Genomic DNA, 72,089 nt, shown 5'->3' with positions numbered 1-72,089 from the left:
TAGTAAATCAGATGTATTTATTTTAGTCTTTGTATTATTGCCATTAAATTCACAATGTTTGCGCACTCTTTCTCTCCCTAGGTCAAAGCCTTTGCCACACAAAGACCTGTATTAGTATTCCTTAAACGACTTTGCGCCAGACAACCAGCCCTGCTTATAAAAAGCTCCTCTCTATCACAGAGAGACGCCCCCTCTACACATAGTGATAGGCTTATTTAAGCATGAGATATAGGTATATAAATGGAAAGAGAAAGGCGAAAACCTTTATCCGGCAACACAGAAACTATCCTGACTCAATCCGTTCCATTTTTTGTTTAGGTCTGATTCAAATGGAATATGTAAAGGGAGTCAAAACATTTCCTTTCAGAAAAGATGGTTTTTCATGCACACATGCACACACACAAACACACCAACATATGCATACATGCACATGCCCGCTCATAAATACAGAACAGTGGCCCCTGCTAACAGTTGTCTTGTTGTCAAAAAGAAATGACCTTTACCCAAATTACTGCATGTGTCTGCTCTTCACGCCACATTGAGTGGCTTTGCATCAGTAGACAGGCCTGTGTTGGACAACATCATGAGTATGTGTGTGTTCCTGCCTGACAAGATACAATAAATTTGAAAGAAATTAAGAAATAGAATAGCAGATTGGTGGGAAATAGAAAATCCTAAAATGTCTGCATCTGCTTCTATTGCATTACAGTTAATATATTAATTGTTTTTTTAGCAGACGAACAGATCTATTTATGAAATATATGAATATTTATCTGGAATTTGAGAGGCTATTACATTTTCAAAATGTTAATGCAGCAGTAGGAACAAGGACTTTATTAGTTTTAATTTTAATATAATTAATTAGTTTTAAATCACATGGCCCTAATATGAATTTAAATCACCAATTATATTTGCAAAAACTAAAGATATTATCCATGATTATATGAAAATATCAACACTGATACTATAATTCCTATGTGGCCTGCTCTTAATGTTGAAGCCAATTCAACCACTTCAGATCAGTGCGGTTATCTCAAGCACAACTTGATCAACTTACTCTGCTCAATGTTATTCATACATTTATAACAGCTCAATTCGGTGCAATTTAAAGGAATAGTTCACCCAAAAAATGAAAATTCTCTCATAATGTACTCACCCTCATGCCATCCCAGATGTGTATGACTTTCTTTCTTCTGCAGAACATAAATGAAGATTTTTAGAAGAATATTTCAGCTCTGTCGGAGCTGAAATATTCGACCCTTGTGAATTTTTGGTGAAAAAAGTTTCAAATATTTATCTGTTTCTTACAAACACCTAGCAATTCGCTTCAGAAGACATTACAATAATTAGACTTCTCAAATCGTATGGATTATTTTTATGATGGTTATATGTACTTTTTGGAGCTTCAAAAAGTTGGCACTTATTCACTTGCATTTTATGGACCTACAGAGCTGAAATATTCTTCTAAAAATCTTCATTTGTGTTCTGCTGAAGAAAGACAGTCATACACATCTCAGATGTCATGAGGGTGAGTAAAGCATGAGAGAATTTTCAGTTTTGGGTGAACTATTCCTTTAACTACAGTTGACTAAACACAAGTACCTCAGCTCAATTGATCTCCGCTAAAGCAATTTCAAGCCAACTAAACTTAACTACTTTTTGTTGCAAAATTCTCAATAAACAGTATTGGGACATAGTAAACTGTTATAATTCAGTGCCCTAAATCAGTGCAGCAAAATCTACCATGTTAGCACCATGTTAATCATCACATCAATATCGCTAGAAAATTACAATATAAACGCTCCATTTAGTTCCAATTACTTTTACATTGCATATACAGTATAGTGGCCCTACTAGAAATAGGCCACAATTGAAAATATATGAATGTCGTTGCATTATATAAGAAAATATCAAAGCAAATATCATTTATTTTAAAGAATGATAGCACAAGCTTTATTTAATTTAATGTTTTAGTTTTTTTTTTTTTTTTCAGGTAAATGATATTGGATTTCAAATGATAAAACAATAGATATAATGTTCAAATTTTGGATTAAAAAGTGTTTAGACACATTCTGGTTGTCAGACTTTGTGAACATGTCCATGGTGATGAATTACATCTTGTTAGGACACCTGTGTAAACTTGAGGTGACTGGTTGGTTAAAAGTCATTGCAAAATGTCTGAGAAAAGAACTGAAGATAGTTTTGAAAAAACACGATTTGTTTATAGACACAAATATTTTGCTATCTAATGCAGTGAAATTCATACATTTTTAAGTGTGACTTAAATGTCCAAAAATATACAATAATTTATGGGGCCACTTTTTATAGTGGGTCCACTTTTCAAATAGTGCCTCTAACCTTATGGCATCCACCTCAATACAAAAGTATTTTATAGGAGAATAATTTCATTCCACTAACATTTACATTTACCAAAGCGTTACAGTATATATTGCATGCATACAGTAAGGATAGCATTTTTTCCATCTATTGCATGTGAATAAGTATTTTTAATTACTAATTGTGTTTGTTCTTGCCAACATTATTCATGAAGTAAATGCTACATACAGTACTCAACCATTTCACAAAGTTCGCTGAAACCTGTGAAGAAATGTGTTATTTTTCTTTGCAAAATGGGTGTGCCGAGTTGTTGATGGATAAAGTATTGTGTTTTCTCATAGCCAAGGCACACTACTGCAAAAGTGCTGGCGATAAAGCTATGGTGCCCTTGTTAAAGGAATGGATGCCTCAAGCTGGTTCAGGTGCATCTATATTCAGGGTGTGATCTTAAGCTGGAACATTCTCATCTGACCCAGGATCAGTCCATACCTCTGGAAACATAGCCAGTGAATCAATCACATAGTAATACTGACAACCCTCTCCCTCAGCTTTCAAAAAACACAGACCTCGTTTTCCCCCCTCTTTGCTCTCCAGGTCAGAGTTTGTCTATGAATTTTTCTGTCTCACTTTCCCAAGGGCAGCTGGACACTTCAAACCAAGCTCTCTGAGGCTACACTGTGACCATTTACTATGATGTGTTTAGGTCAAGATTATAAGGACACTTGTGTCATTTTTAATGAGGTTAGCTGTGGTGCTTTTAGGAGTCATACTTGTCTATAAAGGTTTGTTTATATATATATATATATATATATATATATATATATATATATATATATATATATATAGCAAACTGTTTTGATTTGAAATTGAAAACAATGGAAACTCATAGTTCCAGTCTAAAGTAACACACTGTCATCATAAAAAGCTATAGAAATATAATAATAATTAAAAAATATATAAGAATAAGTCACTTAAACCACACTTAAAAATGCATGAATTTTGTTTCATTACATAACAAAGTGTCATACAATTTTTCGCAATAGCTTTTAACCACTTGGTCCCAAGGTAATTTTAGGTGATGAATGAAGTCACTTCACCTAAAGTTCACACAGGTGTCCTGCAGAGAAACCACAGGTGTAGTTCACCACATAAACTTCGGAAATGTCTCATTAGGTTTGACAACCAGAAAGTGTCCAAATGTTTGTTGTCTTTGTTTTGAACAGTGTATTTATCATTGCATAATTTGAAACATAAAATTCATTTTGTAAAATAATTTGCTTAAAAAGTATTATATTTCTTTAAAATAAATGCCAATTTGTGTGACACTGTAAAAAGAGGCAACCTGCAATTGTTACCTTAATGAGCTAATTCTACCTGACCTAATCCTTAAAAATAGTTTCATTGGTGTGATGAAATGATTTCAGGTTAATTTAGACATTTCAAATAATATTTGTGACTTATATCAAACCAGTTCGATTTTAGATGTTACCACATGTTGTTTAGATGAGGCATGTTTTTATTTAAGTTGACATTTTGTTCAGTTTATGCACTACGGAATTACATTCCTACATTTTATGTGTGGCTTAAGTGTCCAAATACTTGTTTCGGCTACTATTGGAAAACAGCAATCAGTGTTGGCCTGTTTTACTTTAGCTAAGCCTTGAGACGGCAACATTTTCTGAAATGAAAAACAAAAACTGCCATTATAGCTAAAGTCTAAGTTACTACCCTAGATATGGGGCTAAATTATGGGGTGCCAGGGTAAAATCATGACCAGTTCTGGAATATGAAAGGTATTGCCTTTAGTAGGAAAATCTGATGAAGCAACATACAGGAGATGCACTATTGGATTGACTGGCATATAATCAGTATATGGGCATGAAGATCAAGTTCTAAAGCTGCATTTTTTTGCCTCCAGTCCTGAGCTCCAGGACTGTGTGACTGCCTTAGTGTGATACATTGCATTGACATGATTGCCGGAAATCCTCCTGAGGAATGGGATAAAAAATGAAAAAAGGGCATTCACGTTTCTGCTGGGACCTCAGAATTCATGCCATGCAATTGGATTTGCTGAAGGATCTTTCCATGTGGCTGCAGCGATATTGATGACAGCCACAGCTTTCACACACAGTTGCTCACCGCTTGTGCTGAGGGACTCTCTCTCTAATCCGATTCTGCTATTAGAGCCGTAGACCTCTCAGCCAGGGGGTCCGCTGCCCTCTTCCTTCCTCTCTGTTCCTAGAGCTAAGCAACCGAATTGAGCTTCATGGGACTCGCTGCTGTTAAGAGGGCAGAGAGAGAAAAACAGACAGAGAGAGAGAGAGAGAGAGAGAGAATTAAAAGAACGCCAAATAAAGCATGATTGTACAAAACTGGATCCTTCAGCTTGACAGGTTTGACAAATGAGCTCCCTTCCAGCAGGTTCCATTGTGCCTTATTTATTGGCATTAATAACCTGAAGGACAGATGTAGTGTGGTCACTAAGCCTAATTAAGTGTTACCAAAGAGAGTCAGAATAAGAGCGAGAGAGAGAAAGTGTGAAATAAAAAATCACAGTTTTATAAAAGTTTAATGTGGGCATGAGGTTGACTGGTATAAAAGCGGGCATGCAAACACCATTCCTCAGAATTTTCTTCCTTCAAGACAGCGATTCATCTCTCGTCTAGAAGCCTTCTACTACTTCACCGTCGACATACACGAGTCAGTGGGCAGGATCTTCATGGCAACGAGAAGACTCTCTGCTCCCCTGCAGTGTTCCGGCAAACATTTACTCCACCTCGCCTCTTGACACTTTGCTATTGTTGTTATTGTGTGTGTGTGTGTGTGTGTATATATATATATATATATATATATATATATATATATATATATATATATATATATATATGTGTGTGTGTGTATATATATATTCATTCTGTATATATATCGATCAGGAGGTCAGAGGTCAGTCAGAATGAATTTAAGGTGGACTTCATGCTGGCACACACCCCGTGAGCCCCTCAATTTCCATATACTATGTCTATGCTGATACAGTATGTGCGTGATGAGCTTCGGCCCTCTGCAGGAGCGAACCACCTCGTCACGTTCGGCAGTTCTGATGCTGGGGATGATGATTTTATGTCTCTCGCTGCATCTGGCAAGTAGTCAATGGAGGACATTGCTACCCCTTCCCCCAGCGAGGGCAAGGAGTGTGTATGCGCCACTGACAAGGAGATGCTTCGCGTCCTTTCAAGGGCGGTCGAAGAGGTCGGTCTCGAGTGGTCTCCTCCAGAGGAACCTGAAAAATCTCTTCTTGATATGAATGGTTCTTGCAGTCTGGATGCCATCAAGCGACCGCGTTCCGCAGATCTGCCCCGTTCTTCCCGGAAGTTTACAACGGACTGACAAAATCCTGGCACGTGCCCTATTCAGCTCACTCGCACAGCGATTGCACTCTCCTCACTAAAGTGGACCACAGGAACATCTCTGCCTGGCAAGTAGCAGGGCATGGAAATCATGGCCCGTTCATCCTTCCAAGCCGTGTGGAATGATGTCCGCACTGGCTGGAAAAGCATACTCAGCGGTGGGTCAAGCTGGTTCAGCACTCCACGCAATGGCAGTGCTCCAAGTTTTCCAAGCTAAGCTCCTCAAGCAAATGGACAAGCAAGACTACGATCCAGAGACATTCAAAGAGCTCCGCACCACTATGGACTTAATGCTGTGAGCCACGAAAGTCACTGCACAGGCCAATGGCAAGTCAACGAGCAACCTGGTGGTTTTGGATTGGCACATCTGGCTGACCCTCATGGAAATGTGTGATGTGGAAAAAGCCACTCTTTTTGATGCTCTGGTGTCTCCGGGGTGCCTTTTCAGCAGCTCTGTGGATAGATTTGCTGAGCGATATGTCACGACTAGCAACACTCACAGGCTATGAGACATTTTTGCCAAAATGAAGCAGTATTTTATCGCAACCGGCTCGCTCCGTCTCTGTCTCAGGCCAGCGCCCAGCTAAAACCCCACGCCTGCTGCCTCAGCACCGCCAAATGCCACCGCCGGTAACGCCATGTGAGCCATGGCCCAAATGAAGGCAGCCACCTCAGCGCAAGCCCTGCGCCAAGGGGAAACCCCCCCCCCACACGCAGCAAAAGCGCTCCTGACACACAATGCTGTTGCCCTCTTCCCCACTGCTGTTTGTCGGGAAAGGAATATTGTTGTTCAAAATGTTGTTCAATATGTTGCTTCTGTGTCTCACATTCAATCACATGCAATAAAGAATGCAAAAAAGAGTACAGCTCTAGTTGCACATGCACAACCACTTCCCAATGGTGAGCGGCGCATTATATCATACAATTAACAAACCAAATTGCCCTCTGTCCTGTTACGCAGACATGTGGTGAGCCCTTACAGGCATTTCCAACTAGGTGCTAAAAATGATCGAACATGGTTATACGATCCAATTTGCACATCAGCCGCCCCATTTCAATGGTGTTCTGTCTTCCATGGTTCCGTCCGAACATGTGCCGGTGTTATGAGAAATACACAATCTTCTCGCAGTGAACGTGATAGAGGTTGTTTCAGATTAATTAATAAGCCTACTATCCCACTGCATGGCAAGCCCTCACAGGCGTGTCAGACTGGGTGTTTAAAACGATCCAGCACAGTCATATAATTCAGTTTGTACACTGGCCACCTCGCTTCACCTGCGCTTTGCAATCTGTTATTCGACCACAGGATGTGCCGGTGTTGCACGCAGAGATTCACAGTCTCCTCACAAAAAAAAAAAAAAAAAAGAGACCGCCCCAGACTGCGACACAAACAGTAAGATTTAAAACCATTATTTCCTCGTTCTGGAGAAGGTTCTGAGACTCTTTGCGTGCTCGTGACGCGCCCATTCAAAATTTTTACTCAGAAACAGATCTTATCGCACACCCATCATCAGGACTGGTTTTCATCAATAGATCTGAAGGACGCGTACTTCATTTACCAATTGCACCGCATTACAGGCGGGTTTTAGATTAGTGTTCGAGGGAACTGTGTATCAATTTAAAGTCCTTAATTGCAGTCTGTCTCTGGCTCCCCGCACATTCAAGAAATATATTGATGCACCACTCACCTCATTGAAAATGAATGGTGTATGAGTTTTTAATTACCTCGGCGATTGGTTATTACTAGCCAATCAGAGGCACTGCTGAGCGAACACAGAGACTTGCTGCTTTGCCATCTGAAAAATCTGGGACTGAATGTCAACTGGGCAAAAAGCACACTTTTCCCCAGCCAGTAAATCTCCTGAGTTCGTCTCAACTCTGTGAGCATGCATGCACAGCTCATAAACGAGTGCGTTCAGACCATTCTTCTGTGTCTGTCTCAGTTCAAACTGGAAAAACATTAATATTGAAATCATTTCAGAGAATGCTGGGTTTTATGGTGGCAGCATCCACCGTCATACCATTAGGTCTGTTACACATGAGACTTCTCCAGTACTGGCTCAAGCGATGTTCCACATTGCGCCTGGAGCCTTGGGCACATGTGCATCGCGGTGACTCACCGCTGTCTGGCTACTCTAACACCATGGACAGCGCCGGCCTTCTACCAACAGGGTGTTATGCTGGGTCAAATTTTCAGAAAGAAAGTGCTGACCACAGATGCATCCAACACAGGTTGGGGCATGGTGTGTGATGGATGCCCGACTTTCGACACCTGGTCAGGTGCGAAACGGTTGTGGCATGTCAACCGCCTAGAGCTACTGGCTGTCTTTCTAGCTTTGAGAGCTTTTCATTCCGATATTGTGAATCACCACATTCTGATTCGTGTGGACAACACAACAGTAGTGATGTATATAAGTCGCCAGGACGCGCTGGCCCACGTATTGCCGGTGAAACGCAAGTATACATTTCCCCCGGTGTGCCTCCATTCTGTCATAAGCAAAGTCTGAGTGGACATGGAAACAGTTCTATTAATTGCGTCGAAATGCCCAATCAGTCCTGGTTTCTGGAGATGGTAGAAATACTGGAGGATCCTGCATGGGAAATACTGCTGAGGAGAGACCTTCTCTCTCAAACACATGCAGGGATGGGAGGGTTACTTTTGAAATGTATTCCACTACAGATTACTGTATACATGTTGTAAAATGTAATTTGTAACATATTCCATTAGATTACTCAAGGTCAATAACGTATTCTAAATACTTTGGTTTAATTCTTCAGCACTGTTAGATTTTTTTCACTTGTTTTGACTATAAAAACTGCCAGTACAGTAAGACAAAATACACATGTTAAAAATACATTATCTGAAAAACCTAAATATCTTATGCAGTGTTGTTTCTAGAACAAGATAAATCTAATTGATCTTGTTTTAAGGATTTTTAGATATTTTTACAGGAAAACAGTACAAAAATTATTATCAAGAATATGATTTTTGACCTAGTATCAAAGGTTTTACTAGAAAAAAAGAAATTATGATCAAATGGGAATTTTCTTGATAAAAAATATGATCGTGCCTGGTCAGATGTGCATATAAAATGGCTAGAAATAGCATTTTAGCTTAGCGTAAAGCTGACAATTTACACACGGTTTATTTCTATTTCTTCTGCTCCAAACTTACTTCAAACTTATCTGTCTGCTCGTATGAATGTAACACTTCATAAGAAAGTGTTTCACTACTGTTTAAATTCACTTTGGATCGCATCATTTATATGTATACATTTTTCCATCTGAAAGGAATAAATATTAAATGAAACAAATGACAATAAAATTCAAAGTAATCTCTTCAGTAATCAAAATACTTTTTGAATGTAACTGTATTCTAAATACCAATGAATTAATTTGTAACTGTAGTGGAATACTAATAAATATGTAATCCCGTTACATGTATTTCATTACTCCCCAACCCTGAACACATGGCATGATTTGGCATCCCCAGCCAGAGCTGTGGAGCCTGCACGTGTGGCCATTGATCGGAGCACAGGGGACGAGCCACAATGGGATCTGTCTGTTATGAATACCATTTTACAGGCTAGAGCACCGTCCACGAGATGCCTTACGCACTGAAATGGAATGTGTTCACTAAATGGTGGTTTTCACACGGCAAAGACCCAGTGAACTGCCCCATACCTGAAATTTTTACATTTCTTTAAGAGCGATTGGATGCAGGGCTCACTCCGTCAATGCTCAATGTGTCGACTATGTCTGCGTATCATGCACCTGAAGCCGGCACCTCTATAGAAAATACGATTTGATAATATAATTCCTTAAAGGGACGGGGCGGTTAAATCCCCCTTGCCTGACTACAGTCCAGACTTGGGACCTAACTTTGGTCCTAACTTTGGCTTGCAGGACCTCCCTTCGAGCCTCTGGACTATGTTGAAATGCATGTGTTTTCTCCTAAGACTGCATTACTCTGGCTTTGGCCTCAGTAAAATGGGTCGGTGATTTGCAGGCACTGTCAGTTGACAATTCATGTCTGGAGTTTGGTCTGGGTCTTTCAAAAACCACTGTCAAACCCAATTAAAGCTATGCTCCTAAGGTTCTAACCATGCCCTTCAGAGCGCAGGTGGTTCACCTTCAAGCTTTTTTTCCTCCTCCATTTAATTCGGATGAGGAACAGTCCTTGCATTTTTTATGCCCTTTGCGAGCACTACACACATACGTTGAGCACGCCGGTCAATTCAGACTGTCTGAACAGCTCTTTGTGTGCTATGGAGGACGCATGAAAGAAATGTCCGTCTCCAAGCAAAGACTCTCACTGGATCGTTGATGCAATTGCCCTGTCTTACGAGTCGCAGGGTGCGAATTGCCCAATTGGCGTTAAAGTACACTCAGCTAGGGGTGTGGCCTCTTCATGGGCATGGACGAACGGTGTGTCCTTACAACAAATATGTTTTGCAGCAGGATGGTCTTCTCAAAACACATTTGCAAGGTTTTACAATCTAGACGTAACATCTCTCTCAAAGCAAGTCATCTCTGTCTAGAGCACTTGCTATTACATTGACCAAACATATACTTATGTCCCTCTTTTTAAGTACGGGCTCCCTGTCTTTTTACACAACCGCCTGCATTCAGACCATTGTATTTCCCAAAAGTCACAGGCACTTTCATTACAAATAAACTTCCTTTCCTACTGGGTATGTGAAGGGCTTAATTCATACTATATGACCATAGTTCATATATATATATATATATATATATATATATATATATTCTGAGTGTTCCCATCTTGGCTCATCATTGGGGTCATTCACTTGCGGCATACTCATGTCGGTCGCCGTCCTGCGGTACTGTGGCGTCATGTTTCCTCTCTGGGAAGGTTATGTGGTGTAGTGTGGCATGATGGGAATCTGTTCCCCATAGCGTCAGCTTAGTGATGCAATATCAAGTGTTCTGAATTGTAAGGGAACGTCTCGGTTACGTATGTAACCTTGGTTCCCTGAGATGAAGGGAACGAGACATTGCATAAGCTGGCCGCACTACGGACTTGAGGTGTGAGTGATGTGCTCTTTGTCCCTCAGTCATAAAATTCTGAGGAATGGTCAGCTTCACACCTAAAAGGGCGGGGCTTAAACACCATTGCCAATACTGGTGTTATTGTAGAAAGGTTTCAACTAGGTCGTGTAGAAGGACACTCCCATAGCGTCAGCTTAGTGATGCAATGTCTCATTCCATTTATCTCAGGGAACATATGCAACTGAGACTATTTTTGCCATTTGGTGATGCTTTTGCATTGCCTAAATACAACATATATAAAACATCCTCTGGATATAACAAACACGTAACAACTGTTAAATATATATACTGTATATGTAATATAATGTAATATAATATGATAAAACATAATATAATAATATTTTATGGATATGTTAAATGCTTGTACAGTATAATTTGTATAATAATGATCACTAAACTGCAGAATTAACCATTGTCACCGACCAGAATACGATTTCCTAATCACTCCTGTCGGGTATTATTTTGTGATAATGGACCTTATTTACAGTGGCAATTTTTTTTGGAAGACAACGAGACTGTGAGGCATAGACTCGATAGACTTTTGGTCTCTTCAATGGGTTGTACTGTTGTTTAAACTGTTTTGAATCATTCTGCTGATTAAACATTACATTTCTTTCCAAGAAACTGACAAAAGTTGACAAAAAACATGATTTGTGGACAATCAGATGTGATCTAGGAGATTTATACAGCTTTTTACAATGGAAGCCATGGAAGAGACACCAAAACAAGATCCTGCTTTATTAAAGGGATAGTTCACACAAAAATAAAAATTCTCTCATCATGTACAACCCCAATTCTGAAAAAGTTGGGACAATATGAAAAAAGCTAATAAAAACAAAAAGGAGTGATTTGTAAATTATATTCACCCTTTGCTATATTGAAAGCACTAAAACTACACATTATATGATGTTTTCCTTGTGAATTTAACCGTTTTCTGAAAATGTACTGTAATTTCAAATCAGATGATTGCAACATGCTCCAAAAAAGTTGGGACAGTTGAGTGTTTACCACAGTGAAACATCACTGAAAGTGTTCTAATAACACTTATTAAGCATTTGGGCACTGAAGACACAAGTTTGGTAAGTTTAGAAAGTGGAATTTTCCCCCAATCATCACCATTATGTAGATCTTTAGCTGCACAATTGTACAGGGTCTTCATTGCCGTTTGGTATGCTTCATACTGTGCCACACATTCTCAATTGGAGACAGGTCAGGACTGCAGGCAGGCCAATCTAGCACCCAAATTCTCTGCTTACACAGTCATGCACTTGAAATCCGGGCAGTAAGTGGTTTGAAGTTGTCCTGCTGGAAAATGCAGTGCTAGATGGCAGTATATGTTACTCCAAAATTTGTACATATATGTATGCATTCATGGTGTTCTCACAGATGTGCGAGTTACCCATGCCATGGGCACTGACACACCCCTGGCCCATACAGACACTGGCTTTTGGACCTGATGCTAATAACAGCTTGGATGGCCCCTTTCCTCTTTGGCCCAGATAACACGACTACTTTGTTTTTCAAAAACTTTTTGAAATGTGGACACTTCAGACCAAAAACACAGTTCCACTGTTCTACTTTCCATCTAAGATGACACCGAGCCCAAAGATGTCGGCAGCACTTCTGGACAGTGTTGATGTAGGGTTTCTGCTTTGCATAGTAAAGTCTTGCATCTGTGGATGCAGCGGCGAGTGGTGTTGACTAACAAAGGTTTACTAAAGTTATCCCAAGCCCATGTTCATGATATCCATTACAGATGAATGCCGTTTTTTTAAGACAGTGATGTCTGAGGGATCAGAGATCACGCGCATTCAGTAATGGTTTTCGCCTTGCCCTATACACACCAAGATGTGACCAGATTCCTTGAATCTTTTAACTATATTGTGCACTTTAGAGGGTGAAATGCCCCAAATCCTTCCAATTTGTCTTTGGGGAACATTGTTTTCAAAGTGCTGGATTATTTGCTGAAGCATCTGTTGACAAATTGACAAGTCTCGAATGATCCTTGCTCTTGAAGGACTAGGCTGTTTTTGGAGGCTCCCTATATACTATGACTCGATTGCCTCACCTGTTTAACATCTCCTGTTTCACATCGCCTTGTTATTTCAACTCGTCAAATTGTTATTAGTCTTAAAATGCCCGTCTCAACTTTTTTGGAGTGTGTCGCAATCGTCTGATTTGACATTGCTGTACATTAAAAAAGGAAAAACATTAATGCTTTCAATATAGCAAAGGGTGAATATAATTTACAAATCACTCCTTTTTGTTTTTATTAGCATTTTTCATACTGTCCCAACTTTTTTGTAATTGGGGTTGTACTCACCCTCATGATATCCCAGATGTGAATGACTTTCTGTTTTCAGCAGAACACATTTGAACAAAAATAGAAAAATATCTTGGCTCTGTAGGTCCTTAAAATGCAAGTGGATGGTGATCCGACTTTTGAAGCTCTGAAAATCACACAGTCAGCAGAAACGTCATCCATATGACTCCAGCGGTTAAATTAATGTCTTCTAAAGCGATACGATCATGTATGGTGCAAAAAATATCAATATTTAAGTACTTTTTAACTATAAACCATCACTTTCAGTAAGCTTCACGAGAATGCTGAGTTCACGTGGTCTTTCGTGTGACGTGTTCACATTGCTATGTTACGGATGTAATCTCATGTTCTTCTCTTGGTTGAGACATCCAGGATAAGCACACAAAGGTACCATTGTGAGTGAATAAACAGATACAAATACAGATCTAAACCAAAACCATTGAAGCTTCTGTGCAGTGTTCCTCCTACTCAGTTGTAAACAGCGCTGCTCTTCCGGGTGTGTCGCACGTGCATCAAATCTCGCGCGTCTCAAATATCAATGCGATTACATCACATGCGCATACCGCTGCTGACCGGAAGCGATTGATTTTAGTTAAAAAGTACTTAAATATTGATCTTTTTGCACCAAAAGTGATCATTTCGCTTTAGAAGACATTAATTTAACCACGGGAGTCATATGGATGACGATTCTGCTGAGTGTCTGTGATTTTTGGAGCATCAAAAGTCGGATCACTATATACTTGCATTTTTAATTTTTAATTTTTTACTTTTGAAACATTTATTTTAAGATTAACATTTTTATTGATTCATAGAAATGACAAAGAAAAACAAAACATATATACAATGAATCAACATTTAACTCTCACTACCACCCCTCTCCAATCAACAACCCCACTCCGACCCCCAACAAACATCCCTGTGGTCTCACATAAGTATACACACACAGAAAAAAAGAAAAGAAAAAGAGTGTCCCCCAAAAATGTCAAATAACTGCCCCATTTCCCATCAAATGAATCCCAGATCCCCAGCCTTCTACATGACACCTCCTCGAAAGCTGCCACCCTCCCCATCTCCTTGCAATTTTCCCAAACTGAGGGCGCTCCAGCCGACTTCCATCCCCATAAATCAATCTGCCTGCCTGTCATAACACTGGTCAGGACCCAACTTTTTATGTATTTATCTCCTATATCGATGACCGCCCCATCGCCCAAAACACAGAGTCTGGGGCAAAACAAAACCCAAGTGCCCAACACGTCACACACAAAACTCTGAACCTTCAACCAAAATTCCTGGATCTCAGCACACTACCAAAAAACATGGCGGACGGCCAGGGGACCAGGGAGACCAGAGCAGATCGGGCGGATGGCCAGGAGACCAGGGAGACCACAGCAGATCAGGCGGATGGCCAGGAGACCAGGGAGACCAGAGCAGATCAGGCGGACAGCCAGGAGACCAGGGAGACCAGAGTAGATCAGGTGGATGGTTAGGAGACCAAGGAGACCACCTCAAGGTGGGGACTGGGTCAGGAGTCCTGGGAGACGGCCGCAGGGCCAAGGCAGGGTCAGGAGACCTGGGATGCAGCCACAGGGCCGAGACAGGGTCAGGAGGCCTGGGAGGTGGCCGCAGGGCCGAGACAGGGTCAGGAGGCCTGGAAGGTGGTCGCAGGACAGGGACTGGGTCAGGCGGCAGAGCCGCTGTAGGAGGAGTCTCTGGGGGAGCGGGCGGAGCCGCTGGAGGAATAGTCTCTGGGGGAGTGGGCGGAGCCGCTGGGGGAATAGTCTCTGGGGGAGCGGGCGGAGCCACTGGGGAAATAGTCTCTGGGGGAGCGGGCGGAGCCATGGAAGACTCTGGGGGCGGAGCTGTGGGAGGTTGGAGGAGCGAAGCCATGGAAGGTGGAGCCGTAGGAGGCTCGAGACAAAGAGTTCTGGATGAATGGGAAATGACCTAAGTGGTCACGAACATGGGAAGAGACACAAGAAAGACCTCTGTAGTTGTGGGCATGGGCAGAGATTTGGAAATGACCTCCGTGGTTGTGTACATGGAAAGAGACTCGGGAACGACCTCTGTAGTCATGGGCATGGGCAGAGACTCGGGAATGACCTCCATGGTCGTGAACATGGGCAGAGACTTGGGAACAACCTCTGTAGATGTGGGCATGGGCAGAGACTTGGAAACAACCTCTGTAGTCATGGGCAGAGACTTGGAAACGACCTCCGTGGTCGTGTACACAGGAAGAGAATTGGGAACAGAAACTTTTCTTCTCTTCCTCCTCCTCTGGATGGCCGAAGTTGACGGCGCAGGCTTTGGGACAGTTGAGGATGGCAACGCAGGCTCTGGGACGGACAAGACTGGCAACGCAGGCTCTGGGACGGACGAGGCTGGTGACGCAGGCTCTGGGACGGAAAAGGCTGGCAACCCAGGCTCTGGGACAGACAAGGCTGGCAACGCTGGCTCTGGGACGGACGAGGCTGGCAACGCTGGCTCTGGGATGGACAAGTCTTGCAACCCAGGCTCTGGGACAGACGAGGCTGGCAATCCTGGCTCTGGGACGGACGAGGCTGGCAACGCTGGCTCTGGGATGGATGAGGCTGGCAATGCTGGCTCTGGGACAGACGAGGCTTCCAGTATGTTGGCCGTGGCAGGCATGGGCGTTGGCTCATTGGCCGGGGTAGGCATGAGTACTGACAAGCTGTGAGGAAGGGTCTTCATGACCCTATGCACCGAAATAAGTGGTGGATAATTTAACTTGGAAACAAGGGCCGCGGGAGGCTTGACTGTGACATGCCATGGAGTAGACTTAAACTTGGCAGTGACATGGTGTGGAGCAGACTTGGGCGTAGCTGTGACATGCCGTGGAGCAGACTCAGGCATAGCTGTGACATGCCATGGAGCAGACTCGGGCGTAGCTGTGACATGGCGTGGAGCAGACTCGGGCATAGCTGTGACATGCCGTGGAGCAGACTCGGGCGTAGCTGTGACATGCCGTGGAGCAGACTTAGGCGTAGCTGTGACATGCCGTGGAGCAGACTCGGGCGTAGCTGTGACATGCCGTGGAGCAGACTCGGGCGTAGCTGTGACATGCCGTGGAGCAGACTCGGGCGTAGCTGTGACATGCCGTGGAGCAGACTCAGGTGTAGCTGTGACATGGCGTGGAACAGACACAGGTGTAGCTGTGACATGGTATGGAGCAGGCTGAGGCGTTGCTGTGACATGGAGTGGAGTGGACTCAGGCGTGGAAGACTCGGAAACCGGAACTGGGATTGAGAGAGGAGGATCCTCTGAAGCGAATGTCTCTAATATTAACTCCACATATTCCTCCCATGTATAATCTCCGGTCTCCGGCAATTCCCTCCACTTGTGAGTCCAATCTGATACAGGGATTTCAGGTGGGTATCGGTAAATCCCATGTATCTGGCGACGGTGCTAAACAGATGAGAGTATTCCCTAATTGGTAAGTTCGCTCGACTCAACTGGATAAAGAACGCTGCTAGATCCATTTCGGAGGGGTTCAGTCTTTCTGTAACGAGTCAGGAGAGAATGGAGGATCTAAATGCAGCGTCTTTAATAAAACAAAAGGAAACCAGGTAACTCAGAACCTAAAGAAACAAAACACAGGGAACAAACGTACAGAGCACAGCACAATACATGTAAAGAATGACAAGGGCCTAAATTCACAGGGGCAAACAAGGGAATGAGGAATACCTGTGGAAACAATCAGGAGAAAACCAATCATAAAATGAAACTACAAAGGACTACAAACTAACAGGAAACAGGAACATGGGAACTAAACAAGAATCCTAATTTATCTTTAATCTGTTTGAGACATTTGAATTGTATATGCATACTTATATACTTGCATTTTAAGGACCTACTGAGCTAAGATATTTTTCAGTTTTTCTTCAGATGTCTTCTGCTGAAGAAAGAAAGTCATACACACCTTGGATATCATGAGGGTGAGTCAATGATGAGAGAATTTTCATTTTTGGAACTAACCCTTGAATGCCTACTGTCACAATTTCACAGTGTTTTTAAAGTCCTGCATGGATTCTTAATTCATTGTAGATGCAGTATTTTCAGTATCTAAAGAATGTACAGTAGATCATTAGTTCTGTACACCAAGGGTAAACTGCACCTTATCTCTGAGTTTGGAAGCAGGTTGGTTAGAAAAACACACAACATATGTCATGCGTAAAGTTGCGATGCACGCACAGAAAAGCTGTCTGCTCACGCTCCAAATGTCAAGCATTTAAGGTGGATGTGTATATGGATTTACACAGTAGGCACTGATAAACCGCAGCAATGATTTAAAAATGTATATTTAAAAACTGGTCATAAGAGCCCATATTTACAGATTCACCCTGAAAATAATCACCATGACAGACAAATATTATGTTATCATAATCACCACAATTTACGGCAACGTGCTTTCTTAATGCTGAAGTATACAACTTTTTGTTTTGAGCGACCATCTGTACAAACACAATGAAATTGTTTGGACCAATGAAAAGCTGTTCGGAAAGCTGCTTTGAAAACAATTCCATTTAGTAGCGGTAGTGGTGCAGAAATTACAAACTTCAGATTTAAGTTGGAGCTGCGATTTTAATCTTGACATATCTGCTTGACTTGATGTCAAATGAAGGCATTGCATGATGAACTCGAGTGACAACATGCTGCTATGAATTTCCGCTGTCGTAAAAGTCCCATTCAACAATCTCTCAATAAATTACGGATTTATTAACACTTACAGAATTAAAACCAGTAATGTAACGACAGGAACGTCGCCCATTATAACGAAGTAAAAGTATATTTTTTCATTAGAAATTTACTTGCATAAAGAGTAAATAGTTCCCACTATTAAACCTACTCTTAAAAGTAATTGTTTTCCAGAAACTTACTCAAGTAAATGTAATGGAGTAAATGTAGTGCGTTACTTCCCACCTCTATCCTCAACATTCCCCTGCAACCAAATTAACAAGTAATTGTTGACTCATTTGAATAAGTGGCTTCCTGGAATGTATGATAACCACTGTTAGGACAAAAACAGCTTCATTTCTATGTCGGGGAACAAGATTGCTCTCTCAATGGGACAGAGCCATGAGTGATGGACATGTTTCTCATGGATGCTTGCATATTCATTCCACATATGGGGGGTAGAGAGGCACTTTTTAAACATGAGGCGGGAAGCTCAGGTAGGTATTTACTGCTGCCTCCCATCGTGCTCCTATTTACCTCATCACGGGTGACCAAGGAAGATGCAGGAGACTGAACAGTTCTTCTGAGCGTCTGCAGATGCTCTAACATGGGTCTCTGGAGGCATATAATAACCTATTACCTCCATCTCTGACTAAAACACACATTTAAACCAAAATTACACCCCCTGCTTTCTCTTCATTTCATTCCCCTACAGTGTCTCCTCTGCAATTCAGTTCTACAGCTGTGGCAGCTGTGTTCTCTCTCTCTCTCTCTCTCTCTCTCTCTCTCTCTCTCTCTCTCTCTCTCTCTCTCTCTGTCTGTCTGTCTCTTTTCCCATGGTGTCAGATTTATATCGCCGGATCTTGAATTTGAAAAAGCCTTTGAATTCATCATCTTGAAAAAAGACTGACCAGTGGCGAATTCTCAGGGCCAGCAAAGCCTTCTCTGCTGACCTAACATGCCAAATAAATACAAATATTTTTCATCCTTTCATTCTCAATCACCTTTTTGCCTATGTATTTTTAATCACTTTCCACTCTTAATTAATCTACAAACAAATAGAGAAAAACAAAAAGTTTATCCAGTCAGAATGTATTCCTTGATGCTTACAAGCGAAGCGTGACAACTGTTTCACAAATCATATGCCCAAAGCAGCGCATGAGTTTGAGCTCCACCCCCTCAGGCCTTCAGAATTTCTACAGAATCCCTCAACAGTGCAAATGAATGGGCAAATAAAGTAAGATTGTCAGATTCATCAGCCAATCAGATTGATTTATTTGTTCTTGGTGGGTATGATCTTTAGGATATGTCCCGGTCGAGGCCTTCTAGCTGGCCTTGAGTAATGTAAGTAATTTGAAAGCGAAGAGCGCGAGATCTTGCTGACGAGTCGATTGTCATTACTGCCGCTATCACCATTGAGAAAGAGATCCTTATGGATTTAAAAACTCAAGATGTTCTGCATGACCGTGTGATTGCTTAATTTATTAATCAGGAAAGGAGGACTGAATTTCACTTCAAGCAAATTGATAAGTGCTTTTCGCATTGTTATAGCAACATCAGGAGTTTTCTAAGTGTAAATTAGGCTGCTGGAGCATTCAGTGTTGGATCAAGTTTTGAAAAGTAGTGCTGTGTTCCATTCAACTCGGAAAGTCGGATTTTACAACTTCCTACTAGGAAAAGTGCAATGGAATGCATCTTGAAGTCAGAATTACAACTTGTAGGCTCGTGCAGAAATTCTCAACTCTGATTTCGCCAAGATGCAGGGGCATGATGTCACACAAACATGTCGACACTCAGGGAGATCAAGTAAGTGATAAACATTCACTTTATTAAGTAATATCGATAAATGAGTTTGTTTCCACATTACATGATATTAAAGCTTGTTTAACAAACGCCTGCAGAAACAGGTGTATAAAACATTATAATCTCTTTTGATAATCGTAAACCTGAAGCACAAATGCTAGCACTGCAGCATTGTTTATCAGTTGGGTTACATCTCTAATGAGTGTCAAATCACTGCTAAGCTAACGGAAGTGTTGCAGTTCTGAATATCGGAGAATGGAATGCATTTATGGTCTGAGATATCAAATATCCCACATCTGATTTGAATGGAACGCAGCATAACCATGTACCCTGACAAAATGAAATGTATTGCAAGCAACATTTAAATCACAAATATTATTAGATAGATTTTTCCAGGTATTATAGACCTCCTTGGTAGATTCATATGAAAAATTATGATTTTTGAATGTCTGTTTGGGAGACGTTCATTTCACAAAACAGTCATGCTTCAGTTAAAATTAGGCTTGCTTGAGCATTAAGTGTCGTTTCAAGTTCTGGCTTTCGTGCGTGGACATGTTTTCAAAATGTCAATTTGAAATATTTGTTAGCTGCGACATAATGTATGATGCCCAAAGGCATACGGTGTCTTATTCATTGTGAAACTGTGTTTTCTTAATGGCATGAATCACACTGAAGGCCTAAACTTTTAATGCACGGCCCGCCACTGAGACTGACTGTAATTTGAAGTTATCGAAAAATGATGCTGTTAATTTTAAATATTTGAAAATATTTTGTGTAAATTCACCTCAAAATTCGGGTTGTGAAATTTAAGTTTTAATTATTCAAGTGGTGGATTACAGGTCGTGAAATTCAGGTCTCAGTGTTAAGGTTGTTAAAAACGGGTTGAGATATTCAGGTTGCAAATTCAAGGATGACATCCGGGAATGCAAGGATGAGCAAATGAGGGTTGATGCAATCCATCTCTCATGAACAATCGGAAAGCGATTATAGGCCTCTGTAGTATTATTATTTTTGTTGTGTTATTAACACTGTTAAGAAAATGTGAGAAATAAAAAGACTGACATATAAGGTTAATGACACGTGTAATGATTACTTTTCAATTTTGTTCTTACTCGCATGCAAGACAAAAGAAACTATAATGGAATTCTGCTGTCTGCTTTAAGTAAAGGGTAAAATACAAATACACATATTACAGATCACTTCTCTCAATTTATATACAGTATATACAGTATATACTATGTATATACTATATATATATACTGTATATGTATATGCATATTCTGTATATAAAGCTCTCTGCCCTCAGAACAACAGTGTGTTCTATATCTGTATGTATAAATACAAACCATTTTTGATTTCACAACCATTAAACAATTGTTTACAATCTTTTTTTAAATTATTTTTAGATTTATTATTGAATAATTCTCCGCTGCTAAAATGTGTTTTTTGCAGAAATGCCATTAAAATTAGGTAGTTTGATCACCACTGGTAAATGTCCTTCACAAATATGATTGTGAAATAAGGTTCTTGCTGAAACTTGCTGTTAGGTGTAGGATCCAATTCCCTGATTAACTTGATCTTTTCTTCTTAACAAATTACTGAAACATTATATTAAATACCCGTACAGTATACCTTTTTGTGTTTTTGCAGTCACAGTTGTTTACAATTATTTTGAGCTGTTTCCATTGCTTTGCGATTGTCCAAGAGAGAGATGGATTACATCGACGCTTGTTTGCTCTTCCTTGCATTCCCAGATGTCATCCTCGAATTTTGCAACCTGGATTTCTCAACCTGTATTTAATGAATGAAACAATTATTGAATTAACGTTACATTTATATAGCACTTTTCTGACACTACACTAAAAGCGCTTTACCTAGTGAACAGGGGGCTCTCCTCAACCACCAGGTAGACACAGCGCACCAGAACACCCACCACACACCAGCTATCAGTGGAGAGGAGAGAGTAGAATGATAGAGCCAGTTCATGGGGATTATTAGGAGGCCATGACTGATAAGGGCCAATACTCCCTACTCTTTTACGGGAAAAGTTTAACAACCTGAATATTGAGACCTGAGTTTCACGACCTGAAGTCCACCACCTGATTAATTAAAACTTTAATTACACAACCTAAATTTCTATGAGGTGAATTCACACATAATGTTTTCAAATATTTAAAATCAACAGCAAATTTTTTCTATAACATCAAATTACCCTCAGTCTTCTTCAAAATCATTAATTTGGAGTTTTTTTTAAATTCAAGGTCTGGGAAAATAAATCAGATGGCATATTTTGCCCTCTCTCTCTTATCAAGCGGTGCAAAAAGCAGAGCAAGATTATCTCACAGCCTGAGAGGAGTTTGGTGAACCAATTTATTACCCAGTGTAATTGCTCTTTACACACATTTCCTACTCCTAACTTGCACACATATGAACCAGGTTTACTTCACATTGATTTTTGCATTCAATGTAGTGTAGTGCCCAACTTTCTGGGCACTACACCTACTACGGAGTAGATTGCTATACAACCAATATTTTATATCTTACCCCAGTGATGCCATACATTACTTTCAGATGCAGTGTTCATCTCATGAAAGCAAACAAGGGTAAAACAGAACACTAAATAGACACTTCCACCGTATTTGTTGTCATTAGTATTGTCTTGTCCCTGCAGAGGGTGTAAATGCATATCTTGCTTACAAATGTAACCAGCTAACAAAACAAATGTCTTTGCTCTCAACAACTGAAATGGAATTACCATAAAAGCCTAAAGCAATTTTTGATAAAAAGTAGAGTGCCTTATCAACTAGCGCTGCCATATTGAACAGGGAGACTTTCCTTAGGGTATACTGAATAAGGTTAAAACCATATTGTGTTATTGTTGCTTTCAGCTGTCCTGGGCATTTTTTATGTATTTGGAATTCACCAAGGAATATAGCTTTTCAAGTTTGACCTGTTCACATTTTGCCAAGGCTTGAATTAATAAATCCGCTTTGCACTGATGTTTGTACAAAGTGTGCAGTCCCAGGGACATATGATGATCTGTTGTACTGATATCAGGAAATCCATTGCTATATATAAAAGTAGCAGACTATAGGAATGTAAACATAAGCAAAAAGATATTATACAGCACAAGCAACAGAAAGCCCTTCATTTCAGAGTGGATGGGCCCAATTTCATGGCCTGTTCTAACAGCTGTGCAGGAAAGGGATTGTAAAAATTGATTGTCTGAATAGCAGTTCTACCTTATTGGACTACTCTTTTGTGCAGACAGTGTCAGAATGGATAACTAGTCTGTGCAAGACTGACAGAATAAAAGGAAGAGGTTTGAGCTTTGCCAAAACTGTGCTTTCATTCTCTGGCCTGTGGATCAGGAAGCAAAACAGGAGAGTGGTAATGGATGGCTTTTGCTGAATTAGTACAGCACAATGTATCCCAACACTCCATTGTTGTGTATCAATACTATATGTGATACAAGTATGTACAATGTATTATTATAAATAAATTATTCATATGCAAGCTTACTGTATATTTGTAACAGCACCCAATGTTGATTTTAGGTAATAAATTACCTTAAAGAATTACAAGGTGTGAAGCAGCTTTTCTGTTTTTGTATACCGCAATTTTCAAATGTCTGTATAATTGAAGAGGAGTCTTTGAAACAATCCTAATGCTTCCTTATACTGTTTGACAAGACAACAGCGTTTCAATTTTGTCACTTCTGCTTTTAAGGTCCATTTGCCACAAATAAAAAAAGATGAATTGAACTTCGAGAAGGGTTGGTCATTGTTATGTCTTACTACAAGCTACATGTAATAAGATACTGTTATATATGTTGTAAGAAAGAATAAGGATTAGTATGGATCTAAAGAAAAAAAGAAAAAAAATGGTGCCATCCCATTTGATCAACTTTAAATTAGCTAATTGTTTCCTGGGGCATATTTAAGACATCTACTAAAAGTTGACTTCTTTAGAAATATTAAAAGATCAATCAACATTATTCATGTTTGAGTACAAACAGACAATATACTGTATATATACAGGTGTTACGGTGGTGTACGCTGATCACGCCACTAATTAGCGTGCTAGCAGCACCTGTCTCTCCATCTCCATCTCTTCAACAGAGGATTCCTCATGAATCTGCTCCTGACTACCACAACGCATATGTAGGGGAGACCGGGGAGTGTTGTAACACTGGGTTAGTTGTAACACTGTCAGTTTGACCAATCAGAAAAGAGCTTCAGTGATGTCATCAATATCGTAGACTCCCATTTCCTTTTCGAGCTCACATGAGAAGTGGCATGTCTCTGTAAGCAACACTGTGAATTTTACAACCCAAAAATTGATTTTCAGGTAAGAAAGTATTTTTTTTTTAATCAAAATTACTTTTTGCCTAGCGTTCATTCTATTGTAGATGCAATGTTGCAACTTATATCACCTAAAGTAGCCGTTTCTCTAGTTTAATTTGATGCTTTGCATTCATGCTAACTTCAAACCCACATTCCTTAAACAGTTAGCTATGTAATGGCTGGTTGTTGTAGGGATTGTTGTAACAGTTCATAAAATTTTTTACAACCATCCCCTTATGATGACTCAGAATGTTTTTTGTACTTTAGTACTTTTCACCTTTTTGCTAGCATGCCTAGGCAGTGGAATCATAAGACAGACAGGGGTGTCCCTGCAGATATTCTGAGAAAGGTTGCAATTGAAGTCACAGGGAAAATCTGTGAGATCAGTCGCCAAGGCCCATTCCATTTGTCATGTCACACCACTTCTTAAACGATGGACCACCAGGTAGTGTTAGGTGTGGTAATGGCTCTGGATGGATGCAGGAGGAGGATTTCCTCATCTTCCTGGATCACTTTGTTAAACATACAAAGGTAAGTCCTGAGAGGAAGGTGTTAATGTTGTTGGACAACCACAGTTCTCATCTTTCAGTTAAGGCAGTCGCGTACTGCAAAGAAAATGGGATAGTGCTCCTTTCTTTCCCACCCTACTGTTCTCATAAGCTACAGCCCCTTGATCGTAGCGTCCATGGTCCATTCAAGAAGTTGATCAACACAGCCAGTGATGCATGGATGAGAATGAATCCTGCAAAACAATGACAATCTATGACATCCCAAGCCTGGTCAGGACTGCATTCCCCAATGCTGCTACGCCAAGCAACGTACAAGCTGGTTTTAGATGTATAGGCATCTGGCCTTTCAATCCAGACATTTTCCAGGAGTGTGACTATGCACCATCACAGGTCACAGATCACCCTGAACCATCTGCCTCTCTGGCCTCCACCTCAGCTGACCAGCAACCGCAAGCCTCCACCTCAGCTGAGGCAGCCCAAACCTCTTTTCCAGTTGACCAGGCAGGTCAAGCCTTTTCTCAGACTCAGCCAGACCTCTCAAATCAAGCTGCTCAAAAAGGTTTCAGTCTGCTCTCCATCCATTTCCCAAAGCAGGACCAAGGAAGACTGCCAGTGGGAGGAGAAAGAAGAGGCAATCAGAAATCCTGACAGATACACCTGTGAAACAGGCACTTGAAGAGGAAGCAAAGAAGAGGACCATTAAAAAAAGTGTAAAAAAAAAAAAAAAAAAAAAAGAATAACCCTGCCATCTACAAAGGGGCAAAAGAAGAAAGCAAAGCAAACAAGCAAAAGGCCCAAGCCCAATGATCAAGAGGATTCTGAAACCTCAGATGATGAGAATTTCTGCATTGTGTGCATGGAACACTTTGCAAACTCGAGGCCAAAAGAAATGTGGGTCAAGTGTGTAAACTGTCAGTTCTGGGCTCACAAAGCCTGCACTCCAGGAGCAGCCATCTACATTTGCCACAGTTGTGACAGTGATTGAACCTGTGACACATGCACATTCAGGAATACAGTCCACACACACAAACACACACTCAAACAAACACACACAGAAATAGTTTTTCAGTTAATGTAAAGTTTTGAAAAAAAATATGTGTTTTTGGCACTTTAAATTGTTCAGCTTATTCAAAACAATGTCTTCTTTATTCTTCAATAAAGTTCTTGTATAAACTGTATAGTGTGGATCTTATTTTAGCAAACTACCTCTCATTGTTACATCCATCCCCAGCTAGTGTTACAACTCCAGTTGTGGGGTAGGTTGTAACAACGGAACTCTTTGTATTGGACACTAACTCACATAATCTGTGATTGTGTAGTAGATGTCCAAGTGAGTTATATTTTTAGAAGACAGATATGGGTAGTATGTATCAAAGTTTGAGAGATCTAGCACAAACAACCACTGAGTTACTGACGCTCAAACAAAAGGTGTTACTTTCATCCCCAGTCTCCCCCTATCCCAGATGTAAAACAAACTAAAAAGTGCATATTTAACTAAAATATGTGAAGAAACTAATGACAAGTAACTAAAAACAGAATGAAAATCAAAGAGTCCGAAAAATATGCAAATTTGTTTATTATTAATTCTTGAAAATATATGTAAATAAACATATTGCAGATAAACTTGACCAATAAGAGTCTAGATCAGCGCTGCAAATGTGATTTATCCAATCAGCCAATCTTGCTGTAGTCACTGACTCCACCCTAGAGTTAATGCAGACAGAACAGAACAGATGAATAAGCGAAGAGCAACGAAATGCCGATCAACTGCGCTATTAGGGATTTATAGCAGCAAAAGTCTGGAAAATAGAAAAGATTAGTTTAATCTTAATCTAAAGCTCTAGGAAATGAGAGAGATATTTACCTGAGAAGTGAATCTTGATGTTCAACCGAGGTAAAGCCGAGTGATGGAGTCATTTACTTCGCTGTTCATCCGGATAGAACCTGGAAGAAAAGAACAAGTTTAGTTAATTATCGATGAAATCTGTCAGTTTTTGTATAAAAGAAGTTTTGTTCGAGTTGGACCACGTTTTTCAACAAGGATAGTGGACTTTTCATTGTGGATGTTTCTGCACGAACCTTCTGGAAAGTTTGATGGTCAGCCAAATCCAAGAGTCTTATCTAACTGTGAATATCTTCTGTTCGTGGATTTCTGAATAATCTTCGGTTCATCTCTACATTTGAATTTATTTAACTGTAGGGAAACAGTATGTGTGAGCTAGGAATTAAATTAAACTGTCCTTATTCTACATTATTATGTAAGGAAATTTATAATGGAATTAGTCACGTTCGACAACCATTATAAATTAGATAAATGACAAATAACTAGATTATTTGTCTGAATAAAATTCTCCACCATTAACATTGTAATACAACGTCTTGTTGTATCCGCTCACAATTTCTATTTAAAGGAATTAGCTTTAATAAGGGAATTATGATTAATTCTCTTATTGGAGTAATATTATTCTCATGGTTTATTGAAAATAATATTAAACATATTTAGGTACAGCTTTGAAGCGAAATCTTTTAAAAACAGGGATGAGATTATTTATCAAAATACAACACCGTCAAATTATCTTTAAAAGAGGAATATAAATAATTAACCATAACTCATTATAATTAATTATAAATATTTGGATCGGTCAACAGAATTAACTTGATGTAGCTGAATTAATATTACAATCAATTAATCTGTTCGTCCAGCGAACACTAAGTATTGATCATCTATCAACTCTCAGAAAGTATAATTTTCGTGGCCACAGAAAAATAACTCTTAGCATGTAGCTGTGATCAAATCGTTAAATTGACATTGATGAACAAGCAGACCAGAATCAACACGCAAGAATGTACACAAAAGCTTTATTTAACTAAATCACAAACACATAACTAATCTAAACAAACACATACACACAAATTACGCAATCATGGGAAATGGAAAAGTGAATGAAACTGGAATAGAACAGGGGAATGAAGCTATGAAAAGAGTCATTTAACCATCTGAAAGAACCATCAGTTTCTTACTTCAAAGCACCTTTGTTAACAAAGGGGTTCACAGCTTTTACTAAACCTCTGTTTAGTTAGTTAATTGTACAATACTTGCAATGTCTTGGCTGTTGAGAGAGAGCCCGGATGCAGTCTCAGGAGAAAGTCTTGATGGTTCCTTGAGTTGATGGTGTTGAAGTTACAATCAATTTCTTCGCATTGAATGAAGAAATGATGAACTTGCGGTGTTAGTTTGACTCCGTTATGGTCGAGGAAGTTACACATGGCTTGACGTGTTTGAGGCCTGCCGGCCCGTGACCTCGCGGTCAGACCGGGTGTATCCGGTCCCACACGAGCTGCAACCATGAGCAGAAGGGAGAAAGAGAGAGAGAAGAGAGAGGGAGGTCACTCCGACAGTGCCCTTTAACTCCTGAGGGAGGCCACTCCTCTCGACTTTGGCTTGACCAATGAGAAAGATGCAATTTTCCAGCGGGAAAAGTTCCTTTGTTTGGAAGCTGACTCATCTCCATGACTGGAGTAAGCTGGCAGTTTGTGCCCCTTTATGCTCTGATTAATATAACAAGCATACAATGCATGCTATAAGGCGTTGAGATACACCAATGTGCAGAGAGTCACACAAGGATTAATTTGATAGGAAGCATGATACCAATAATTTTACATTATCTAGTGGTTCTGTCATAAAGCATGCATAAAACGGTATACAGTACAAAAGACACTATACGAGACAGTAATAATCATACACACAATGTCTTGGGGGTATGCATGTTCATTTATAGAACAGTTTGTCTATTAATTACTGAAGAAAAGTCTGTTTTATGGGCTTTATGTGTCTTTCCTATGGGGGAATGGAGTGAGTAACTTTCCCCACATTCCTTTGCTTATGCATGTGGCTACTTTCCCCACCTGGAATGTCTCTGAGGTCCACTAGTTGCTGGACCAGTGTCAGCAAAGGGAGAGTAAAAGCTGAAAATGATTAGTGGGAGAGCAGACATCTCGGAGTCTGCTTGGGCCTACTTGGACCTTTGCTTGTTACGGTCTTGAGACATCTGTTGGATTATTCATTAAATAATGAATAATTGTGTGTCTGATTGGTCCAGATGCTACACAACAACAAAACTATTGAGGTATTTGTGAATCTGGACATTTATTGAATGTTTATTTTTTGGAAATCTCTGAATTTAGTACATTTGATAATTCAGCTGATTGATTATTGGTTGTTTAATTGTATAATTCTTTATTTGAATTTTATAGGTAAATAACAGGTAACTGTAATTTTATTTGTTGGTTTCAATGACATTTTATGGAGGTTATTTGGGAAAAAGAGTTACAAAAGAGTTAAATTTGGTACTAAAATAGGAACTAAAATCGATAAACATTTTATTAGCTTCCAATAAACTAAACAGGCATAATTAGATTAAATTAACAGAATCTGAAGGAAAGACTATTGAATTTAAATAACTAAAAGGGAGATTAATTTGTGGAAAGGAAACAGAAATAAATCTATTGGGGAATTTAATAACTAATTGTGTTTACTGTATTATTTTAAGATTTAATTGTTGTATTGTCTATTGTTTTATCTGTGAAGTTTTTTTATTCAAGATATTCAATAAAAATCTGTTATTTCACCAAAGTCAGTTGTTGAGTGTGTATGTGTAACTTTTGCCTCCTTCACGTACCCTGGTTATCTTGTGATTGTCCCAAACCTTTGCCGGCTCGGTACACCTGCTGGTGTTCCCATTTGAGGTGTGCTAAAAGGTAATTTAATTAGACACCCCTAGCGGGAGGTCGGTGGAACAGCAATCGTTTGTACCGCCCCGGGTGCCATCACACATGCTACGCATACTACACATACACTCACCTACGAACACACTCTTTACAAAGGATTCCTTACAAATCTGCTCACTGTGTAGTTGGCGTGCACTCATCGACAAACACACCCATCACCGTCTACTGCAGTCAGTGCCAGGATCTCCACACTTCACCTGGATCTGCTGAAGTTATAATTTATTGTTAATAAATCCTTTGAACTGTTCCTCTGCTCTTGGGTCTCTTTGTCTCGCAGTCATGACAGAAAAATCTAGCCAGGATGGACACATCTACTCTTCGCTCCATCCTTTCTCAGCAGGGAGCCTTATTGGGATGTCAGCAGGATCAGATCTCCACTTCTAACCAGGCTCTGGAGATAATTGCGTCGCACTCCGGCAGTCTCCCGATTCCAGTTCCACCCAGGAAGTGCACTCACCAGCTCCAGTGGTTCCCCACATTTCTGAATGCTCAGAGGCTCGCATCAACCCTCCAGCCCCGATCTCAGGTGTGGCGGGGTCCTGCAACACTTTCCTTTCACAATGTTCCTTGTTCTTCATGTTGCAGCCCTTTGCTTTCCCGTTGGAGACAATGAAGGTGGAATGCGTTATCACGCTCCTCACTGGAAGGGCCAGTGAATGGGGAGCCGCCATGTGGGACAACAGACATCCCTGTTGCTCTTCATTTCAAGCATTCGCCACAGAGCTCTGCCAGGTGTTCTATCGCTCAGCTCAAGGTCGTGAGGCAGCAAGGGTTTTATCCGGACTGTCTCAGGGAAATCGGGTTGCAGACTATCCCATCGAGTTCTGAACCCTTGCTGCATCTTGTGAGTGGAACGATTACACCAAGTGGGATCGGTTCCTGCATGGGCTCTCTGATGACATCCAGGATGAAATCTATCCATTGGACCTGCCTTCCCACTTCGACGACTTGGTGGATCTGGCCATCTGAGTGGATCAACATCTGGCCCTATGCCGCCACCACCGTTCTCCACCTACCTGGGCGGCTGACCACAATACCCAGTCCAAAGTTTCGGGCATGTCACCGGAATCACGGTCTGAGGTAGAGCCCATGTAGGTTGGTAGGGCTCAGATTTCTCATAAGGAGAAGCAGTGACACCTCGTTCAAGGACTCTGTTTTCATTGTGCCCATCCTGGTCATTTCTTAGTTTACTGTCCAGTAAAAGACACCGCTCGTCAGTAGACAGGGGGTTACTTGCGAGCACAACACCCCTGGAAAAAAACCCCGGATTACGCATGCTTCTCCCAGCCCAGCTGCAGTACAGATCAACCAGTCACACTGTCTCCATATTGGTGGATTCAGAAGCTGAAGGGAACTTTATGGATTTTGATGTGTCTTCCAAGTGGTGAGTTCCGATGGTCCAGTTGGACGAACCTGTCACAGCCCACACCCTCAGCGGCATGCCCTTGAACATCATCACCCATTCTACCAAGCCAGTCACCTTCGTCTCTGGAAATTATACGAAGCCTTATCCACCTGATCCAATCTCCATCTGCACTGATAGTACTGGGGCATCCTTGGTTGGTAACGCACAACCCACACATAGACTCTTCAACCAATACTGTTCTTGCTTGGAGTTCTTACTGTTTGTTGCACTGTCAACTTTGCTGTCGCCCCTGTCCAGTCTTGTGTTTCGTTGCAGGATGAACCGGCAGATTTATCTGGAATACCGTTGGCATACCATGACTTGAGGGTGGTGTTCAGCCAGTCCAGCGCCATGACCCTTCCTCCTCATCGCCTGTACAACTGTGCCATTGAATTGCTCCCTGGAACTTCTCCTCGTGGACGGCTGTATATGATCTCAGCTCCTGAGAGGGAGGCCATGAACAGGTATGTCAATGATTCTCTAGCAGCCGGTCTCATCCGCCCTTTCTCTTCGCCGGCAGGGGCGGGGTTCTTCTTCGTGAGAAGAAGGATGGCTCGCTTAGACCTTACATCGATTATTGGGGGCTGAATCCATCCTTCTACTGCAGTCGGTGCCGGGATCTCCACACTTCTCCTGGATTTGCTTAAGTTATAATTTATTGCTAATAAATCCTTTGAACTATTCCTCTGCTCTTGGGTCTCTTTGTCTCACCTTTGTGACAACAGTACAGTTGTGCTCAAAATTTTGCATACCCTTGGAGAACTGGTAATATATGTACCATTTTTAAAGAAAACATGTGTGAGCAGGCAAAACACATTTCTTTTATTTCTTATGGGATTCATATTCAACTGTATATTATAACAGAATGGCACAATTATAAAACAAAACATGGCAACAATGAAAAAAATGAAATGACCCTTGTTCAAAATTGCCCCCTTTAGCATCAATGACAGCATGCAGTCTTTTGTAATAGTTGTCTATGAGGCCCCAAATTCTTGCAGGTAATATAGCTGCCCATTCATCTTGGCAAAATGCCTCCAGGTCATGCAAAGTCTTTGGTCATCTTGCATGAACCGCATGTTTGAGATCTCCCCAGAGTGGCTCGATGATATTAAGGTCAGGAGACTGTGATGGCCACTCCAGAACCTTCAACTTTTTCTGCTGTAACCACTGGAGGGTCAACTTGGCCTTGTGCTTAGGATCATTGTCATGCTGGAAAGTCCAAGAGCGTCCCATGCACAGCTTTCTTGGAGAAGAATGCAAATTGTCTGACAGTATTTTCTGATAACATGCTGCATTCATCTTGCCATCAATTTTCAAATGAATCCCTGTGCCTTTAGAGCTCACGTACCCCCAAACATCAGTGAGCCAACACCATGCTTCACAGTGGGGATGGTATTCTTTTCACTATAGGCCTTGTTGACCCCTCTCCAAACATAGCACTTATGGTTGTGACCATAAAGCTCTATTTTGGTCTCATCACTCCAAATCACAGTGTGCCAGAAGCTATGAGGCATGTCAAGGTGTTGCCGGGCATATTGTAACCGGGCTTTTTTGTGGCATTGGCGCAGTAAATATGCAGCTAATTTTTGTTCAAGTATCGTCATATTGTGCTTCTTGAAACAACCACACCGTCTTTTTCCAGAGCAGCCTGTATTTCTCATGAGGTCACCTGTGGGTTTTTCTTTTTATCCCGAACAATTCTTCTGGCAGTTGAAATCTTTCTTGGTCTACCTGACCTTGGCTTGGTATCAAGAGATCCCTGAATTTTCCACTTGTTAATAAGTGATTGAACAGTACTGACTGGCATTTTCAAGGCTTTTGATATCTTTTTATATCCTTTTCCATCTTTATAAAGTTCCATTACCTTGTTATGCAGGTCTTTTGACAGTTCTTTTCTGCTCCCCAAGATTACAAACTGGTAATTACAAGGGAATTATGCTATAAATGTGGTTTATGAGGACAATTCTAGTGTCCCCATAATTTAAATATTTTAAAAAAAACATACTAAACAATGTTTTATTGAAAATGTAAAAATGCAGAAAGGTTTCTGTGAGGGTTAGGTTTAGGGGTAGGGTTGGGGTTAGGGAATAGAATCTATAGTTTGTACAGTATAAAAGTCATTATGTCTATGGAGAGTCTATTGACAGTTCTTTTCTGCTCCCCATGGTTCAGTATCTAGCCTGCTCAGTGAATCAACGTGAGAGCTAACAAACTCATTGACTATTTATACACAGACACTAATTGCAATATAAAAAGCCACAGGTGTGGGAAATTAACCTTTAATTGCCATTCATTCCTGTGTGTGTCACCTTGTGTGTCTGTAACAAGGCCAAACATTCAAGGGTATGTAAACTTATGATCACGGCCATTTGGGTGATTTCTATTTTCATTATGATTTAAAAAGGAGCCAAAAAACTATGTGATGATAAATGGCTTCATATGATCACTATCCTTAAATAAAATACTTTTTTTGCATGATCAGTCATATTTTCAAAATCAATGCCAAAATTTCACAATTTCTGCCAGGGTATGCAAACTTTTGAGCACAACTGTATATAACATATCAAATTTTAAAAGGCATTGTGGCTGAGAACAGATATTGATTATTATATGGGGATTAGGGGATATTTCCTTAGAAATAAATAAAAAAAAAAAAAACATGTAAATGGAAATTTTAATCACAGAATAGACCATTTTTGGTATTGTTTTCCTTGCTCAATTTGTTGGCATGTCTTTGGGTGAATGAAAAAGACGGAAATGGGCATTGTCACTGTATCGAATACTGTAAATAAAAGGACTTCCCTGATCATGTCACTTTGTCACAACTGTACTCTCATTAAAGTGGAGAGAGATGCTGATGCTGCAATAGCGGGGTAAGAGAGGAAAAGCATAAAGGAATCAGGTTCAGATGTAGAGAAAAATACACCTTTGACCATTTCCCTGAGTTATGACAAATAAAATTCAAAGCAACAAAGATAGCATATGATATTTGTGTAGCCAAGTGGAGAAATTTAATGAAATTTAACTCTAGACATAAATTGGATGTGGCCCCTTTAAAAACTGGAGTTTTGTGACACCTGCTTTCTGGCACTCTTTCTTTGCGCATGTGTACTGGTTAGAAATGTGAGAACATGTATTGCGCAAGAGAGCTCCAAGTTTTGTTCATTGGTTAACAATTCTTGGGTAAATATAAAAGTGTACACAAAATGCTTATAAATTGCATTAAATATGTGTTCAGAAGAGTTGTTGTTAAAAACTGAGTGTTTGTTATGGATCATTTTTGAAGGACGCATATGGATTGCATGTGTGGAGTTTGACCACATTTTATACACATGCAAGGACTGGGTATGTAAATTTAGAATTAATCATATCTCATTTAATGATTTATAGCCCAGAGTGTTTTCCAATTAACATGTGTAATGAGAATTTTATTGTTTAACTGCTATGCATAAAATGCTTTTAATGATTTAAGCAAGTACTTAAATGCATAAAATGCTGTGATTAAGTATGTGTTGAAGTATATGGGTAAGCTAATGCCCATATAAATACAATGTTTGTATTTCATTCCTATATTTCACTTTTGTATTTCATGAAAAAAAATTTCTTAATTTTATTGTTTTTCATTCTACTGTGTTTCATTTTGCTGAAATGTATCTTATGTGTGTGTGTGTGTGTGTGTGTGTGTGTGTGTGTGTTTGTAAGAAATAATTGACGACGACTGTTGAATTGTTTAAAAATAATGCACACCCGAGGTGGTTATGCAGTCAAGACTGGTGTGCATTATTTTTAAACAATTCAATGGTTTGGAGTCAATTATTCCACTTATACCATGGTTACCACACCTAAAGACATCGTTCAGGGTTTTATCTCAAGACATTTTTTGGTTTTCATCCCTAAAATGCTCTTATGAGAGGAACTACTTTCTTTCACCACACATTCAGTGTCTTGCTTTAATATAGTTCAACCTTCGTTGCTAATTCGAAAACGTCATGTTAGAACTATTAACGGAGGCTTGCACTGCTTTACTGGAGCACTTACTGGAGTAACAAGTTAGTATGTCTGTGTGTGTGTGTGTGTGTGTGTGTGTGTGTGTGAGAGAGAGAGAGAGAGTTTGTATTTGAGAGATTAAAAGAGAGAAACTGAGAAAATTAGATATCTCGCTTCTGGGATTACCTTTTTTTTTGTTGCAGCCCTCGTCAGAAGTAACATCGCTTCAAAATCGCCAAGATGCGTGTCACCATATTCCCATTATGAACCTTAACAACTTTTTTTTTCATCCCCACTTAGATGCAGGGCCGGTTGCACCAGCTATACGTACGTTACAACTTAGCCTAGTTGTGGCTTTAATGGGCACTAAGTTACAGTTTACGCGCTACTAAATATTTGAGCATTGCACCATTAAAATTAGGTAGGACGTAACCCTACGTATAAACTAAATATTTACGGAAGCCTCCAACCAGGAGTAACGGATGGAATAAAAAAGCAGACTGATATTTTATGAGATCAATGAGCTCATGTTTTGCGTGACAGGCTTCAGTCCTTTCGACATATATGATGATGTTGGCATTTACACTCGTTTACATTTACAAAAGAGAAAAAAACTTACTTTTAAGTGGCTCTTCAGCATGAAACCATTCTAACAGTGCAGTTTTCAGGATGCGTCGGCCTGTGTCAAGTTTCAACATATATGAAATATATAAGATATTAAAATGAATAAATGTCTATTTCTAAGTCTTGCCTTAAGAACAGGTGGTGCAACCAAATTAAGCACAAACTAACTAGTAGTTACTAAGCCCTTAGTGTGATCTTTACGTCCTAACTTATGTGAGAACTTACGCACAGCTGGTGCAACCCTACCCAGGAGTGTGCTGACATCTGTTTTTCTCTCACCAGTATGTTTGGGCCTTAAGTGTGTGCATTAAGTGTATAATGTCTGTGTGTCCACGAGTGTGGGATTGTGTGTGAGAGGGGGAGCATGAGGGTTTTTCCCACAGATATTTCAGATAATATAGAAACTTTTGTATTGATTAAGTGTATCTAGCTTTGATACAGCTCAAGCCTTCGTTGCTAATTCGAAAACGTCCGACTAGCAACGGAGGATGCGCTGCTTTTCGGCATAGGAGTAAAAAGGTTGTGTGTGTATGAGCGTGTGTGAGTGCATGTGTACGTATGTGTGTGTGGAAAAATAGAAATTGTTGTATTGATCAAGTCGCGGGTGTGCGGCTTGAGTCTATGTCTCATTTCGAAGGCTGCGTGCTAGGTAGGATGTGTCCTTTGAAGGCTGCAGTATACCGAGTGTCCTCCTTTAAACAAGCCTCGATTAAATGAAACGGACTTCCTAGGACAAACGGAAATGGAAAGTAACATGGTTGCTATGACAGCACGCCACTCTTTAACAAGTGCGAGCGCTTTGAGTGAGAAGGGAACAAAGTCCCTCTGGAAGGCAATGCATGAGGCACATTTTAGGAGAGTTATAATGATGTAAAGAGAAAAGAAAATAGATTTTACAGGTGTACTTTTAGTCTAATACTTTATTTTAATTATATATTAATATAATTATACATATTATATACTCTGCACCCATCTACTGAGGTACTTCAACTTGGGAGTTAACATTCCTTGCGTTTGAGCATCATATTTACAGGCAGATTGGCGTAATTTTTGTTGAAGCAAAGAACACCTCATGCATCCTCCAAATTCCTGTGAAAGAAGGTCGCATACGAAGGCTGCATTCGAAGTGACTTACTCGTTTTTCTGAAATGAGACAGCCTCGATGACGTATGCGGCCGACAAATGTGACCTGTGTGTGTGCGTGTGTGTGCGCATGTGTGTGTGTATGAGCGCGTGTATGTGCGGGTGAGACGAGGAAGCGCGAGAGCTCTTTTTAACCGAAACTGAAATATATGTAAGATATTTTAGATATTGGTTGACGTTCTTAAGCGATTTACTTTAACCAATGACTTTGTTTTAATTAGTTTTTTTGTTGTGGTAGCCTGTAGGGCTCTTTGAAATAACTGAAATAATTTGGCGAAGTGATATGGAACCGTTATGCGGTCAAGACCTGGAACTACTTTATAGCCGTGCGATTCCTGGAAAAATAATTGCACACCTTAGAATGTCCGTGAACTAATCAGAATCAAGCATTTAATAGACCCATGGTGTGTATATATATATATATATATATATATATATATATATATATATATATATATATATATACAGTTGTGCTCAAAAGTTTGCATACCCTGGCAGAAATTGTGAAATTTTGAAAAAGTTTATTTAAGGATAGTGATCATATGAAGCCATCCATTATCACATAGTTGTTTGGCTCCTTTTTAAATCATTATGATAACAGAAATCACCCAAAGGTGACACACACTGGTTTAAATGGCAATTAAAGGTTAATTTCCCACACCTGTGGCTTTTTAAATTGCAATTAGTGTCTGTGTATAAATAGTCAATGAGTTTGTTAGCTCTCACGTGGATGCACTGAGCAGGCTAGATACTGAGCTATGGGGAGCAGAAAAGAACTGTCAAATGACCTGCATAACAAGGTAATGGAACTTTATAAAGATGGAAAAGGATATAAAAAAATATCCAAAACCTTGAAAATGCCAGTCAGTACTGTTCAATCACTTATTAAGAAGTGGAAAATTCAGGGATCTCTTGATACCAAGCCAAGGTCAGGTAGACCAAGAAAGATTTCAGCCACAACTTCCAGAAGAATTGTTCGGGATCAAAGAAAAACCCACAGGTAACCTCAGGAGAAATACAGGCTGCTCTGGAAAAAGACGGTGTGGTTGTTTCAAGGAGCACAATACAACGATAGTTGAAAAAAAAAATGAGCTGCGTGGTCGAATTCCCAGAAAGAAGCCTTTACTGCGCCAATGCCACAAAAAAGCCTGGTTACAATATGCCCGACAACACCTTGACACACCTCACTGCTTCTGGCACACTGTAATTTGGAGTGACGAAACCAAAATAGAGCTTTATGGTCACAACCATAAGCGCTATGTTTGGAGAGGGGTCAACAAGAGAGTGCATGTTATCAGAAAATACTGGCAGACAATTTGCATTCTTTTGCGTGAAAGCTGCGCATGGGACGCTCTTGGACTTTCCAGCACGAAAATGATCCTAAGCACAAGGCCAAGTTGTCCCTCCAGTGGTTACAGCAGAAAAAGGTGAAGGTTCTGGAGTGGCCATCACAGTCTCCTGACCTTAATATCATTGAGCCACTCTGGGGAGATCTCAAATGTGCGGTTCATGCAAGACGACCAAAGACTTTGACCACCTGCAAGAATTTGGGGCCTCATAGACAACTATTACAAAAGACTGCATGCTGTCATTGATGCTAAAGGGGGCAATACACAGTATTAAGAACTAAGGGTATGCAGACTTTTGAACAGGGCTCATTTCATTTTTTTCTTTGTTGCCATGTTTTGTTTTATGATTGTGCCATTCTGTTATAACCTACAGTTGAATATGAATCCCATAAGAAATAAAATAAATGTGTTTTGCCTGCTCACTCTTTTCTTTAAAAATGGTACATATATTACCAATTCTCCAAGGGTATGCAAACTTTTGAGCACAACTGTATATACTGTATAAAGCCCCATTGACCGCTGTTTTTTTTTTTTGTTTTTTTTTTTTTGTTTTAAACAGCAGTCGCAATAAAGCCCTTAAAAGATATTTATGTATCCGTGTTGTTTCTTTACAGCCCACCATTTGAAAAACATCTTTTTATTTTAGACGGACGGGGAAAATAAAGAGGCTGGAGTTTAAAAGTCTTAGATGTTTTGAAAAAATATTTTATTATGTACAATAATTTTACTCAGTTTAGCTTATTTATGCCATTACAAGCTACTTTTGATGTAATAGACAGAAGTTTTTGAGCTGCTGTTTTTTGAAAGCTAGGTGCTGACATGTTGCCTCTGATGTAATCAGTTCAAGGCCAGTAAGATTTTGACTGTTGGTGGAACAGGGGCATAAGGCACTGATTGGGTGGGCCTGAATGCCCAGTGGGTGGCCCAGTGGCTATGATTAAACTCTGTTTGCTTATATCAAATTAAATTGACATTAAATTGGCCATCGACCACCCTGCTTTCTAGTTATCGGTATCAGTCATTAAGAAATCCATGTCGGTCAACCACTACGATTAAGCAGTGGTTATTTGCCAGGTGTGATTAGATTTATAGTTTTAGAGGTTGAAATGAGTTTACAAAAACTCTAAACCTATAAAAGAAAGGATGAATAAAGGGTGAATAGGTGAATGAAAATAGGCATTGGGTTAAACTACTAACAAATATTATTATCTTTTTTTTTTTTTTTTTTTTTTTTTTTTTTTTGAGGCTACAATTTTTTATTCTGCCTGAAAGCTACAGAAAAAAATGTAATTAAACATTTTGCTCTTTCTGCAAGCCACGCCTAATTCTTTCTGACCACAAGTTTTCCAGTTTACCCCTACTCTCAACATTTCTTCTTTACTTTCAAGAAGCTTTTTTTGCCACTGTGGCATTGTGCTTGCTAACTGGGGGTCTGGGCCTAAAATTATGTAAAGCTGCTTTGCCACAACTACTATTGTTAAAAGTGCTAGACAAATAAGCCCTGAATGAACTGAATAAGAAAGGAAAGAGGGGGAGCTGGATGTCTGTTTACTGAGCTAGTTTTTAACTTTAAGTTTAAAATTGTGGAAGTGGTGAGACTTTTAATTGCATAAATGTGTATTGTAATTCAATTCAAATGGAAGATAACTAGACTAATAATGAGGCTAAGAAAAGTAAACTAGTAGTTAATTAGTAATTCATTTATCAGTAAACTATGCCTGAATATAGTAGTTTTAGTAGTAGTGACTAAATATATTAAGAGAGAGAGAGAGCTCAAGATTATAGTTAAACCAGAAGAGTGGGTGAGGAAAAAAAACATATATATATATATATATATATATATATATATATATATATATATATATATATATATATGTTTTTTTTCATATATTCATATGTATATATATATACAATAAAATAAGGAAATAGTTAAGCTTTAAGCTTTAATCAGTTAAAAAATAAAAATTTTGTTTTCTTGAATTTTAGCATTAGTATTTAGTAAGATACACAAATCATTAAAAAGGTTGATGGGTTAGATAACCACAAAAACACGAACCCACCACAAGATGTTAAAAGGATGGTTCATTCAAAAATGAAAATTCTCTCTTCATTTACTCACCCTCATGGCATCCCAGATGTGTATGACTTTCTTCTGTCTAACACAAGCGAAGATATTTAAAACAATATTTCAGCTCTGTAGGTCCTGACAATGCAAGTGAATGTGTACGAAAATTATGAAGCTCCAAAAGCACGTAAAGGCAGCATAAAAGTAATCCATAAGACTCCAGTGGTTAAATCTATATATTCAGGAGCAACACGATGAGTGTGGGTGAGAAAAGATCAATATTTAAGTCCTTTTTTACTATGAGTTTCCACTTTGTCCATGCGTTCCAGACGGGATAAATCTGCCTCCAAAGGGCAGTTTGAAGGGGGAATGATCATTGCCGCCATGTTGAAGGGTCATTCCAAACCAATGGGATCACAAATAGCTGCTTCGTAGGCAGGGTTGGGGAGTAACGGAATACATGTAACGGGAATGCGTATTTAAAATACAAAATATAAGTAACTGTATTCCACTACAGTTACAATTTAAATCATTGGTATTTAGAATACAGTTACATTCAAAAAGTATTTTGATTACTGAAGAGATTACTTTGCATTTTATTGTCATTTGTTTCATTTAATATTTAGTCCTTTCAGATGGAAAACATTTTTACATATAAATGATGCGATCCAAAGTGCATTTGAACAGCAGTGAAACACTTTCTTATGATGTGTTACATTCATACGAGCAGACAGAGAAGTAAGTTTGAAGTTTGGAGCAGAAGAAATAGAAATAAACCTTGTGTAAATTGTCAGCTTTACGCTAAGCTAAAATGCTATTTCTAGCCATTTTACATGCACGTTTCCAGGCACGATCATATTTTTTTTTCTATCAAGAAAACTCACGTTAGATCATAATTTCTTTTTTCTAGTCAGACCTTTGATATTATGGCAAAAATCATATTCTTGATAATAATTTTTGTATTGTTTTCCTGTAAAAAATATCTAAAAATCCTTAAAACAAGATCAATTTGATTTATCTTGTTTTAGAAACAACACTGCATAAGATATTTAGGTTTTTCAGAGTTTTTACAGTCGAAACAAGTGAAAAAATGTACCAGTGCTGAAGAAGTAATCCAACGTATTTAGAATACGTTACTGACCTTGAGTAATCAAATGAAATACATTACACATTACATTTTACAGCATGTATTCTGTAATCTGTAGTGGAATACATTTCAAAAGTAACCCTCCCAACCCTGTTTGTAGGGCACTTCAAAAGGGCCGTTTCTGTAGGGTTCAACTGATGGACATTTTGCTGCCAAGAGGACGGGAACCGGCTCATATGTCATAAATCAGCAGGTTTGTTGTAAATTAAACCAGCTGCACCTCTAAACACACTCCGGTTCTATAAACAAAAATCTGTGGTTTATAAAGGCTTTTAATTATTATTATGAACTTTTTAAAAAACATTTAAACCCCTTGCTTTCTGTTTGAAAATGGCTTTTGCTTGTGTTATTTTCCTGTAAATTCGCTTGATTTGTTATTTTAATAAAAGAGTTGAAATAAAATAAATATACACAGTGGCATTTTTTTTTTATTTAATATTTGAACATATACTGTACATTTGTATACTGGTTAATTTTTGGTTCATATTTATTTATTTTTTTTATAATAAAACAAATATTTAAACATGAAGCTTACATTTCTTCAGAAAGTCTAAAGGTTTTAAAGCATTTCGTTTGGATTTGCATTCTGAAAATAGTTAATAGTAAGGCAGACTCATTAAATATTTCTGACTAGGTGCAGGTGATGGTCATTAGTGTCAGCCTTTGTGCGACGGTAGCGGCTCCTTTGGCTTGGTTAGATGTCGCTGAAGTGCATTCGGAATGACTGGTATTTTTGAGCCCTACACCCTTCAACCCTCCAAAGCTCTCACTCTGGAGGGCAAACCGTCTGAAGGGATTAGGGCATAGGGATGAGCCCTTCGGAATGGAACGCACCCTCACTTTCACATTCTTCTTCTGTCGTTTTAGGCGATTCACATTCTTCATGCATATCGCCACCTAATGGGCAGGGAGGAGAAATTATAGTAAAAAGGACTTAAATAGTTATCTGTTTCTCACCCACACCTATCATATCGCTTCTGAATATATTTTTAACGACTGGAGTCTTATGGATTACTTTTATGATGTCTTTATGTGCATTTTGGTACAAAAATTTGGTACGCATTCACTTGCATTGTCAGGACCTACAGAGCTGAAATATTCTTCTAAAAAGCTTTGTTTGTGTTTAGCAGAAGAAAGAAAGTCATACACATCTGGGATGGAAATGATTAAATAATTGTAATTTTTGGGTTAACTATTCCTTGAATATATTTTAACCAAGTTTCATACATCTGCACAATAGTTAAGGCACAAACGTTTCAAGGCAACGTGTCTTAAGTTTCGTCGCCTAATATTATTAACGAACGAACCGTATATTTTAACCTCCCCAAACGTTTGTTCTCTCTCTCTCTCTCTCTCTCTCTCTCTCTCTCTATTTATATTTTTTCCGCCAATTTCACAAGCATAAGCACGGAGGTTACTAATTGAACATAAACTCCCTAGTTCTCGCTTTGAGCTATTTCGCAAAAGACTTCCTCAGAGAGCCCATTGGCTGTCCCGCACGCTCAACGACGCTGATTGGCTGCTGCCTGTTTCCGGGGCTCCATTCCAGTAGTGACGTTTTCCCAGTCGCCGCGAGACAGATTGGGGAGAATGGCTGCCAGTGGAGGTTAGAGCTTCTCTTCCAAATCCAAATTTATTACCAAAAAGTTTTCCGGCCTGTTTATACGCTATATATCAGCGATATTATTTTATTTTGACAGAATGAGAGGGAGTTTTACGGTTTGTTCGGTTATACGGTGAACTCCACTGATTGTTTGGATGTAGGCAGAAAAGTACGGCGAGGTAGCTAGCGAGACTAGCTCAGCGCGAGACTGTGTAAACACTCAACGTTTAATCGCTTGTCTGCTCACAGCTTTACAATACAATGAATTCGTCGAGTTACACGTTTGTGTATCTGTACACTTTAGCGATATTTAACGCAGTATCATGGTTTATTCCGCGGCTGTTTAAGTGGCTCGAAACCGGACGAGCCTGATGTTGCGCTAGCCGGTAAAACACCACCTAGATTAGCACAGTTAATAAGTTAAGCACGGAAATTAGATTGATGATAGTGATAAACATATTTTCATTTTTCATGTTGAGATAAAAAAAAAAAAAAAAAAAAAAGACTCATTAAATGTCTGTGGTTGTCAAAAGCAGAAGTAGTTCTTTTGACCATTTGGTTTATTTGTATGACTCAGGAAAGGTCGCACGCTAATGTCATGTTGGAACTTTTTGGCTGCATAGTAGAAAAAAGGTGTTTTATAATGAAATTATTGGTCTCTCTGAATAGCTCTGAAAACAATATTAGTCAGGAAAGTTAGATGTCACTGGCTCTTAAAGTTGCAGCGCTGGTGATTTTGGAACATCTGTTGAATCCCAGTGAGCTTTTGACTTAAGATTTTTTGTTTTGTCAGGCCCTGTAAAAGTGATGTTTTATTAGGACTAGCTCTTTGAAAGTGGAACTCAATTTTGGGCTCTGTCTTAATAGACTGAAGAAGTCAAGGGCTAAAACATTGCTCAGGGCAGGCTCAATTTCCACTTTAAAATTGATTACTTGAGTATGGTGGAATTTTAAAAAGGGTCATACTTGGTAAATATGTATTTGCAAAAGGTGAACATTTTATGCCCATACATTTTATACATTTTACATGAGGATTTATTATTTCCTGATCCACTGATCTGGTCACAGTGGATAATTATCAGTTCGAAAGATTGTGTGTAGATCTCTGAAATCATCTCTACTTAATAACACTTGTCTTGCAGACGTTGTAAAGCTGTTACAGGTACAGAATGGAACTCCAGCAAGCTCAAGCTACAGCGGGGTAGATGCCCTACATGCCTGTAACATCCTCCAGCAGCTTAAAGCCTTGTACGACGAAGCTCAGCTGACTGACATTGTCGTGGAAGTGGACCATGGCAAGACATTCTCTTGTCACAGAAATGTCCTTGCTGCCATCAGCCCATACTTCAGGTAGCAGCTGCACACATCATCTTTTGAGTATAAACCATTTGCCTAACATTTGCTAAGAACTTGCAAAGTGAAATCACCTTGGAATTAAATGTATGCTACAGCACAGAGCAAGCTTACCTTCCATTTGCTACCAATATGACATAGAAATGACATGTATGAAACTTTTAAATTTTAATTAAGAAGTGATTTTATGATCAGTGTTTTCATATTCATTTTGGCTGATACAAATACCTTATCAAAATTTAATTCAATAATCTTGGGCATTAAAGACATGTTCTGGGTTGAATACAAATTAAGTCTATTGATCACATTTGTGGCAAATTACAACAGAATTTTTTTTGACATCCCTCAGGTTATTTATTTTTTCTAATTTAGGCACTTTCAATAGAAGTACATGGGCCTGAGCAATTGACCCTTCACTAAGCTCCACCTCCTTTGGTTACCGTTGCTCGCTGTGACGGGCTTTACAGAACGTCCCATAGGAATGAATGGGAGATTGCCGTGAACTGCATGATTTTTGGCAAACTGTTCTTATAAATGGAATTGATAATATTCTTATGTGGGCTGGAATGAAGAGTTACATTTTAAAGCATATTTATCTGACTTTTTTTGTGTAAGAAATTGATAAATTACACAGTAATTTGATTGAATACTGTGGAGACTGTGAATCAGACTGTCTGTCTCTTGAAAAGAGAAGCATCAATGATTGCAATTACACACCTGATAACATTAGTGTAAGTGAACAGAACTGCTTATAACATCTCATAACACAGTCACTATGATACTGTGAACTCTTTGTTTACTATCACCTTTACTAAGACCTTAATCAATGCATAAATGAATTAACACCAAGTTATTAGCTTTAATTTACCTTGGAGCAAATGTAGGTGTACTTGCTGGTGTTATACATGTTTATTTGAGTATGAGAGCTGATACAGTATAATCCATATCATGCTCTTCTCAAGATTTATTTAAAGATAAAAAAAGAAAGAGAAAACAAACTGGAACACCCTAGATATTCTCTATGTACCTTGTGTAACTATTACAACTACTCAAACATACGTTCGTCCCATCGACTCATTGGAAAGATATAAATGCTTGTCCGAGAATTGATCCTACCTAAGATTGTATAGGTCGGAATAAAAAGAAAAACAAAAACAGAGAAACAAGTCCAAATTTTACTCTGTAGTGGTAATCTGCATTATTGAACAAATGCTTTTGATAGATTTCAATTTTTATTGAACCCAGAAAAGTCCTTTAACATACTAATAATTACATGTATGTGGTTCATACTTAATTGAAAAGCATTGGAGCGCATATAATTAGAATCAACACTTGTCTCTGTCTGCCTGGAAAGGTATTTGATCAAATTTACATGAGCATATCACAGTTGACTATCAACGTATTGTCATACATGCCCTAAGAAATGACCAAACTGTAATGTAGTAAATTTAAAGCTTAATTATGTATTTTGTGCACCACCGAATAGAATCGTGTAAATAAACATTGTTTTTAAACAGCCTTCTGAATATGCCCTCATCTTCTGTTGATTGAAAAAAAAGATAGTTCCTGGCCAAACTATTAGTTGAGTCAATGTTCCTGTGTGGGGCTGGACGGGTCGCTCAAAACAAGGAATTTTTATAGCGCCACAGAGACATAGTGTTCACAGTTTAAGAAAATTAACCTACAATGGCTTACTTCAGCAAAAAAGAAATGTACTCTCATTTTCAACTACTTTTATTTTCAGCAAACATAACGTGTACATTTTCAACAACGGGGGCCTGGGTAGCTCAGTGGTAAAGACGCTGGCTACCACCCCTGGAGTTCGCTAGTTTGAATCCCAGGGCGTGCTGAGTGACTCCAGCCTGGTCTCCTAAGCAACCAAATTGGCCCGGTTGCTAGGGAGGGTAGAGTCACATGGGGTAACTTCCTTGTGGTCTCTATAATGTGGTTCGTTCTCGGTGGGGTGCATGGTGAGTTGAGCGTGGATGCCGTGGTGGATGACGTGAAGCCTCCACACGCGCTATGTCTCCGTGGCAACGCGCTCAAGCCACGTGATAAGATACGCGGGTTGATGGTCTCAGACACAGAGGCAGCTGGAATTCGTCCTCCACCACCCGGATTGAGGCGAATCACTACACAACCACGGGGACTTAAAAGCGCATTGGGAAATGGGCATTCCAAATTGGGTGAAAAAGGGGAAACCCCCCCCCCAAAAAAAATATATATACAGGTGCATCTCAATAAATTAGAATGTTGTGGAAAAGTTCATTTATTTCAGTAATTCAACTCAAATTGTGAAACTCGTGTATTAAATAAATTCAGTGCACACAGACTGAAGTAGTTTAAGTCTTTGGTTCTTTTAATTGTGATGATTTTGGCTCACATTTAACAAAAACCCACCAATTCACTATCTCAAAAAATTAGAATATGGTGACATGCCAATCAGCTAATCAACTCAAAACACCTGCAAAGGTTTCCTGAGCCTTCAAAATGGTCTCTCAGTTTGGTTCACTAGGCTACACAATCATGGGGAAGACTGCTGATCTGACAGTTGTCCAGAAGACAATCATTGACACCCTTCACAAGGAGGGTAAGCCACAAACATTCATTGCCAAAGAAGCTGGCTGTTCACAGAGTGCTGTATCCAAGCATGTTAACAGAAAGTTGAGTGGAAGGAAAAAGTGTGGAAGAAAAAGATGCACAACCAACCAAGAGAACCGCAGCCTTATGATTGTCAAGCAAAATCAATTCAAGAATTTGGGTGAACTTCACAAGAAATGGACTGAGGCTGGGGTCAAGGCATCAAGAGCCACCACTCACAGACATGTCAAGGAATTTGGCTACAGTTGTCGTATTCCTCTTGTTAAGCCACTCCTGAACCACAGACAGCGTCAGAGGTGTCTTACCTGGGCTAAGGAGAAGAAGAACTGGACTGTTGCCCAGTGGTCCAAAGTCCTCTTTTCAGATGAGAGCAAGTTTTGTATTTCATTTGGAAACCAAGGTCCTAGAGTCTGGAGGAAGGGTGGAGAAGCTCATAGCCCAAGTTGCTTGAAGTCCAGTGTTAAGTTTCCACAGGCTGTGATGATTTGGGGTGCAATGTCATCTGCTGGTGTTGGTCCATTGTGTTTTTTGAAAACCAATGTCACTGCACCCGTTTACCAATAAATTTTGGAGCACTTCAGGCTTCCTTCTGCTGACCAGCTTTTTAAAGATGCTGATTTCATTTTCCAGCAGGATTTGGCACCTGCCCACACTGCCAAAAGCACCAAAAGTTGGTTAAATGACCATGGTGTTGGTGTGCTTGACTGGCCAGTAAACTCACCAGACCTGAACCCCATAGAGAATCTATGGGGTATTGTCAAGAGGAAAATGAGAAACAAGAGACCAAAAAATGCAGATGAGCTGAAGGCCACTGTCAAAGAAACCTGGGCTTCCATACCACCTCAGCAGTGCCACAAACTGATCACCTCCATGCCACGCCGAACTGAGGCAGTAATTAAAGCAAAAGGAGCCCCTACCAAGTATTGAGTACATATACAGTAAATGAACATACTTTCCAGAAGGCCAACAATTCACTAAAAATGTTTTTTTTATTGGTCTTATGATGTATTCTAATTTTTTGAGATAGTGAATTGGTGGGTTTTTGTTAAATGTGAGCCAAAATCATCACAATTAAAAGAACCAAAGACTTAAACTACTTCAGTCTGTGTGCGTTGAATTTATTTAATACACGAGTTTCACAATTTGAGTTGAATTACTGAAATAAATGAACTTTTCCACGACATTCTAATTTATTGAGATGCACCTGTATATATGTTCAACAACTAAGACATAAACTGAACAAGTTTCACAGACATGTGACTAACAGAAATGGAATAATGTGTCCCCGAACAAAGGTTGGGTCAAAATCAAAAGTAACTGTCAGTATCTGGTGTGGCCAACAGCTGCATTAAGTACTGCAGTGCATCTCCTCCTCATGGACTGCACCAGATTTGCCAGTTCTTGCTGTGAGATGTTACCCCACTCTTCCACCAAGGCACTTGCAAGTTCCCAGACATTTCTGGGGTGAATGGCCCTAGCCCTCACCCTCTGATCCAACATGTCCCAGATGTGCTCAATGGGATTGAGATCCGGGCGCTTCGCTGGCCATAGCAAATCACTGACATTCCTGTCTTGCAGGAAATCATGCACAGAACGAGCAGTATGGTTGGTGGCATTGTCATGCTGGAGGGTCCTATCAGGATGAGCCTGCAGGAAGGGTACCACATAAGGGAGGATTTCTTCCCTGTAATGCACAGCGTTGAGATTGCCTGCAATGACAGCAAGCTCAGTCCGATGATGGTGTGACACACCGCCCCAGACCATGATGGACCCTCCACCTCCAAATCAATCCCGCTCCAGAGTACAGGCCTCAGTGTAACACTCATTCCTTCGACGATAAATGCGAGTCCGACCATCACCCCTGGTGAGACAAAACCGTGACTCGTCAGTGAAGAGCACTTTTTGCCAGTCGTGTCTGGTCCAGCGAAGGTGGGTTTGTGCCCATAGGCGACATTGTTGCCGGTGATGTCTGGTAAGGACCTGCCTTACAACAGCCCTACAAGCCCTCAGTCCAGCCTCTCTCAGCCTATTGCAGACAGTCTGAACACTGATGGAGGGATTGTGCTTTCCTGGTGTAACTCGGGCAGTTGTTGCCATCCTGTACCTGTCCCGCAGGTGTGATATTCGGATGTACCGATCCTGTGCAGATGTTGTTACACGTGGTCTGCCACTGCGAGGACAATCAGCTGTCCTTCCTGTCTCCCTGTAGCGCTGTCTTAGGCGTCTCACAGTACGGACATTGCAATTTATTGCCCTGGCCACATCTGCAGTCCTCATGCCTCCATGCAGCATGCCTAAGGCACGTTCACGCAGATGAGCAGGGATCTTGGGCATCTTTTTTTTTTTTTTATAATTGTGACCTTAATTGCCTACCGTCTGTAAGCTGTTAGTGTCTTAACAACCGTTCCATAGGTGCGTGTTAATTAATTGTTTATGGTTCAATGAACAAGCATGGAAAACATTGTTTAAACACTTTACAATAAAGATCTATAAAGTTATTTGGATTTTTACAAAATTATCTTTAAAATACAATGTCCAGAAAGAGGGACGTTTATTTTTTTTGCTGAGTTTGTCTCTGCATATTAAGCTGGGGTAGGAGAAATTATTTTAACAATGAAAAAGTTACTTCAGTTTTAAGTCTTAGAGACAATTTTATTGAACACATTTATATAAATTATATAAATTATATAAATGAGTGTAATTCATACTAATTTAACTGAATTCATTGATAATGTTTAAGCACAATTTATTGTTGACCCCTCTAATTACTTGGGGGGTCTAGTTCTCTGCTGAAACTCTGAAATGCAGTCGCCAATGCATAGAACCTCATTTGTTGTAGTTACATTGTAATGGTGTTTTGTTTGATCTTTTGAAAGATCCATGTTCACAAGTGGCCTTACAGAGAGCAGTCAGCGGGAGGTGCGAATTGTTGGAGTGGAGTCGGAGTCCATGCATCTTGTTCTGGACTATGCTTATACCTCACGGGTCACCCTCACTGAGTCTAACGTGCAGGCCCTGTTCACCGCCGCCAGCATCTTCCAGATCCCAGCCCTCCAAGACCAGTGTGCCCAGTTTATGATCAGCCGTTTGGACCCTCAGAACTGCATTGGGGTCTTTATATTTGCAGATGCCTATGGCCACCAGGAGTTGCGGGAGCGCTCGCAGGACTACATCCGCAAGAAGTTCCTATGTGTGATGGGAGAGCAAGAGTTTTTTCATTTGACCAAAGAGCAGCTGGTCAGCATTCTCAACAGTGATGATTTGAATGTGGAAAAAGAGGAGCACGTGTACGAAAGCATAGTGCATTGGTTGGAGTACGACTGTCTGCGCCGGGAGGCAGATTTACCTGAGGTTTTTGCTGAATGCATTCGCTTGCCCCTCTTGGATGAGGCTTTTCTGACCCGTATACCCCCAGCCTTTGCCCTGGCCTTGTCCAGCAATTCCTCAGATAAGGGCCGACTCAGTGGCACCAACGGCTGCTCTCAGCGGCTGGGTATGACTGCATCCGAGATGGTGATCTGCTTCGACGCGGCTCACAAGCACTCAGGGAAGAAGCAGACAGTGCCTTGCCTGGACATTTCTGCCGGGAAGGTGTACAAGTTGTGCAAGCCACCCAATGACCTCAGAGAGGTCGGCATCTTGGTCTCATCAGAGAACGACATCTTCATTGCTGGAGGCTATCGGCCAAGCAATAGCGAAGTGTGCATCGACCACCGTGCAGAGAGCGACTTCTGGCAGTACGAACATGCTGGGAACAGGTGGCTCCCACGTTCACCCATGCTGCGGGCACGCATCGGCTGCAGGCTGGTGCACTGCTGCGGGAAACTCTTTGCTCTTGGTGGTCGAGTTTATGAAGGGGACGGACGAAATGCTTTGAAATCTGTGGAGTGCTATGATGCTAGAGACAACTGCTGGACATCAGTCAGTCCCATGCCTGTGGCCATGGAGTTCCACAGTGCAGTAGAATATAAGGACCGCATCTATGTATTGCAAGGTGAGTGGGTTTATTATTGCAAAGTTACTTATAATGACAGGATGTCAAAGTGTACAAATGCATACATCCTTTTTATTCATGCCCTGTCATGTCCTCTAGCTCTGCTTAGATGATAAGGTCAGGTAGGTTCACCTCACTCAGTAAAATCAGCAGAACTGAGTGGGCAAATGTATCCGTAGAGTAGTATCCCATATAAAATGTAGTTTGCAGTGTTAAAGTGAAATGTCTGCACCACCAAATGAAATTGCAAAAATAATAAATGATAACTTGAGAAAATAATGCTTTCAAACCGGTTTCCCAAACACTTGCTCTGTCTGGCTGGTCAGGACACCAAACAGCACTTATTGTGCCAGAGTGAATATCCCCCTCCGCCCCACACCCCACCCTTTGATTTGGCCCGCCTTGACGTATATGACGGGAAATCGTGCTACAAATGGTTTATACTGTATTACTATTTTCCGGAATACAAGTCCACCCTCCCCCCCAAAAAGGTCCTGTGACTTATAGTTCAAAGTGAATGTTTTAATATAATTTACATGTATTTGACACAGTAGTTGTCTGCAAATTAGGCTAGGATAGGAACACGTATTTTAATCCAAAAATAACACATCACATTTAATTTAGGTGCCCAATACGTTTTTGTCAAAGCAAAGATTTTAGACATTTTGTCAACCAATTTGTATATAGCCCTAGATTGTAGCACAAGTATATCAGAATACTTATCTTTCTTTTATTATGACTTTCTTAGGAGAATACTTCTTCTGTTTTGACCCTCGCAAAGACTACTGGGGGCATTTGCCAGCCATGAAAGTCCCCCGTACTCAAGGCTTGGCCGCCCTGCATAAAAACTGCATCTACTACATAGCAGGCATATGTAGGAATCACCAGCGCACATTCACTGTGGAGGTGTACAACATCGAGCAGAACACCTGGTGCCGAAAGAGAGACCTCCCCTTTGACCAAGCAGCCAGCCCCTACATCAAGATCCTTCTGCTTCAGGATCGACTGCATCTGTTCGTTCGAGCTACGCAAGTTATGGTAGAAGAGCATGTGTTTCGAACCAGCCGCAAGAACTCTCTCTACCAGTATGACGACGAAGCTGACCACTGGACAAAGGTCTACGAGACGCCGGACCGCCTCTGGGACCTTGGCCGCCATTTTGAATGCGTGGTAGCCAAACTATACCCTCAGTGTCTTCAGAAAGTGCTGTGAATGGCGAGGAAGAGGAGATTGTGACATGACATGTTGTTTGAAACAGCTGATATATATTTTTGGAAAAGGGAATGGTGATGCTGTTCTATTCATGGTGCTGTCTGTGTCTCCAACACAAGAGCTTAAGCGGAAGTCTTAAAAGCATTAATGTTTTCAATCAATAAGCTGAGGGTGCTGGTTGAAAAAGTTAAAAAAACCTGCAGTATTTTACATTAGACAGTTGTGCACAAAGCACCCACACTATCGCTTGTTTAACAGTTCGAAAAAGTGAATCATAAGTGCAATTATGATATTTTTGCTGATTTTGAGTATTTCTGCTCATTATATCTTTAAAATGCAAGTTGAATATGGTTTTAGTTGTTTTGGCATGCTATGTTGAGGGACAGGAACAGCTAAGGACAAGCATATGTCCTTATATGCTTGTATGTCAACAACTGATATAAAAAAATAGGTGTGAAAATATATAAAGCTATAAATATTTATACGGGTTTGATGAGCTATTTTGCTCACTGTTAGTGTGAGGACTAAATTTCTATTTTTATTTCTTTAAGAAATTTCAGGATTTCTGTATTGTAAGTTGGCTCTCTATGCCGCCAACAAAGAGACTGTGTGGTTTGCTTGAGAATTTAGTTGGGAAATTTTGCTTAGCAAATTAATTTGGTTGACATAATGTACATGTAGGTGGCTGTTATTTTAAATAATTTACTTTTTTTTTTTCACCCTGTTTAAAAGTCAACCTGTGTGCTATATGTAATTACAGCAATTTTTAATTTTCATTTGGATTCTACTTTTATGGTGTTTAGTTGAGTGCAGTTCCCTTGTTGAAAACTATATCTTTGCTATGTTGCATCACCAGACAGATCTTTAGTGAGCTTACAAAGTAATACTCCATCTCCATATTGGAGAAGAAAAAGGATACCAGCTTTATGTGTAGCTGAAATCAAAGTGGGCAATTTGTTGACAGCCAAAACCCAACAAGAGAAATCAGATAAGGACAGGAGAGAACATCGACCAGGTGGAGATGGTGATAGTTGGCCAAAATGTGGATGCTTAACATTCCACTACCATTTGTTGAAGGACTCCTTATTGTGTATCCCAAACATATGGGTGCAGTTTAATTAAAATGCCAAAATATGTTCAAGCTGCATCCCTTGGCAGCAATAACAGGTGTGTTGCGTCATTGTTCCTTAGATAAAGTGCATTAGAAACTTAAGCATAACTGCAGTGAAGTTTTCAGTAATAATTCCAGAATCATGGCCTTTGAATTGCTTTTGTGTGTAGTGTTGGTTACAGTTGGGTGTTGGGAGTCAGTTAGATGTGTTGAAGTTTTGCTATCCAGGGATGTTACTGTGCTTGTTAACAAAAACTCAGACATCGGTCCTTGGCGTAGTAATGGAGAAAGTAAAGCCTATGTGAAATGCTTTTGCACCAAGGTGTGTTTGACTTTTCAAAAGGCCTATTTTGCAAATGAATCCAGTCCTGTTATGTTAGTTTCCCTTTTTTTATCCCACCCCAATCTTCCAGTCTCATGCTATAGAAGAGAATTGTTTTTGGTGCTGCTTTTTTGACAATCTTGTACAGAATATACATTGACTTTACAGCCATTTGTCAAAGGATTTTTCATTGCTCTTTACCTCCAAAAGTCGGTCTTATAAGTTATTGTCTCAATATTATTATTTTGTTAATTTTTCTGGCCTCATGTTTATTATGTCATATGCAGGTTCCCTGTGGCAACACAGATTTTGCACTACATTATCTCCCTTGAATCAATTCCCACTCTAAACTATCTCAGAATACAGCGCTCTGTTTTCAGATACAGAGACGGAGGACATGGTAAATGCCACCGAATGACAGCTAATGTTCTCTCGTGTTGGGTTTTACTCTTTGGCACCTCCGAGACAAGAGCTTCATCTGTGGCTTTGGTGAAGGGAGAGGGATGAGAAATTGCATTGGCTTTGGTGCAGTTGCCAGCATGTCCGTTCACAGTCAAATGCTCAGTAGCATGGGAACCAGAAACGGACTCTTCTCAGGATTAATATTGATACACAGTACTGTATTTAAATGGTTTGTTATATGTGTAATATACTGTACTATATGTTTGCTGTACTTGCACAGTTTTATTTTCTTTACAGGATTTTCTTTGTCCTTTTTTTTCCAATTTGAAAAATATAAAAACAATTTTGTATGATCGTTTTTCCTTTCAGATTGGTGTTTTTTTTTTTTTTTTCTATTTTATTTACTCTTAGGTTTGTTAGAATTTATGATTTTGCTCTGTAAAAAATAATTGTGAATCACAGTTTTGTTTTTTTAAATTTTTCTTTTTATTGCTTCAGTCTTGAAAAACACAAAGCATTATACAGAAAATAAGTTATCAGTGCTACTTTCCAAAACATCAGTCTGTCTAGGTGTTATATATATATAATTGTACAGTTTGTGTTGTTGGTTGCTGCGAGAATGAATGCTATACAGCCACTTCGTCTTTATAATGCTTCTACAAAAGTTAGAACTTCTACATACAGTTAACTGTTTTATTTTTCTTTGCATTTCTGTTTTCATTATTGTCTTTGGTTTGCTGGTATGTATTGTGTGAGAGTTTAGAAAATATTCATTGATCTCTACTGTGAAATTCACCTTGCACATAATTTGAAAATGAAACAATAAAAAGTTAAAAGACTTACGTTATAGTTTTACGATGAGTGAAGAATGTTATATAATCCAGCATATCTAAACGATATACACTGGCGGCCAAAAGTTTTGAATAATGTACAGATTTTTCTGTTTCGGACGGAAATTGGTACTTGAATTCACCAAAGTAGCATTCAACTGATCACAACGTATAGTCAGGGCATTACTGATGTAAAAAAAAATGGCACCATCACTATTTGAAAAAAGTAATTTTTGATCAAATCAAGACAGGCCGCATGTCCAACAGCCATCACTCCAACACCTTATCCTTGAGTAATCATGCTAAATTGCTAATTTGGTACTAGGAAATCACTTGCCATTATAGCAAACAGCTGAAAGCTATTTGGTTCGTTAAATAAAGCTTAACATTGTCTTTGTGTTTGTTTTTGAGTTGCCACAGTATACAATAGACTGGCATGTCTTAAGGTCAGTATTAGGTCAAAAAGGACAAAAAAGAAACAGCTCTAGAAACTCATCAGTCAATCGTTGTTTTGAGGAATGAAGGCTATACAATGCTTGAAATTGCCAAAAAACTGAAGACTTCATACAAACGTGTACACTACAGTCTTCAAAGACAAAGGACAACAGGCTCTAACAAGGACAGAAAGAGATGTGGAAGGCCAGATGTACAACTAAACAAGAGGATAAATACATCAGAGTCTCTAGTTTGAGAAATGGACACCCACATGTCCTCAGCTGACAGCTTCGTTGAATTCTACCCACTCAACACCAGTTTCATGTACAACAGTAAAGAGAAGACTCAGGGGCCTTATGGGAAGAATTGCAAAGAAAAAGCCACTTTTGAAACAGAAAAACAAAAAGAAAAGGTTAGAGTGGGCAAAGAAACACAGACATTGGACAACAGATAATTGGAAAAGAGTGTTATGGATCTTAACCCCATTGAGCTTTTGTGGGATCAGCTAGACTGTAAGGTGCGTGAGAAGTGCCCGACAAGACAGCCACATCTATGGCAAGTGCTACAGGAAGCGTGGGGTGAAATGTCACCAGAGTATCAGGACAAACTGACAGCTAGAATGCCAAGGATCTGCAAAGCTGTCATTGCTGCACATGAAGGATTTTTTGATGAGAGCTCTGAAGTAGTTTAAGAAGTTTTTTTTTTTCGAATTGTAATCACAATTTCACGTTATTAATGTCCTGACTATACATTGTGATCTGTTGAATGCCACTTTTGTGAATAAAAGTACCAATTTCTTTCCATAAGAGCAAAATCTGTACATTATTCCAAACTTTTGGCTGCCAGTGTATATTAATTCATGAGAGGAATGCAAAAAAATATGGTGGGACACAGGCCACTGAAATACATTTATCTACTCCAACTTTTTGCCACAGTTTTACAGTAAAAAAGTAAAAAGTTGCCCCTTGCTAGCTTAACGATTCATGTTTATAAGTTTAGGAAGATATAAATTATGTTTGTGATAGAATGCAGGTAGCTTTTGCGACGTAAGCTCATCAATATGTTTTTTATTATATATATATATAAAAATTATGTCTCTGACTGAAAACATAATCTAGGGGAGATTCCTTTGTTATTTATTTATTTAATTGTCCAAGTTACCACTAAAGTCATCATTGTGTTGTTTCAGCAAATGTAGAGAAAAGGGTTTTTTTTTTTTATTTGAGATTTTTAGATTAGATTATATTCCATTTTATTGTCATTTTGCAGAGTAAAGTACAGAGCCGATGAAATACAAAAGGATCTAAACAGAAGTGCAAATATATATATATATATATATACACACAGGTGCATCTCAAATTAGAATGTCGTGGAAAAGTTCATTTATTTCAGTAATTCAACTCAAATTGTGAAACTCGTGTATTAAATAAATTCAATGCACACAGACTGAAGTAGTTTAAGTCTTTGGTTCTTTTAATTGTGATAATTTTGGCTCAAATTTAACAAAAACCCACCAATTCACTATTTCAAAAAATTAGAATACATCATAAGACCAATAAAAAAAAAAAACATTTTTAGTGAAATGTTGGCCTTCTGGAAAGTATGTTCATTTACTGTATATGTACTCAATACTTGGTAGGGGCTCCTTTTGCTTTAATTACTGCCTCAATTCGGCGTGGCATGGAGGTGATCAGTTTGTGGCACTGCTGAGGTGGTATGGAATCCCAGGTTTCTTTGACAGTGGCCTTCAGCTCATCTGCATTTTTTGGTCTCTTGTTTCTCATTTTCCTCTTGACAATACCCCATAGATTCTCTATGGGGTTCAGGTCTGGTGAGTTTACTGGCCAGTCAAGCACACCAACACCATGGTCATTTAACCAACTTTTGGTGCTTTTGGCAGTGTGGGCAGGACTGGCTTAACAAGAGGAATATGACAACTGTAGCCAAATTCCTTGACATGTCTGTGTGTGGTGGCTCTTGATGCCTTGACCCCAGCCTCAGTCCATTCCTTGTAAAGTTCACCCAAATTCTTGAATCAATTTTGCTTGACAATCCTCATAAGGCTGCGGTTCTCTCGGTTGGTTGTGCATCTTTGTCTTCCACACTTTTTCCTTCCACTCAACTTTCTGTTAACATGCTTGGATACAGCACTCTGTGAACAGCCAGCTTCTTTGGCAATGAATGTTTGTGGCTTACCCTCCTTGTGAAGGGTGTCAATGATTGTCTTCTGGACAACTGTCAGATCAGCAGTCTTCCCCATGATTGTGTAGCCTAGTGAACCAAACTGAGAGACCATTTTGAAGGCTCAGGAAACATTTGCAGGTGTTTTGAGTTGATTAGCTGATTGGCATGTCACCATATTCTAATTTTTTGAGATAGTGAATTGGTGGGTTTTTGTTAAATGTGAGCTAAAATCATCACAATTAAAAGAACCAAAGACTTAAACTACTTCAGTCTGTGTGCGTTGAATTTATTTAATACACGAGTTTCACAATTTGAGTTGAATTACTGAAATAAATGAACTTTTCCACGACATTCTAATTTATTGAGATGCACCTGTATATATATATATATATATATATATATATATATATACACTTGCAGCCAGAAGTTTGGAATAATGTACAGACTTTGCTGTTTTGGAAGGAAATTGGTACTTTAATTCACCAAAATAACTTGCCATTACTGGTACTAGAAAATCATTTGCCATTATATCAAACACAGTTGAAAGCTATTTGGTTCGTCAAATGAAGCTTAACATTGTCTTTGTTTTTGAGTTGCCACAGTATGCAATAGACTGGCATGTCTTAAGGTCAATATTAGGCCAAAAATGGTAAAAAAAGAAACAGCTTTCTCTAGAAACTCATCACTCAATTATTGTTTTGAGGAATGAAGGCTTACAATGCTTGAAATTGCCAAAAAACTGAAGATTTAATACAAAGGTGTACACTACAGTCTTCAAAGACAAAGGACAACTGGCTCTAACAAGGACAGAAAGAGATGTGGAAGGCCAAATGTACAACTAAACAAGAGGATAAGTATATCAGAGTCTCTAGTTTGAGAAACAGACGCCTCACATGTCCTCGGCTGACAGCTTCATTGAATTCTACCCACTCAACACCAGTTTCAGTGTATATCGTTGGACGAGAGACTTTCCATGAGTACTGATGGTCTCACACCATCAGCACTTGGACGCTTCACTGTGTGTATCACTCTGCTTGTGTTTGTGCTATTCTAAACTAAAGTGTAAGAGCAGTGCAGATGTGTTAAGAGCCATCTGTCTCTTTACATTTAATTTTGTAACATTACATATTTTAGCTAGCAGATGGAGGCAAAAGACCATTTTTGCGTATAATATGAGCCAGTTGGTGACGTGAAGTGCGTCAGTGTAACTCAGTGTTTATATTCAACAGAACTACGTGATCACTCGTATTACTATTAAACTACTAAAGCTAGAAAATAGCTTTAAACGGCTTTAAACTAACAACTTCAGCATTAAGGCTCATCACAGCTGAGAGACACAACAGACTGATTAATTACACTACTCAAGGTGCTTACCTCTTACCGGAGTTTTCACATTGGAGAAGACAAAATGGCGGAGGACATTGCGGTTTCTATAGTGAAAGACTCTTGCCCACCGGCTATCGCGAAATAGGGAGGAATACCCCCTCTTGGATGGATATTTTTCCACTGAGAAAATAGGATGCATTTCACCAAAATGACATTATTTTCAGAAAGCTGACTAACAGACTACAGCATCATCAACACATGATTGCACAAGCTCCATCTCTCTCTCTCTCTCTCTCTCTCTCTCTCTCTCTCTCTCTCTCTCTCTCTCTCTCTCTCACTCATACACACACACACACACACACACACACATCCTTGTTTCTCCAATAACATGTTAGAAACAGCTCAAGCCGTGATATTAGTAGTTTTAAAGTGATGCTTTTGAGAGGCTTGGATGCATGATTTGGTTTGAACCAGCAACGGCAGATTCTGATTAGTCGCGTAATCAGAATCAGCTTTATTGCCAAGTATGCTTACACATACAAGGAATTTGTCTTGGTGACTGGAGCTTTCAGTGCACAACAATACAAAACAGCAACAATACATACAGTAGATAATAATAAATAATAATTAAAAATTGAATATAAATAAAAATTGAGTATAAAATTAATAAATAAAAATTAAAGTATATATAGAATACACGATAAGACAATATATATATATATATATATATATATATATATATATATATATATATATATATATATATATACAGACACACACATTCATACACACATACACATACGTAGTGCAAATCTAAATACAAATCTGTTATATACAGTTGTGCTCAAAAGTTTGCATACCCTTGGAGAATTGATAATATATGTACCATTTTTAAAGAAAACATGAGTGAGCAGGCAAAACACATTTCTTTCTCTAGGTTATAACAGAATGGCACAACCATAAAACAAAACATGGCAACAAAGAAAAAAATGAAATGACCCCTGTTCAAAAGTCTGCATACCCTTAGTTCTTAATACTGTGTATTGCCCCCTTTAGCATCAATGACAGCGTGCAGTCTTTTGTAATAGTAATAGTTGCCACAAATTCTTACAGATGGTATAGCTGCCCATTCGTCTTGGCAAAATGCATCCAGGTCATGCAAGGTCTTTGGTCGTCTTGCATGATCCGCACGTCTGAGATCTCCCCAGAGTGGCTCGATGATATTAAGGTCAGGAGACTGTGATGGCCACTCAAGAACCTTCACCTTTTTCTGCTGTAAAATGTAAAAGGTGTGGGAAATTAACCTTTAATTGCCATTTAAACCTGTGTGTCACCTTGTGTGTCTGTAACAAGGCCAAACATTATGTAAACTTTTGATCAGGGCCATTTGGGTGATTTCTGTTATCATTATGATTTAAAAATAAGCCAAACAACTATGTGATAATAAATGGCTTCATATGATTCACTATTCCTGTGACTGATGATTCTGGTGCTCAGAGCTCTGAAGCGCTGGCCAGAAGGCAACAGTTCAAAAAGGTAGTGGGCAAGGTGAGTGGGGTCCAGAGTGATTTTTCCAGCCTTTTTCCTCACTCTGAAAGTGTATAGTTCTTGAAGGGAGGGCAGGGGGCAACCAATACAACTCTCAGCAGTCCAAACTGTCCTTTGTAGTCTTCTGATATATGATTTCGTAGCTGAACCAAACCAGACAGTTATTGAAGTGCAGAGGACAGACTCAATGACTGCTGAGTAGAACTGTATCAGCAGCACCTGTGGCAGGTTGAACTTCCTCAACTGGCAAAGGAAGTACAACCTCTGCTGGGCCTTTTTCACAATGAAGTCAATGTGGGTCTCCCACTTCAGGTCCTGTGAGATGGTAGTTCCCAGGAACCTGAATGACTCCACTGCTGCCACAGTGCTGTTTAGAATGGTGAGGAGGGTCAGTGTTGTGGTGTTCCTCCTAAAGTCCACAATCAAACAAGAAAGTAAGAAAGTAGTTCCATGCACAAATGTGTTTTTTGTTACTGTACTCAGTTTTTCATATATTTTTTTTTATTTACTTGTTTATTAAACTGTTGTATATAAGCAATATCACACTCACAACAGTGCTATATGGCCCTAAATCAGCACTGCTGTGATTACCCATGGCCGAATCACAGCAGTTCTGATGTAGGGCCATAATCGCACTCTTGCTCATGTGATATTATGATATGTGATATTGATTAATATATATATATATATATATATATATATATATATATATATATATATATATATATACACACAGTTGAAGACATTTGTTTACATAAACCTTAGCCAAGTACATTTAAACTAAGTTTTTCACAATTCCTGACATTTAATAATAGAAAACATTCCCTGTCTTAGGTCAATTAGGATCACTACTTTAAGAATGTGAAATGTCAGCATAATAGTAGAGAGAATGATTTATTTCAGCTTTTGTTTCTTTCATCACATTCCCAGTGGGTCAGAAGTTTACATCCAATTTATTATTTGGTAGCATTGCCTTTAAATTGTTTAACTTGGCTCAAACATTTTGGGTAGCCTTCCACAAGCTTCTCACAATAATTTGCTGGAATTTTGGCCCATTCCTTCTAGACAGAACTGCTGTAACTGAGTCAGGTTTGTAGGCCTCCTTGCTCGCACACGCTTTTTCAGTTCTGCCCACAAATGTTCTGTCGGATTGAGGTCAGGTTTTTGTGATGGCCACTCCAATACCTTGACTTTGTTGTCCTTAAGCTATTTTGCCAAAACTTTGGAGGTATGCTTGTGGTCATTGTCCATTTGGAAGACCCATTTGCGAGCGAGCTTTAACTTCCTGGCTGATGTCTTGAGATGTTGCTTCAATATATCCACATAATTTTCCTTCCTTATGATGCCATCTATTTTGTGAAGTGCACCAGTCCCTCCTGCAGCAAAGCACCCCCACAACATGATGCTGCCACCCCTATGCTTCACGGTCGGGATGGTGTTCTTAGGCTTGCAAGACACACCCTTTTTCCTCCAAACATAACGATGGTCATTATGGTCAAACAGTTCACTTTGTTTCATTAGACCAGACTGCATTTCTCCAAAAAGTAAGATCTTTGTCCTGATGTGCACTTGCAAACTGTAGTCTGGCTTTTTTATGATGGTTTTGAAGCAGTGGCTTCTTCCTTGCTGAGCAGCCTTTCAGGTTATGTCGATATAGGACTCGTTTTACTGTGGATATAGATACGTGTCTACCTGTTTCCTCCAGCATCTTCACAAAGTCCTTTGCTGTTGTTCTGGGATTGATTTACACTTTTCGCACCAAACTACGTTCATCACTAGGAGACAGAGTGCATCTCCTTCCTGAGCGGTATGATGGCTGCGTGGTCCCATGGTGTTTATACTTGCGTACTGTTGTTTGTACAGATGAACGTGGTACCTTCAGGCATTTAGAAATTACTCCAAAGGATGAACCAGATTTGTGGATGTGCACAACTTTTTTTTCTGAGGTCTTGGGTGATTCTTTTGATTTTCCCATGATGTCAAGCAAAGAGGCACTAAGTTTGAAGGTAGGCATTAAAATACATCCACAGGTACACCTCCAATTCAGTACACCTCCTATCAGAAGCTAATTGTCTAAAGGCTTAACATCATGTTCTTGAATTTTCCAAGCTGTTTAAAGGCACAGTTAACTTGGTGTATGTAAATTTCTGACCCACTGGAATTGTGATATAGTCAATTAAAAGTGAAACAATCCATCTGTAAACAATTGTTGGAAAAATTACTTGTGTCAAGCACAAAGTAGATGTCCTAAACAACTTGGCAAAACTATAGTTTGCTAATATTAAATATGTGGAGTGGTTAAATTAATTTTAATGACTTCAGCTCAAGTGTATGTAAACTTCTGACTTATAGATTATAAACTTTGTTAAAGTGCATGTTTAAGATTCAGATGGTAGACCAGTCAGTGCAAATAAGTAATAGTATATACAGAAGGTGCTTTGGTACTGAATGAGGTAGAAATGGCAAATGACTGTTACAGTGAAAAATAATATACAGTGCAAATAGCATGTTTAAGAGACAAGTGCATTGATTCAAGTATAACAGGAGAAGTACAGTTTGAAGTAAATAGTTTACAATAATGTGCAACTGGTATGATAGTTTTTATTTTATTTTTTGTAAAAGTTACATGTTGTTTTTGAGTTCTGTGTTCAGCAGGCTGACAGCTGAAGGGAAAAAACTGTTTCTGAGTCTGCTGGTTCGACAGTGGAGACTCCTGTAGCATTTTCCAGATGGAAGAGTAAACAGTTAGTAAGTAGTTATTTAAAATAATGAAAAGTGATCAAAATTAAATCCCAATATAGCAAAGATGCCAGGGCAGTTGTGTTAAGATCCATGTGTAGTTTAATAAAAGTATGAACAGTAAAATAGCAAATAAAAGGATAAATGACAAAACAGGCAAGGGTCCGGTACGCAGGAGACAGTCCAAGAAGTGCAAACCAAGTAAATCCAAGAGACAGAGAGGTAATCCAATAAACAGGCAAAAGGTCCAAAAAACTCACAAGCCAGCAGGGAAATATGATAAACAGGCAGGAGTCAAAAACACAGGAAGAACAGGAATGGTAATAATGCCAAAAATTGCAGACTAGGCAGAACAAGACTTTGCACTAAATACAGGTAAACAGATAACTTAAATAGTCTGGAATAATATGAAACAGGTGAGTGAGTAATCAGTGTGTGGGGGATTATGGGAAATGTAGTTCGTGAAGGGAAAGCTAGAATTCCGGAGATGGAGACCTCTGGCGGCGTTCTGGAGAGATAGCAGACGCTGCAGGTGTAACACCCAAACACATGGTCTCCTGTCAATATTCCTGTTTATGGTGCAAAGACCAAATTGTTGAGGAATGGCTTTTAAAGATGCTTCTGTTCCACTTCATCAGCCTCAATGTACAAGTACTGTTTAACAATCCTGACCATGAGTTCATTTCAATGTTATTTGTGTGTATATACAGTATATATACAGTATATATACATACATACACTACCGGTCAAAAGTTTAGGATCACTTACTTATTCTTTATTTTATTTTTATTTTTTTCACATTTTAGAATAATAGTAAAGTCATCTATACTATGTAATAACAGAAATGGAACCGGGAATTATGCTGTGACTATAAAAATCCAAAATAAATCAAAACTGTGTTATATTTTAGTATCTTCAAAGTCGCCACCCTTTGCCTAGAATTTGCTAATTGCTCCATCAACTTCTTGAGGAATCACCCTGGGATGCTTTTTAAACACTATTGAAGGAGTTCCCATATATGCCTGGCACTTATTGGCTGCTTTTCTTTATTATTCGGTCAAAGTCATCCATTTAAAAAAACATTTTTTTTTGTTTGTTTGTTTTTTTTTTTTTTGGCACAATTATATTTTTGTCTACAAAACTCATTTGAAACATTTAAGAATACGCCTTCAGATCAAAAGGTTTTTAAGATCATGAGAAACATTTCATTCAAGTGACCCCAAACTTTTGAACAGCAGTGTATATATAAGTAAAGAGACTGCAAGTAAGAGATAGAGAGGAAGGGAGAAAATTAGTGTGAGACCCAGCGGTCCCATGTGTAATAGTGGAGGCAGAGGGCTTCATCATATTGCCCTTGGCTTCACTTTCCTCAATGTCACCCTATATGTAGTGGAAAAAAGACAGCAGGAATACATCAGACACGGTTCCATTGCTTATCTACCACACACACAAAAACAAATGCTCCCAGCTGGAGCTCCATCATAAGCTCACCTGACCTGAGTGGATTTGAATTTAGCAGTCAGGCTGTTGAAAGTGTAATGGTGGAGAGACCTATTATACCACCAGAGAGCCCACCCTACTGAAACAAGACAAATTCAAAACATGTATTTCTTTTATTTAGAAAGAAATTCCTTTAAAAGGATAGTTCACCCCAACTTTTTTCTTTTTGACAGAATTTTGATTTTTGGGTAAACTATCCCTTTAAGATGGAGAAAATCTTACTGCAAGGAAAGCATGTGAAATGCAAATGTCTTTTTTTTTTTTTTATGGGGGGACGTTTGTTTTCATTTCATGCTTTTATTTTTCATCCATGTTTTTTCCCCCCTTTAGGTCATTCCTTGAAGTATTAGTGTCTAATGCTTTTTCATGAGGACGTGCAATATCCTAAGTAATTTGTAACTTAAACACAATCACAAAAGCTTTTCAAGGTTGTAAGCATCTGCAATGAAGGATAACTGTACTGTCGTCATTTGGTAACTATAATCTTTGAAAATGATCTATGTCTTCTAAAGATGTAATCTTCTTTATGCTTATGAGGAATGTTGAATTATGAGAGGTTGTATATTGTCTGATTTACTAATCCTGGAAAGACGTGAAAGCAGTAATCACTGTTGCATGGAGGTGTCTTTGATTGATGCTTTCTATTGTTCCTTTAGTGTGCAACAAGGTGTATATGAAATATGATTGATCTAATGTCCAAGTGTTGAAATAGGAATCCAAAGTATTCTGATTACTAAAATAAATTGATTTATTTAAATCTGCAGTAAAATGTTTGTTTTCCAATTCATTACAAACACTGTCAACAAATCATTGCAAAGGACTGAAGTGACCTTTTCTTGAAGAATTCAAAATTACATTGAAAAGGAAAAAGCTCATGGTCAGAACATCATTATATTAAAAAAAATGCCCTAACACTCTCATCACCCAAATCAACATTCAAACTTAGCTTTATAAAAAACTGATTGTTTGTAATATAATATACAACAAGAAACTAACTGTTATCCTCAAAGACAGAAAAAGATAAAAGAACAAAATGCTGATAAATGCGCATCATAGATGATACGTTTTCCTCCTAGCTTGAGGCTGTTTTCCTCAATATGAAACGTGACTGTTACTTAATAGGTGTCATCAGATGTTTTTATTATTATTACAGTTAGGGAGGAGATGAATAAAGAAGCTGTAGCTGAATGGTATTTGATATTTTATGGGCTTAATGGTACTGAACAAATATTTCTTATCAAAATGCTTTCGTTCTCGCTTTTCACTTTCCATACAGGTCATGTGAACAGTATTTTGGTAAATCACTACAGTATGTGTTCAAACAGGTGCTCATCAAAGAGGTCTAGAATATCTGAAGAGAGATATCGGTCAGCATTCCCGTTCATCTTAATTGCAGTTGCTCGGCTGGTGCATGCTCAAGGTAAACAACACAATAAAACCACTATGGCATACATTCAGGAAAGGGTATATTTTATAAATGTCAGGCTGATATGATTTAAATTTCATACAATGATGCAATTTATTAATTACATTACTTGTTTGCCAGGACAATGGCTTCAAATTGTTGTTACATTTTCCATTTTTGTTGTTTCATGAATTGGTTTGTGCATCATGATTGTTTTTCTTTTTAAATTTTGCTGAATTGATTGTTTGTAGCCAAGACTTTCAAAAATAAATTTACCACCTGCCCTGTGAAATTTTCACTGGAGTGTGTCAACTAGCCCTGGTTTCCCCTATGTTGATCTGACAGTGTCGCAACGGTACAAGGCAATAATCTGATGTGGTGTGAGCTGCGAGGCGATCGTCTTTGTTCCGTGACTACTATCGGGTCCTTGAATAATGTATAACATTCGTGAAAGGGCAGCCGGTGGAGTTTTTGGTGCACCTCTAGGGAGTTGGAGTACTCAAAGGGCGATTGAGTTACAATAAAGATAGGGCTGGCCGATGAAACTTCAATGATTTTAATTATTTAGCCTGTGTTTTACATCTAGATGGTCGGATCAAGGATGTGTTGCTGTAACTATAAGTTATACACACAATTAGCTAACTGAATCACAGTCATGAAATCAGCTGGTTAGGAAGTATTAGCTGGCTAGCGGCTACATAGCCCTGATGTCGCGGAAACCATTAATCAGGCTAGATAGCCGCTAGCTAATATGTGGGTTATCTGAGCTATCCGGCTAACATTATATCATTGTGTATCGAACAAGACAGCACTGACATTGCAATATAGCTATCGACTGAACACAACAACAAATCCGACATCAACAGTTAAATGTTTTTTCATGATCCATATCACTGTCTCAGGCAAGAAAGTACTTCTTTTTCATCTTGTGATGTTTATTGGTGGTTGGCAATCCAGCTTATGGTGCATTACTACCACCTATTAGCTGGAGAGTGGAGTGTCACAACAAAGTCTTTCAGTGGAATCAAATGTCCGCTGTAGACGATGAAATTGGCGAAATTTAATCAAAAAGAGTTCACACACTTTATGTAGGATTAAATCCTAAACTGAGAATACTTCTTGAACTTCAAATTAAAAGATAGTTTACCCTATGGAGATTAATTGTAAACAAACAAGTTATTTTTACATTCATTCTTGAGGCCTTACAAACATGTGGAATGCATTTCCTTTCTCATTAATGGTATGAAATGTATATTCATGATAAATATCGATATCGAACTATATGGAAAAAAAAAAGAAATTGTGATAATAATTTTGGCCATATCACCTGTCCTACATCAAATGGCTGTGCCATGTAACCAGATGTGTTGAGGTGAGTTGCTATAAACATCCTGACTTTAATTAACTTGCTCATTTATATTCTCTTCAAACTGTCAAACAAAAATATTTGGGGATAATGTGCTGAAAGTTTTCCTCACCCAAATGTTGTTCCAAACCTAATGTTGTAAGTTGTTGTTTTGTCTGGCTCATGTGGCTATATCACAGTGAGGGATATTGAGAATAGCAGCCAGGGAGGCATTTCAGATGAGCAGGTAAGAACTGAATACCCCCGGACATACGCAGAGTTTGGCTCTACCCCCCTACCCCCCATGATAAATCCAAAATTATTTTATCTGCTGAATTATTCATGAGCTGTGAATGAACAAAATACAAAATAAATAAATCAAATGTATTTTCTTTATTTTCTAATCGTTTTAGTGGGTAGAATTATGTATTTTATACTAAAATAATTTGATTCTGATTATTACTATTTTTAAACCTAGGACACTATTAGACTTTAGTGACATGCATTTTTCTCACGAGTCTTAAAGTACCACATGCCGTGGCCACATCTTGCTCGATGTGGAAATTGTACCTGATCAACATGGATATTTTATCCATGTTTAAAAAAACATGCAGGATGTTGCAGTACTGACGCTGCCGCCAGTAATTCCTGTGCTGCCGATACGGACAATGCTTCTGCCTCTGTGAGCTGCAGCACCTGCCTTGGAACCATGTCGGCAGAAGGGGGCTGGCCGCTCAACCCGTTAACATACCTGGGGACATCAGCGACCTCGGGGAGAAAAGGAAAGCCCAAGCTTTCTTCTTTCCCAAAACACCAAACTGGCAACATTAATTGTGCCTTTTCAGCTTTTTACTATTCAAAGTATCCATGGATGGAGTACTCACTTTCATGGGATTTTGTTTTAGCTGTCGCCACTTTTATTCAAATGTTGCAAGATCAGATACAGATGAACTATTTAGTAAAGTGGGGGCACAGAATTGGAAAAAGCTGTCAGACAAGCTGGTAAAACATGCTTCATCACATGCACATTTAGTGAGCATGCAGATGTGGGAAAGCTACAAGCAGGCTGAGGCAGTGGGATCTGTGGCAGCAAAATTATCCCACTATCAAGATGCAGTAGAGAAAAAACAACAGTATTTGTGCAAGTCTGTAAAATTGCTTACTAAATTAGGTCTGCCTTTCCGTGGACACCATGAAGATGTTGATTCGGAAATTATTTGGGTATATGCAAATATTCTCAAAGTACTGCACAAGCCGAGACTTTCAGAACGAAATCATTGCATTGTGTGCAGAGCAAATTTGTGAGGAAATATCAAATGCTGTGCACGAGACCAGTTTTCTCATGGTTATCGCTGATGAAGCAAAGTCCTCAAAGACTGAACAACTTTCTGTTTGCATTAGATATACTGAGGGGCTTCATATTAAGGAGCGATTCCTATGCTTTATAGACTGTTCCGATCCCGTGATGCTGCAGGGATTGTTCGTGGCATAAAGGCAGGTTTGCAATCATGTGGGCTGCAGGACATTTCCATAATTGCTCATAAAATGGAGGCTCAGTAATGAGAGAATCAGAGAGAAGTACACGTTTGCGGTGTATGTGCATTGCATGGCGCATAAACTTAGTCTTGTTCTGGTTGAATTGTGAACAGTGAACAGAGACATTAAAACTTCTTTAAATGTGATCGACAAACTGTACTCAATGTTTGCTAAGCCAAGCAACCATCACAGGTTTCTAATGATGCAAAAGCACTGGCAGCGAGATGAGAATGAAATACACTGGGAATCAGAAGCTCGCACATTTAAATGTTATTTGTCTCTCCCTGTGTTACATTTACATTTATGCATTTGGCAGACGCTTTTATCCAAAGCAACTTACAGTGCACTTATTACAGGGACAGTCCTCCTGGAGCAACCTGGAGTTAAGTGCCTTGCTCAAGGACACAATGGTGATGGCTGTGGGAATTGAACCAGCAACCTTTTAACAGTTATGTGCTTTAGCCCACTACCACTCACTGTTAGACACTATGCTGGCTGAATTGGACAGGAGATTTTCAAGTGAAGCAATGGCCCTGAGTGTAGTGTGTGATGCTGTAATCAATTGTGAAAAAAGGGAATAAACCCACTATTAGATATGTATGCAAGCTTTAACATACACCCTCAGCTTGTGACAGCTGAAATGGATCTTTTGAAGTGTACCATCTCAAGTATCCTAACTTTTTATGACTACTGCAGCTGACACTCACTCTGCCTATTGACTCTGCTGCCTCAGAATGAAGCGTCTCAGTTATGAGGAGAATAAGAAACTAGCTCCGAAATGACAACCAGGACAGCTCCGACACCTCACCTAACGTCATCATTGAAGCAATTTGGGAGGAGAGCTCAGAAGTTCCAGTCGCCTGACACTGCCATTGAAGTGACTCTGCTGGACAGCTCTAAAATTACTCCTCCTGTCTTACCACCAAACAGCCTGAGCTACAAACTAGGACTTGTATGGGTGATCAAAAGGTCGACAACAGCGTGAGAGTCTGCACAGTTAACCAGCTTGCATGGCTCCCACGCAGCACTCGTTGGAATGCAGTAAGTGTCCTCTTTCAAGGTGACAGTTTTTACCTTGTCAGCTCTGCCACACTGCTGGACACTCTGAAGAGTGCAATTCCATGGATGCTCTCGTCTTGTTTTTTGTTCAGATGGATGCAACTGTGTTGATGCTTGAGTCCCATCAAGCCATTGGCAACACCACCACAAAGCTCATTCCAGCTCAGGTCCGGTGCAACCATCATCAGGCTGTTGAGATAGTTGAGTGCCTGCCAGCAGAACAAGTGCTGTCAGAAGACTGTGAGGATAAACATAAAGCCTCTATACTCCCAGGCACTCCAGAAGATGGCCTTGTTGCAAAGAGCATCTCAGACCCTGGATGTCTATGTCAGTGATGGCAATCAGTCAACTTGTGTGGATGAAGCCCCTCAGTAGGTGGATGACTTCAGTCATCATTCATCAATGTGGGGACCCAGGCTCAGAGACACTGTGAGATCTGTTGTGTGGAGCCCCATAACCTGGTCCATCCTCGGTCTCTGGGCCCTGACAAGACTCAAGCTGTGATGGTCAAAATCATGGGTGTGAAATTAATAAATATAAATAAAAACATTTAAATAAAAAAAAAACATTTAATCTAAAATGGTAACCAGTTTAAGTGGCATTATTGAGTTTACTTGAGAAAAATAAATGATAAATACGCAGTTTTTTGATGTACTATTTATTTATTTTATAATGGACAAATTAAACACATTTTCATTTGGTAATATTGACATTTATATTGGTGACACTTTATAATAAGGTTCTATTCGTTAACATTAGTTAATGTATTAACTATTATTGCATAACAAAAAGCAATAATTTTTTACAGCATTTATTAATCTTGGTTAACATTACGTAATGCCTGCTGCCATTTTTTTTCCAGCTGTTTACAGAGCCTAGGGCTGTTACAAAGATAGGTGTGATATTTCATGGCATCCAATTCAGTGAAATCTGACTGGTAATTGGGACGTTTTCTGTGTGTCGTTTCATAAAAAATAATACTTACAGCAACTTTAATACATGCTAATTCTCTCTCTCTCTCTCTCTCTCTCTCTCTCTCTCTCTCTCTCTCTCTCTCTCTCTATATATATATATATATAAAAACTATTGAATTTACTAAAACCTTATTGTAAAGTGTTACTTTAGTGTTTTTAGAGTGTGAAGAGTGTTTTTATTAGCATATTTGGTTTTTATTAGCATATTTGGTTTTGCTGTGGTATTGAAATTGGTGTAAAGATTTACTAACTTTCATTGGTGCGGTGATGGGGCAGTGTTAGCTATGTTGTACCCAATAGCAAACCCACAACATCTGAGTAATACATTTCATTCTAACGTTTCATCTGTTAATAACAGTTCAATACTTATAGATTATGGTGCAGCATATGCTATCTCAGCTAGGATAAACAGCTGGATACCGATTTATAAAACCTTAGCATTTGTAGCACGGGTCCCAATGAACATACTTAAGATATTTATTTGTTCATGTTAATTTTTGTGATTGTTACTTGCACATTCTGTTTAGGGTTAGGACAACAAAATGCTAGAGCCGGCCCTGCCCATTATATTACCTGACACTAAATGAATACTTTCCATAAGCAGTTTGTCTAGCTTACTGCCAAACATGTTTTGGTTGATATCGCCGGAGGCTGAGACACAAGCAGGTGGATGAGCACTCTGGAGTATCTGTCATTGCTCTCCAGTTGTTTCTCATTAGTCAAGCCTTTGGGTTGTTGTGAACAGCCAAACCATCTCTCCACAGATTCAATGTTCCCAACCTCTCTCCCTGGAGCACTGAGTATACATGCTTTGGGAAAAGACCATGGCCTGAGGGCCACTGTCCTGTTCTCTTTCTCACAATTTCACTCTCTATAACTACTGTAAGTGTTATTACATATGTGCCATCCCATTGCCCTGGGAGGGGAGTGTGGTGCGTGTTCCTGCCCTAAAAGACTGCTCAGTGAGCCTCATTACCCTACCACAACCTGGCTCAGAGGACAGAAGTATAGATAAAGAAGGAATTAGTGGCCTCTGTGGCCACAGATCATTTCAAAAGAGTGCTGGCCTTCTATTTGATGCTTGGTTATTTACAAAAGTGACAGCAGTTAATGTTTTCATAAGATCTGTAATGTCCAAAGTTTCAGTTTGGACATTTTTCTGTGAGCGGTAGCGCCACTTGAATTGTGAAATAGAAAGTCTGTCAGCCTGACATGTGAGCGATTTTCTTTGACGCAACAAGTTGCAACACTTACGTTTGGTGTAGACAGGGTGTAAGTATTAACTCTGGCATATAACTCTTGTTGTCTGGCTGATGATAAAATGGGCTGAAAAATACCATAGACACTAAGGAAGGGATCTGAGCCATATCTAATGACAAGCCTATCTTAGAAGCTGCATCCCAAATCGCATATACGTCTGCACTATTCTATGCCATTTTGTAGTGTAAGAAGGGTGAGTAGTGTGTTCACACTTAAAATGCAGCGAAGAGTACAAGTACACAAATTATGCACTTCAACCGAAATTATGGAGTGTGCAATGTTGGACACTTCATGCACTCAGTGGTCACAGCTAGCCCTACGTAGCAGAAGGGGTGGGGTAAACTGACTGTGA

At 39.4% G+C, this 72,089-nt stretch overlaps 1 protein-coding gene across 1 annotated transcript; it reads left to right on the top strand.

Annotated features, from left to right (window-relative positions):
- The first annotated feature begins 42,555 nt into the window (after nt 1-42,555).
- LOC127428062 (kelch repeat and BTB domain-containing protein 8-like) lies at nt 42,556-54,435 on the top strand. Its single transcript, XM_051676111.1, has 4 exons — nt 42,556-42,604; nt 43,744-43,951; nt 49,432-50,549; nt 51,298-54,435. The coding sequence occupies exons 1-4, from the start codon at nt 42,589-42,591 to the stop codon at nt 51,759-51,761; spliced, it is 1,806 nt and encodes a 601-aa protein (XP_051532071.1). The 5' UTR covers nt 42,556-42,588; the 3' UTR covers nt 51,762-54,435.
- Nucleotides 54,436-72,089: the final 17,654 nt, after the last annotated feature.

This window comes from Myxocyprinus asiaticus, chromosome 37, assembly GCF_019703515.2.
Source record: "Myxocyprinus asiaticus isolate MX2 ecotype Aquarium Trade chromosome 37, UBuf_Myxa_2, whole genome shotgun sequence".
Lineage (NCBI taxonomy): Eukaryota > Metazoa > Chordata > Actinopteri > Cypriniformes > Catostomidae > Myxocyprinus > Myxocyprinus asiaticus.
The sequence above is the reverse complement of the archived record's forward strand: the minus strand, read 5'-3'. Positions and strand labels throughout refer to the sequence as shown.

What these genes read in the sequence shown, in the direction of transcription:
- LOC127428062 (XM_051676111.1), top strand. An exon ending in GCCATCAGCCCATACTTCAG is followed by an intron (nt 43,952 to 49,431) that starts GTAGCAGCTGCA and finishes ATCTTTTGAAAG; the next exon opens with ATCCATGTTCACAAGTGGCC. An exon ending in CCGCATCTATGTATTGCAAG is followed by an intron (nt 50,550 to 51,297) that starts GTGAGTGGGTTT and finishes TGACTTTCTTAG; the next exon opens with GAGAATACTTCTTCTGTTTT.